The sequence below is a fragment of the Miscanthus floridulus genome, chromosome 4, assembly GCF_019320115.1.
Source record: "Miscanthus floridulus cultivar M001 chromosome 4, ASM1932011v1, whole genome shotgun sequence".
NCBI lineage: Eukaryota > Viridiplantae > Streptophyta > Magnoliopsida > Poales > Poaceae > Miscanthus > Miscanthus floridulus.
In genome coordinates this window covers 97,043,177-97,115,265 of record NC_089583.1, presented here as the reverse complement: position 1 = coordinate 97,115,265, position 72,089 = coordinate 97,043,177, and the positions used below count along the sequence as shown (strand labels likewise).

General features: G+C 49.1%; 1 protein-coding gene and 2 pseudogenes across 1 annotated transcript; 1 reads left to right on the top strand and 2 right to left on the bottom strand.

Moving 5' to 3' along the window:
- The first annotated feature begins 21,181 nt into the window (after positions 1-21,181).
- On the top strand, positions 21,182-37,252 carry LOC136548865 (exocyst complex component EXO70B1-like; annotated as a pseudogene).
- Positions 37,253-37,657: 405 nt separating this feature from the next.
- On the bottom strand, positions 37,658-39,196 carry LOC136552233 (uncharacterized; annotated as a pseudogene).
- A 21,537-nt stretch (positions 39,197-60,733) lies between these two features.
- Positions 60,734-62,467, bottom strand: LOC136552232 (putrescine hydroxycinnamoyltransferase-like). Its single transcript, XM_066543764.1, has one exon. The coding sequence runs from the start codon at positions 62,359-62,361 to the stop codon at positions 61,033-61,035; it is 1,329 nt and encodes a 442-aa protein (XP_066399861.1). The 5' UTR covers positions 62,362-62,467; the 3' UTR covers positions 60,734-61,032.
- Positions 62,468-72,089: the final 9,622 nt, after the last annotated feature.

Below are 72,089 nucleotides of genomic sequence, written 5' to 3'. Positions count from 1 at the left end.
GAGTAAATCCCTAATTATTAATTCATATTCTTAACATCTGAAAGATGCTGAAACCCATGGTCTAGAAGATCATAAGATATATATTGTCGGTGTTTCGGACCGGGGAGTCCTCGATCGACTAGTGAATTTGTTCTGCGTGCTCCCGATTTCGGATGGTGATGCAAAGAGACACAAGGTTTATACTGGTTCGGGCAATCGGCGCCATACGTCTAGTCTGAGGGATAGAACTTGTATTTCTTGCACCGAAGTGCTCATAGTAGGGGGTTACAAGCTAAGGGAGAGAGGGAACTAGTCCTAGGTCTCGGCAGGGTGTGAGTGGGCTGTCTGAGACGTTGCTCTCAAGCAGCTGGAATATGTGTGTGTGTGTATGTGTTATCTGGTCTTTCTTCCTCTTTCTAAGAGGCCCAAGTCCTCTCCTTTTATTGTTGAAGGGAGGACGAGGGCAGTACATGTATCACTATGCGACGTCGTGCCAATAGGAGTGGCACGTCCGAACCCTGTGGCCCGTTCCGGTGGCGGCGTGGTTGTAGGAGCGATCCATCCTTGGAATACTGGAGCGGCGTGGTTGTCCCATCAGGTCCTATGCATCATGGGAGCCCCGGGAATGTCTCGGAGCGGACGTGGCGGCGAACGTGCAAGCCCTGGTGCTCAGATTGTGCGCGAGGCTGAGGCCTGGTCGGTGCCGAGACTTGTACTGCGGTGGGGGGGTCTCGGCAGGCACGAACCCCGAGATTGCCGAGGCCCCGGTGTACAGTGCCGAGGCCTTGAGCGGGTGGCGGGTCGTGGGTGCAGCGTTAGGACACAGTGGTCGGTAACCCCCGTCATACCATATCCCAGGCGCTGATCGTGGACACAGTGCTGGGACATAGTTGCCGGTAACCCCCGTCATACCCTGTCCTAGGCGCTGATCGTGGACACAGTGCTGGGACACAGTTGCCGGTAACCCCCGCCGTGCCCTGTCCCAGCCGGTACGGCGCTGATGCGACTTCGGGTCGCGTCGGCCATTCTATGACGTTGAGCCGCTGTCCGGCTGAGATTGCGGGAGTGGTTGAAAGTATTAATGAGATGTGACGCGCTGTCGGGAGGGTCGGCTGAGGCGGGGGGCGACGGACCACGGACGAGCCGACCTCAAGCGACATAGAGAATGAGGCCTCGCGCGAGACGAAGATCAGGCTCCTTGCCGAGGCCTCGTGCGAGAGGCCTCGCGCGATACTGTTGACACAAAATGTGACGTACTGTGCCTCACACACAGCAAGCCGAAAAGCGTGGCTTCAATTGGGTTCCCGGGTGTTTCGTGATCCGGAAGCGTGCCAGTCAGTTTGACCTGAAAACTAACAAGGGATAAAACAATTAAATGTCAAACCGGAACATGTCGGGTAATACCGGACAGTTCCACATGTACGGCCCTGAAGCCACTTACAACGACATACGGCTATAGAGAGCTGTCTGCCAACAAATTCATAAGCCATTCAGCTAATTGTAAGGTAAATGCACGTAAAAACCTAATTGCCGAATGCATGTGCATGGGAAGACACGTTTGAACAAGTGAAATTAATTATGAGTTAATGCATAACCAAGCTCGGCAATCCAACCGAATTGGGATCCATGAAGAAGGAACGTACAAATAAAAGCGATTAAACTAAACTAAAACCTGCATCTGCCGCACGATACCTAGTTTCGTTAAAGCTTAAACGTGATTAACATGCATGAACCCGCAACATGTGACAATCTAGATTAAGACAATTCGGCTACTATGAGCATGTTATCTATTTTGCAAGGGTAATATAAGAATAGACAATGATCGTTGAAGCACGAGTAAAACCACAAGAGAAAGAAGTCCGAACAATATCAATCTAGATTGGGCAGAAGTGTGTTACAAATATATAAGAGGTTTAAAACATGCAACACTAGATAACTTAATGAATCTATTTAGATTTGCCATATCTAATATAGAGCCGATAACTATCTCGCCTTCACTAAGCATATGAGTAAACGCCTGCCGCACGGTATCTACTCATAAATGAAGCATAAGCAAAGACTTCTTGATTGTCAAGCAAAGATCCGCCGCACGACCATTGAAAACAAACAAGACTGCTTGCACCATGTCTAAATCCACCGCATGATACTAAACATGATAACAAGGTTGTCGGAACTTACGGAGGTCGACGGATCGATGATTCCTCTCGAAGAACTCGACGACACGACAAGAGGACTCGAAAGTTGGCACGGGGCCGGTTGTATTGATTTGGTTGTGAACCCTTCTTACAATGGTCGAGGGTCAACATTTATACCCTAGACAAAATGTGAGTCCTAAAGGACTATGATTTACAAAGGAACTTCTAAACAAACTTGGAAACTTACGATTCCTTACCCTAAACTTATAGATTCCTTTATTAATACAACTCTCATCTTTTCGATCGGTCTTGCCTGCCATCTTCTGTTTTCCCGAATGGAGTTACCGCCTTCCAGAATAACCGACCGCACAAGCATTTAGCCGACCGCTTGCGTTGTTTGCCGAACACCCTTCTTCCCGCATGTGGGTCTACCTGTCATCTTCCAGAATCGACCAAAATCCAGTGTTAACACATGCCCCCTCAATTTCGGGATAAAAGTTGTTTTATTCTGAAATTGACCACAAGCTCTTTCATCCTCCTAGGTCATCACCGTTCAAAACCGCAGCCGCTGCCCAAAAATTCAAGCTTTCAGCGCAACCTCGGACCTCCTTCCAATCTTCAATGGCGACCCAGGACGAAATTCCAGAGGTAAACTTCATTTATATTCGGCAACTTTCATCTCATCCTTCCGCTCCTCTTTTGATTTACTCCCCTCTGATTTCAATCATCTTCTAAAGGAGTACAAGAGCCAGATTTTGATCCCTTATGCTGCCAACCCCGACTCCTATTTCCTCGGCCCAATGGGAAATCCTGACCCTTCTGAAATCATTGAGAAGGAAACCCAAAGAATTCCTTTCAAGTCTGGGATTACCTCACCAAACCGATGGCCAAACACATTCAAGAATTGGCCATTTCCCCCAATCACCGGATGGCGTAACTGGTACAGGAGAATGTTGGAGAAGAGCAGCAGCCACTAGGAAAGTCAGGACATCAGTCATTGTCTGGAGTTATCTTTAGCAGAGACACCCAGGAATGATTCCCTTCTGATAGCAGCTTCTCACTTTTGGTCTGACGCCACCAATGCCTTTATCTTTGGTCATGGTATTATGACCATCACTCTAGCCGACGTATTCATGATGACTGGTTTGAATGTGTCATTGCCAGTATATCCTTATAAGTACAAGAGCAAGAGTAATCAAAGAGCCGTCAGTTCTGGATGTGGATGGATCAAACATATCCAGAACTATATGAATGCATCTGGCACCGTTTCTGACAAAGAGTTGAAAGCCTTCATGAATATGTGGCTATGCAGATTCATCTTCTGTGGAAAATCCAATGAACCAACCCTGAATCACATGGTAATGGCTGAAGACTTAGCTGCAGGCACCCAGATCCCATTAGGCAAATATCTTTTAGGGTCTGCTTATCATATGATGCATCAGATCACCCTTCAGATGCGCCACGGTGGAGAAATTTCTTATGTAAATGGTCCCTGGTGGCTAATTCAAATGTGGCTCCAACTATATATGCATCAGATAACCCCTGTGAGCCTCTTCAACCTAAGTTTCCCCTCAGTTAACTATGCTGAAGGCAGCACAGCAAAGGTTAAGGCTTGTCAGACTTATGGGGAAGCAGCAGCATCTATAAGCATTGATATAGACATTGGTCATCTCTTCAAGCTATTTTTCAAAGGATTCGGCAATGTGCTCTGGTTTCCTTACAGAAAGAATGAAGATCTGACTTTGCCCTGCAAGTTTAGCTATGAAATTGGTTGTTCAGGCCAAGAATCCACAGAGATTTTCAACTCCTTTATCAAACCTTGCACTTTGCCAGCCGAATTTCATCATGGGAGATTAGTACAATCCACCTATGAATTCTATTATCCAAACATGGTGGCCAGACAATTAGGATGCGGCCAACTGCCTCCAAAATTCCTCTTCTCAACAATCATAAAATTAAGGGAAGTACTAACAGAAGGAATGGAAGCCAAGAAGGTCTTTGAATTAGGATGGGAATTACCAATATACGAACCATCTCCATTTGGGCTAATAGATGCTGCTCACCCTCTCTTTGTTTCTTGGTGGCAAGAATGGCATGCTCATATCTTCAATATATCAGTTCATTCTTTATGCAAAAACTTGCAACCCGATTTTGCTTCTGACAGTGAGGTAATTTCACTATACCCATCATTTCTTGTTCTTGAATCCATTTCTTATTTTAACATCTGGTCATGCACAGGATCTTGAGTTTACTCCCCCTGCCAAAGCAATTCAGTACTATCCGGCTGGCCCCAAACCTGCTCTGGGGTTTGATGCTCCAAACTTAAAGGAATTCATGAAAACTTCTGCAACTTTGGATTCAGCACCTCTAAAGGCACTCATGAGAACTCCTGCTACTTTAACTGCTGCATCTTCCAGAGGAAAAAGCAAAAGGAAAACACCTGAAAGTTTCCTCTTACCCAAGAAACCAAGGACCAAGAAAGCCAGATCATCCCTTAAGGCATGAACCTTTTGTTTTCTTATCAGTTCAACCATCTTATTTAGCAGTAAGACTGATTACCTCTACACTCACTTCTTCCATTGCAGCCACAAGTCGAAATTCCCATACTGGATAATACCTCAGCGCCTGTAGAACCAACCCCTGAAGTTTCTACTGAAGATGAAGAAATCCATGATAGCGAAACTTTAGAGACCCATGAAGCTGAAGGTTCAAAGGCTCATAAACCTGATGAGACTATAGGTAACACTGTTCAACCAATTCTCCTCTCCTTTCTCTTTAACAACATCTATCTCTTATGCTCATTATCATTTACTTTACTGAGAATAGATGAGATCTTAGATGAACTGGCAAGGGAAACTTCTCCTGATCAATCTCCAGACCCATCTCTTCTGAACCTTCAATCAAGTCCTCCAGCAAGCCAGGGTATAACCCATCCTGATGACCAATCAGCCCAACAGGTAATGCCTTGTCTCATACTATATTTTAGCAAAATTACCCAATCGGCTAACACCTTCTTTCTTCCTCTTTGTCTAGAAGAACATCACTAAACCGACCACCAGTTACTCCTTCTCTATTGAGGACTACATTATTGAGAAAAGTGAAGAGATCACTTCTCATCAAACTTTATCACTGGAGAATCAGGCTCGACTAAAAGAAGTGATTATTCTGCTGAATAAGGATACCATTAGTCTGGTTCAGGATGCAGACCAGATAAAAGACCTCCTTGAACTCATTGATCAAGATATCCCTTCTGCTCTCAAGGCTCCCCTAGAATCTGCAGCCCATCTTGATGATCACTTTGCTATGGTGAGAAGGGCAACCAAGAACATATCTTCGAGGGCCGCTCTGCAGAAGGATAGATCTTTGAAAAAGCTGGAGATTAAAGATCTTCACTCTCATATCCAGACTACAAGAAATTCCTTGGCAACCTTGGAGCCTGAACTGAAATCCATGGAGGATGAAAAAATCAGACTAGAAGCTCAACTAGCCGAACTGAATGCCAAAATTCAGTCTCACAGGGCCCATATAGCCAATCTGCCGAAGAACATAGAAGCAACTTCACTAAAGATAGCTTCGACCATCAAAGAAGACCAGCAGATCAAAAATAAGTTATCCAGCATCCAGAGTTCCGAAGATGAAGATCAAAAAGTGCTAGATAATGTTAGCCGAATCAGGACCGAGGCCATAGAAGCAATCAATCATCTTCTGAACCAGTAGACATTAGGCTTGTAATAAACTTTAAGTGTGATACCCTTTTTTCCTTGATTAAACAACTTTATGTTCACTTATTTTCATTCGTTCGGAAAAAAGCAATCGGCCATTTTCCCTTAAATTACTCGATTAGAATGTAGCCGATTGTCTCCATTCTTCCGATAACCGAACGAATCCAATCCAAATACTGTGAGGGTATAGCCGAACAATGTTGGCTCCAATAAATCATGGAGATATTCAAGCGACGTTCGACTTAACTCAGGCCTGGCCCAGTCCAGTAACGGCCCAGCCGAAAGGGAACAAACCTACTCCGCCGTTCGGGATTCTCGCCCCACAACCCCGTGGAATTCGCCACGATCTTTCGCTTCGGCTTATAAATAGACCTTTCCATTGGCCTTCATCACTATCTTTGCCTCAGCGTTCTCACATCCGTCTCTTCCACTTCCTTCATTCGATTCATTCCAGAAGGAAACCCTAACCTCCACCAAAGCAAATGACGAACAGTGGCAACCGTGGCAAGCGTCCTGCCGACGGAGAGGCCGAAGGAAGCAGAGCGTCGCGCTGCCGGCGTCGTGGGTATGATTCGGTTCTTTGCCCCCTTTGCAATCTCCTCGTTCATCTATTAATTCCGATTTCCCCTTCCTCATTCATCAGGATAAGAGTCATCAGCTCCAGCCAATACCATCTCCTTCCTCTAGTGTCGGCAACTCAACCGGGAACTCCATCATCCGGCTCCTCCGGATCTTCCAGCTCCTCAAGCTCTTACCATTCCAACCCTTGGGGTTCGGTAGAGCCAGCAGATGCACACCATCCATACTCTCACGAAGAGGCGCTCAAGTTCCGCCAGGAGAGGGACAAAGCCCGGGAGGAGCTAGGCGACGTATCCAAGAAGTTCGGCATCGATCAAGCCGAATGGGAGGATCAACGGAAACAATTCTGCGACGCCATCACCGGTTTGATATCCTCACTTAGTTTTATCATCCTGACTTCCTTTGCTTGCCGACCCATTCCTTCTTTCATGCCCAGCTCTTTCCGCGGAGAATGACCGCTTGAAGATGGCGGCGAACAAGATTGCCGACAAGGTGAATGCTCAGGGGGAGACATCCGAGGCACGCCTTGATGCTGTGGACGGCCGCATTGATCAGGCCGTCATCCAAGGTGTGCACCTCGGCGCTTCTCTCGGGCTAGCGGCAATGACCTCCCAAACCAACGAGGACTACTCCTCCCAGCCAGTTGGCTTCGTTGGAGGACGCCCGGATGAAGTCGACGACATCGATGAGCGTCTGGAGGCCTACGACGATCATGCTGCTGCCCTTGCCGAAATCACAAACCCCCAATCCGTCCTCAACAAGTTATTTGAGGAGTAGTTTGTATTAGGATGAACTTTATAAACAATCTCGTCTTTTGGAATAATATTTACTTCTTTGATTCTTTTCGGTAAAATTCCACTTGCGACTGTCAGAAAAAATGCTGAAAACAACCCAGTTTTAGACAAACATTTTTTGTGCTAGAGGCGATGCAAACTGCATCGGCTATTTTGTGCTAAAGGCGATATGAATGATATCGGCTATTCTCAGTCTTGTATCTGATTTTTAGGCTAAAGGCAATTTTTTCCTTGTCGTTTTTCTGATCTACATTCACGAACCAACCTTAACACTGGGATAGTATTTCTTAATAAATCTTCTATTGATAGCTCTGGTAAACTCTTCCCCAAATAAAGTCTTCAATATGTATGCATTGTCAGGTACACACTCTACTATTCGGAAAGGACCTTCCCAATTTGGAGACCATTTGCCGAATGCTCTATCCTTTGTTCCAACCGGCAATACAGTTTTCCACACCAAATCTCCTTTTGCGAATTGCTTCAGCCTAACCCTTTTGTTATAATACTTGGCGACGCGTAATTTATTTTTCTCAATATTTTCTAATGCCTTAAGACGAATCAAATGTAAATCTTCCAACTCATCCATCATCAGATTCTTATAGTTTTCTTCTGCTAATTCTTTCTGTAAAATAACTCGCCTTGATCCTGACCGCAGTTCCCATGGTAACACAGCATGATGTCCATAAACCAGTTCATAGGGAGACGTTTGAGTGGACCCATGACAAGCCATTCGGTAAGCCCACAATGCTTCATTAAGAACCAAGTGTCCATTTCCTTGGTTTTTCATCAATCTTCTTCTGGATAATTTTAATCATAATCTTATTTGATGCTTCTGCCTGACCATTAGCTTGTGCATAATAGGGAGAAGAATTATACAACTTAATCCCCATACTTTTGGCAAAGTCACAGAATTCTGAAGAAGTAAATTGAGTTCCTTGATCAGTTGTTATAGTCTGAGGAATCCCAAATCTGTAAACTATATGTTCCTTAACAAAACTGATCATATTCTCTGACGTTATCTTCTTCAAAGGGATAGCTTCAACCCACTTGGTAAAATAATCCGTGGCCAAGAGTACAAATTTGTGTCCCTTACTAGAAGGAGGATTGATCTGACCAATTAAATCTATACCCCATCCTCTGAACGGCCAAGGCTTGATTATAGGATTCATAGCAGACGCTGGAACCTTTTGAATATTGCCGAATTTCTGACAATTGTGACACCCTTTGTAATATTCAAAACAATCTTCCAACATAGTTGGCCAAAAATAACCAGTTCTCCTAATTATCCACTTCATCCGATAAGCTGACTGATGTGCACCACACAATCCTTCGTGAACCTCATACATCACTTTCTTGGCTTCTTCTTGACTTAAGCATTTGAGCAATACTCCATCGATGGACTTGTAATATAACTGATCATCAAGAAACACAAATTTGAGAGCTTTGTACCTAAGTTTTCGGGAAACCTTTTGAGATGGATTTTTCAGATAATTGGTAACTTCGTATCTCCAATCACCATCTACTTGATCAGTATTTAAAACATCTTCTTCTATAGCAAAAATCTCCCGATTCTCTCGATATCCAGAAGCAGCTTGAGCTAACTTATTTGCTTCTTCATTGCACTCTCTAGGGACATGATGCAAGGTTACTACCAGAAAATTCTTCAAAAGTTCTCTACATTCCTCATAATATTCTCTTAACACATTGTTCTTGCATTCATACTGACCATTCAATTGATTAATCACCAACTCAGAATCCCCAAAGATTTCGACAGCAGCGGCCTTTACTTCTATAAGAAGCCGAAGCCCTCTAATCAATGATTCATACTCTGCCTGATTATTAGTAACATGAAATTCAATAGGAATCGCGTATTCAAAAGTCTTTCCTTGTGGGGAAATCAAGAGAATACCAGCACCACCACCTTTGTTACAAGATGATCCATCGAAGAACAAAGCCCAAGGCACAATGCTTACCACTTCAACAGAAAGATCCCGATGTTGGGTAATAAAATTGGCAATAATTTGACCCTTTACCGCCTTTGCCGATTCATATCTTAAATTAAATTCCGACAACGCTAAAATCCATTTGCCAATTCTTCCATTCAAAATCGGCATTGATAACATATGCTTGATTACATCAAAACTAGAAACCACCACGCATTCGGAATTCAACAAATAGTGCCGAGATTTGGTACATGAGTAATATACACATAAGCAAAGTTTTTCTGCAGCCGAATACCTTGTTTCCGGGTCTAACAACTTTTGGCTAAGATAAGCTATGACTCTTTCTTTTCCTTCAAACTCTTGCATAAGGGCCGATCCTATCGTTAGGCTATCGGCCGCCACATACATCTTAAAAGGCTTGTCAAGTTGTGGAGGTACCAGCACAGGTGGTGCTTTCATATATTGTTTGATCTCATCAAAAGCCTTTTGTTGTATGTCACCCCATACAAATTTTTTATCTTTCTTGAGCTTCAATAAAGGGGAAAAGGGTAAAACTCTTTCTGAAAGATTGGATATGAATCTTCTTACAAAGTTGATTTTGCCTAACAATGATTGCAATTCTGTGAGATTAGTTGGCGGCACAACTTTGTCTATTGCTTCCATACTCTTCTTACCAACTTCAATTCCTCCTTTATGAACTAAAAATCCCAAAAACTCACCAGCCAAAACTCCAAAGGCACATTTGTTTGGATTCATCTTCAAGCCATGCTTTCTTGTGCACTCCAGAGTCTTTCTTAAATCGGCTCAATGTCTTTCATGATTTCTAGACTTGACTACTACATCATCGATGTAGATTTCTACAATCTTGCCGATCAGCTCGTGAAAAATATAATTCATAGCTCTTTGATAAGTTGCACCAGCATTCTTTAACCCAAACGTCATGACTATCCACTCGAACAAACCAATATGACCAGGACATCTGAAAGCTGTTTTCGAAATATCTTCTATTGCCATAAAAATTTGGTTATAGCCAGCATTACCATCCATAAAACTAATGACCTCATAACCTGCTGCTGCATCTACCAGCAAATCGGCAACTGGCATTGGGTAACCATCCATGGGAGTTGCCTTATTAAGATTTTTGAAATCTATACAAACTCTCATTTTTCCATTTTTCTTGTATACCGGTACTATATTTGAAATCCACTCTGCATACTTGCATGGCCGAATGAAGTTTGCTTCTATTAATCTTTCAACTTCCTTCTTTACATCGGCTAATACCTCCTCTTTGTATATCTTCCGTGGAGGTTGTTTGTAAGGACGAAATCCAGGTTTAATGGGTAATCGATGCTCAACAATGGAACGATCCAATCCAGGCATTTCCATATAATCCCAAGCAAAACAATCTTTAAACTCTTTCAACAGGTTTATCAACTTTGATTTATATTCTGGGTCTAACTTTGCACTAATATACATCAGTCTTGGCTTAGAATCATCACCAACATCAATTTCTTCCAATTTATCAGCCGACATAAAACCACGTCCCAACTTTCCTTTGTTGCCATCGATAGGATTTCCCATTAAAAATTACTATGAGAGCCGACTGCTTGGATCGGCTGTTGGTCCTCGCTGAAAACATTCACAGGACCTTCTTTCCACACTTTTCCGGAGAAACAATCAACGCCTTCATATTCCCAATAGGTAGACTCTGTAGCAGCAACACTTACCGAATCATCAGCATGTACAATTTCAACATCATCTCCAATCCATTGAATGAGAATTTGATACATGGTTGAAGGAATGCAGCAATTAGCATGGATCCAATCTTTGCCCAAGAGTAGACTATATGCCCCCTTGCCATCAATGACAAAAAAGGTAGTAATCAGAGTTTTCGATCCAATGGTCAACTCGACATGGATAGCACCTCGGGTATCGGAAGGATTGCCAGCAAAGTCTCTGAGCACCATGTCAGTTTTCAACAATTCTTCATTAGTCATCCCAAGTTTCCTAAAGGTAGTATAAGGCATGATATTGATAGCAGCCCCTCCATCGACAAACATCTTAGTTAAAGGCTTGCCATTGACATATCCCTTTAAATAGAGTGGTCTAAAGTGACGATTCTTGATTGGTTTATCAAAAACAGCCTGCTGTGTTAATACAAGCTAAGCCATCAAATCCTGACATTCACTTTCATCAAAATCAGAGTACACCTCTTCTTGGACATCTTGGCTTTCGGGAGCTATAAACTCTGATGGGAGGAAGAAAGCCATGCAAGCATTAGCCGAAGGACCACATCCATCAGGCTTCTTTTTAGGACGCCATATTTGCTTTGTTTCGGCAACTTCCAATTCCAGCTCCCTATTCCTCAACCGTTGCACTCTTCTTTTCTGACTTTTCCTCAGGCCTGGAGGACACCACTGTCCTTTTTGCCATATGTATTTATAGAAGTCAGCTTCCTCATCATGCACTCTATTATGAATCCAACCCGAACCTGCAACTCTTTTCCTTTGCTGATTCTCAAAGCCACCTATCTTTAAGCGCCGATCATCTTCAGGAACCTTTGTTCCAAGTCTTTCATAGACGGGACGGCGGTTGACTCGAGATTGCCTATACTTGGAGTACTGAACACTACACTCCGGACAATTATTTCTTGCAGGCAACCTCAAACCTTCATTCCAACAATGCCTAAAGAACGAACAACCCCAATGAGACTGCTCCTGTTCTGTCATGTATTTTTCTTGCTCCCTTCGGTATACTTCTTCCTCATACCTCCGGCGTTCTCCCATAAACCATTGCTTCTTACAGTATTCCTTCTCTTGTTCCCTCTGCAACTTGTTTAGCAAAATACGTGATGTAACTCTGGGTTCGGAAGTTTGACCTTTTTCGGTTCGGCTATTCTGAAACCGAATTCGTTGCTGCAGCTCTTTACTGGTGACTTGCCGATCCGGGTCAACAGCACCACTCTCCTTTGCTCTATCAGAAGTCAACACCTTCACCTTGCCTTTACCCTTGAGATCATTGGCAGAGACCATATTCACAGAGAAAGAAATCATATTTTGTGGAAAAGGCTGATCATCAATTTTCATCTTACCATCAAACCTCAAATGTCCCTCTTGGATAGCTTTCTGGATTCGTATTCTGAATACTCGGCAATCATTAATAGAATGAGAATTAGTGTTATGGAAACCACAATACTTTTTGTCTTTCACTCCTTCAGGACGTAGCATAGGATGTCCTTCTGGCAGCTTGATGCGCCCTTCCTTTATCAACAATGCAAAAAGTCTATCTGCCTTAGTAACATCAAAATCATAGGTCCCCTTTTGTTGCTTCAACCAGCGTTGACTAACTTGAGTGGGTTCCTTTGCCCAATTTAACTCAGCTGCAGCTATCTCATCTTCATCAATATACTCAGTCGCTTCATCCAGAAAACCTTGATACACCTCATTAGTGGCATTGTTCTTCTGAAAGCGATTATCTCTCCTAAATCCTTGGGCTTGGTTACTCATAGCTGCTAAACGCTGTGCAAGTTGGCCAAGATCATCAAACTCCAAACCGAACAACTTCTCCCTGATATTCGGCAACATTCCTGCTATAGCTATTCCAGGTAGTTGATCATCTGGTAAATTTAAAGAATAACACATATTCTTGGTCTCCCTAAATCTGTGAAGATATTCCAATGGTGTCTCATTTGTTCTCATCCTCAGACTCATGAGATTAACTAACTTCTTCTCATTAGTACCCGTATAGAAATATGAATGAAACTTCTGTTCTAGTTCTGCCCACGTACCAATGGAATGAGCTGGTAGAGACGTGAACCATGTGAAAGCTGGTCCTGTAAGAGACAAAGGAAAATATCGAATTCTCCAAGCTTCATCTGAAGCAGCTTCTCCAAGCTGCATTAAGTATCGACTGACGTGCTCTATGGTACTAGTATCATCTTGACCAGAAAACTTAGTTAAATCTGTCGGAGGCTTCACCCTTGGAGGTAATGCCACTCTGTTGTACCATTCTGGATAAGGAGACTTGTATGAATAGGATTGATTCTTTGGCTTCAAGCCGAACTGATTTTGCATCATATCGGCCATCCTGTGCATCAAAACATCAATGCCTGGATCCTGATTTCCTTGTACTTGCACTCCAGAAGGCAATCCTGAAACACTTCTATACCCTGGATTTGGCATAGCATTGATAGCACTGTAATCAGTAAATTCTTGATACCCATCACCATATATATTCTTTTGCAATCTGTTTGATATTGGAGAAACTCTATAAGCCGAAGGTGGCACTTCCCCTGTGGTACCAAATGTCACCTGGCCATAGGTGGGATGTGATTGCTTTTCAGTATGAGTCAATCCACCTATATTTGAAGGCGACGCTACTTCTTTTCCAACAGGCCTCTCTTGATGCTTTGGAACATTGAAAAGCGTCGGCCCATTGAGTGGTCCAACATTTTCTTCGAAGTATTTATCAACCATTGGACCAAAAGTACTGATCATGATTGCCCGAAAGGTATTCAGAAAAGCTGTGTGATGGTTTGTCATGGTTTCTCCCATGGCTTTATAGATCAGGGCTGCCATCTTCTGAGCATCTTCCTCTTCAGTGTAATCAGTTTGATGCGGAAGAAGAACCCTTGGCATTGACTGCTTTTGAAACACTTTATTGCTCTTGTTTTTGGAAAAAGACATCAAACACTTCCGTTGGTATTGCTCACATGCTTGTAGCACTAAATCCTTGTAATTATCTGGCAATTCTGCCATGCTTACGTCCAGAACATGATCATTGTTGATCTCAGATGCCATCTTGAACTAGCAGACTGTCCCACCGAGCGTGCCAAAAAGTGTGTTGACACAAAATGTGACGTACTGTGCCTCACACACAGCAAGCCGAAAAGCGTGGCTTCAATTGGGTTCCCGGGTGTTTCGTGATCCGGAAGCGTGCCAGTCAGTTTGACCTGAAAACTAACAAGGGATAAAACAATTAAATGTCAAACCGGAACATGTCGGGTAATACCGGACAGTTCCACATGTACGGCCCTGAAGCCCCTTACAACGACATATAGCTATAGAGAGCTGTCTGCCAACAAATTCATAAGCCATTCAGCTAATTGTAAGGTAAATGCACGTAAAAACCTAATTGCCGAATGCATGTGCATGGGAAGACACGTTTGAACAAGTGAAATTAATTATGAGTTAATGCATAACCAAGCTCGGCAATCCAACCGAATTGGGATCCATGAAGAAGGAACGTACAAATAAAAGCGATTAAACTAAACTAAAACCTGCATCTGCCGCACGATACCTAGTTTCGTTAAAGCTTAAACGTGATTAACATGCATGAACCCGCAACATGTGACAATCTAGATTAAGACAATTCGGCTACTATGAGCATGTTATCTATTTTGCAAGGGTAATATAAGAATAGACAATGATCGTTGAAGCACGAGTAAAACCACAAGAGAAAGAAGTCCGAACAATATCAATCTAGATTGGGCAGAAGTGTGTTACAAATATATAAGAGGTTTAAAACATGCAACACTAGATAACTTAATGAATCTATTTAGATTTGCCATATCTAATATAGAGCCGATAACTATCTCGCCTTCACTAAGCATATGAGTAAACGCCTGCCGCACGGTATCTACTCATAAACGAAGCATAAGCAAAGACTTCTTGATTGTCAAGCAAAGATCCGCCGCACGACCATTGAAAACAAACAAGACTGCTTGCACCATGTCTAAATCCACCGCATGATACTAAACATGATAACAAGGTTGTCGGAACTTACGGAGGTCGACGGATCGATGATTCCTCTCGAAGAACTCGACGACACGATAAGAGGACTCGAAAGTTGGCACGGGGCCGGTTGTATTGATTTGGTTGTGAACCCTTCTTACAATGGTCGAGGGTCAACATTTATACCCTAGACAAAATGTGAGTCCTAAAGGACTACGATTTACAAAGGAACTTCTAAACAAACTTGGAAACTTACGATTCCTTACCCTAAACTTATAGATTCCTTTATTAATACAACTCTCATCTTTCCGATCGGTCTTGCCTGCCATCTTCTGTTTTCCCGAATGGAGTTACCGCCTTCCAGAATAACCGACCGCACAAGCATTTAGCCGACCGCTTGCGTTGTTTGCCAAACACCCTTCTTCCCGCATGTGGGTCTACCTGTCATCTTCCAGAATCGACCAAAATCCAGTGTTAACAGATACGGAGAACGCGCTTCCTACCGAGGCCTTCCGTGGAGAGCCTCGAGCGGGGCGGAGACGACGTTCCTTGCCGAGGCCTTCCTTGGGGGGGCTCGCAGCGAAGCGGAGTTGGTGTCAGGAGGCCGAGGCCTCCTGCTCGAGGCTCAAGGCGAGGAGGGGGAGGACCCGGTGGGCTTGGTCATGGTGGGTGAGGGGCCCACGACTTACCTTCTAGCTTCTTCTTTTTTGATGGGACTTTAGCAACCCATTTTGATGTTTTGCTTGGGGTACCCCATTCTAAGATACCCGACAGTAGCCCCCGAGCCTCAGGGGGAGTGCGTGCACTCCCCCTGAGGGTTTGCCGAGGCTTGGTTCATACCTGCCCCGTAAGAATTGGGGTTTATTTTCTCGAGGTTCTAGTGGGTGCGCGTGAGCGCACCCGCCGGGTGTAGCCCCCGAGCCCCTAGGGGAGTGGAGTTACTCCCTAGGGGCTTTCTTCATTTCCGTGTCTGAACGAGTAGTTCTTATTGTATTTGCCGAGCCCCCAAGCGCAAGTTCAGGTTGCGGGGGTCTCGGCGAGGCTGCAGAAGAAAAGCCCTCTAGCCTCCGCATGGGGCAAGAGGTTCGTCAGGGGGCCCCTGACTTTGGGTATGACCCTCACGCTCCCTTTCGCTCGGGAGGAGGGGTGGAATGTGCCAGGCTACCCTCGATGGGCACGAGTGTGGACACTTTCGGTGAGCTGTTAGCGGGTAGTCCGAGTGGAGGCCCGAGCCCCGTTTGCTGGGGGATGGCTAGTGGTCCAGAGACGCACTCCAAGAGTACTAGGGGGTTTCTCTAGAGGGTGCCGAGGCCGTTCGTGGGCCTCGGTGGCTCGGTGCCTCCCTACGGTGGGATCCCATTCGGATGCTTCCCCATCGGTCTCAGACACGACTTAGGACGCCCCGAGCGATAGTTCGCTCGGGCCTAGGCCATTCATAGGCTCGTCCTGATGTCGTCCCTGACTCTGTTGCCCTGGGGCGGCTGTCGATGCCTTTTGGAGGCCCAACCTTCAAACCCCTAGACCGTAACAGGCTCGGCGCCCTTTTATCATGTTTGTAGCGAAACCTCTAGCGCGGTTTTGGGCTGTTTATCTTTGTCTTGGGTGTTCTGGCCCTTTCATCTGATCTTCACATGTCCTTTTCGTTCGAACGGAGGGTTAGTTTGCTGAGCCCATTCTGGTCTCGGTGAGGTTGCAGGAAGAGCCCCTAGCCTCTGCGTGAGAGGGCCGTCGGGAATTCTCCTGACTTTTTATACGCCCCTCGCGCGTGAGGGTTTGTTTGCCGAGGCCCCTTTGGGTGCGAGCCCGGAACGTGGGGTCTTGGCATGTTTGCAGGAGGAGCCCCCTAGCCTCTGCATAGGGCGAGAAGGCCGTCAGGGGTTCCCCTGACTTTTTATGCGACCCTCGCGCTTCCTTTTCGCTCGGAAGGAGGGGTGGAATGTGCCTCGCTACCCTCGATGGGCCCGAGCGGTGGCACTTTCGGTGAGCTGTTATCGGATAGTCCGAGTGGAGGTCCAATCCCCGTTCGTTAGGGGACGGCTAGCGGTCCAGAGACACACTCCAAGAGTACCAGATGATTTCTCTAGTGGGTGCCGAGGCCGTTCGTTGGGCCTCGGTGGCTCGGTGCCTCCCTACGGTGGGATCCCATTCGGATACTTTCCTGCCGGTCTCGGACACGACTTTGGGCGTCCCAAGCGTTTTGCTCGCTTGGGTCTCAGCCCCGTATAGGCTCGCTCGCAGTCGCCCCTGACTCTGTTATCCTAGGGAGGCTGTCGAAACCCTTTGGGGTCCAGCCTTCGAACCCCTGGATCGTAATAGGCTCATAGCCCGGTTCCTTCCTATGAAAGGAACAGGCCGCGGGAAATATCTTCCCTATCGGCTTAGCCGCGGGTGGCGCGTCTTTTGAGGCGGTTTCATGGGGAGGCGAAACGACGCCTGCTACCATAGTGGCCGAGCACAACACGATGGACGGGACGTAACTGTCCTCGCATTTAATGCGGGAGACGTGGGCGCGTGGGACACCGAAATCGGCTCGTGGTTAACCACGCCGGACGGGGAAAACCTCTCCGATTTCGTCGCTCGTTTGTTTCGTCTCCTCCCTGCATAAATACCCGAAGAGTCTTGCCCCTCCTTGTCTTACCTTGCCTGCCACCTCCATCGAGCCATCGCCAGAGCAGCGGGTGCCGGGAAGAAGAGGAGAGAAGAGCGAGCCTAGGAAGAAAGCGAGAAAAAAGCAAGAGCATGGAGGGAGAGAGAAAAACTCACCGTCGTGCCTGATTCCTCCGTCGCACTCATGGCCGGCAACGTTGTCGTTGTCGAGGCGGACCCTTGGGATCCGTCGGACATCACCGAGGAGATGCTCCAGTTGTTTGTCGATGGTGGACTCCTCCGCCCGGTGACCGACCCTAGTAGGCCAGAGTGGATTGCTCCGTACGGCGAGCTAGAGCCAAGGCCCCACGATGGCTACGTCGTGAGCTTCGTCTCCTTCCACGAGCATGGCCTCGGCGTTCTGGCAGACCGATTCATGCGGGCGCTCCCGCACTACTACAGCGTGGAGCTCCACAATTTTAATCCCAACTCCATCGCTCAGGCGGCTATCTTCATTGCCGTCTGCGAGGGGTATTTGGGGATCGCTCCCCATTGGGATTTGTGGCTCCACCTATTCTGGGCGGGGCATACTACAAAGCCGACGGGCACGTCAGGCAAGAGGAAGGCATCAAGGGCCGGAGGCTGCACTCTCCAAGTGCGTCAGGACCGCCTGCACCTCTACATCCTGGCCCAACTCGTGTCCTCCAACCGCCGATGGTACACGAGTTGGTTCTACCTCCGCAACGACGATGGAGGGCTTCCCCCTTATACTCGGCAGATTGTGGGCAGTTGCCCGGAGAAATGGAAGTGGGGTGTCCCGAAGGTCGACCAGCCCAAGCTGGAGCCGCTCCTGGAGGGGCTGGCTAGGCTGCAGGGCCATGGCCTCACCGTCGTTGTGGTCATGGCCACCTTCCACCGCCGGAGGGTGCTGCCGCTGATGGCTCGGCGGTGGCGGCTGTTCGAGATGAGGCTGGGTGAGCCCATCGAAGGCACCCGGATGTCTTCCTCCACCCTCTCCAACGAGGAAATTCATCGTCGGGTGGGAGAGATGGTAGACGCGAAGTTGAGGGGCGGCAACCTCACCCCCTTCGCGATGCGACCATCGCGGGGGTTCCTTTCGCTGGTAAGTCGAGTGCCGCTGTAGCCTCTGAACCTCCTCAATCTCCCTTTATCCCTTGTTTCCTTATGAGCGCTTATCGTTTCTTCAGGGGATGAGGGACGTGCGCTCCTCCCCACCGCCCGTTCCCGAGGATGTGGGGCAGCGAGTGATCAATCGCGCTCATGCCAACGCACAGAAGAAGTGGAAGGATGCTAAGGCGGTGAAGCGCACGAAGCACATCCTTGCGCGTGAGGCGCTGGATAAGCGCCGCCGTCAGCAACGGAAGGATGGTCTCCTGTTGGAGGAATCCCCGTCGACGTCGTTGTCGACGGAGGCCTCGGACGGGAACGACAAGGGCGAGGTAGGGCGAGGCCCCCTAGACCACCTTCTTGACATCGTGGAGGTGGCGCTCAGGGTGTCGGCAAGCAGCCCAGCACCCCCGGGAAGGGGAGGAGAAGCAGACCCGGGGCCAGCGGTGCCCCCCTCCGGGGCCGAGGCCGACACGCTCGAGGCGCGGGCGTTAGGCAAACGCGCCGTCAGCCTAGTAAGCTCGGCGATCGCGGCGGAGCCGGTGGTGGTGGAGGCGACGCCATCGGCCCACAGAGGACCGAAGGGGCATCGGGGTCCGCTGAGGACCGACCGGCGCCGATGGATACGGATGCGACGCCACCGCCGCCGCCTCCGCCGTCGCGAATGAGGTTTGCTATGGCGAAGCTGGGGCTGCCCCGTTCACAGTAAGTGTATTTTTGGTTGGGTTATGGTGTCTTCCGTTCGCTTTTTTGGTCTTGCGCTGACCCTGTAGGTTAATTTTCTTTAGTCAGAAATGGCCTGCGGATGACCTCCCCTTGGTGCCCCTTAAGGCGCTTAAGGCAGGCCCCGGCTCCTCTACCCACTGGGTGGCGGAGGCGCAAGCCGCCATCCAACGTGGCGTGGCGTCGGTGAGGGTCGACCCAAAGGAACCGGTCGCCCAGGGAGGGGTTGCTGAGGCGGCCCCTACACGGTCGAATGGGGCCATCGTACCCTTTGTTGCCGAGGCTCCCGGGGCCTCTAGGGCTGAGGCGAAGGAGGCCCCTATGCCCATGACCGGCGAGACCGCAGTGTCCGCGGTCGGCGTTTCTGCGTCTGCCGAGGCCACAATGACGGAGGCCGGAGCCCCCAAAACCGCTGAGGCCGTGATTGCAGAGGCCGGAGCCCCTGAGGTCATCGCGGCCGTCATGATGGCAGTGAGGCCGTCTGTGCAGGAGGCGGAGATACAGGCGGCGGAGGCCTTGGCCGTGCCCTTGGCTCAGGGCCCGTCGTTGTTGCGGAAGAGTGCCCGAGAGGCGGAGGTCTATCCGATCTCCTCCGACGACACTTCCCAGGCGCGGGAGGTGGTCGGCGACGAGGAGACCAATGCCGTGGAGCAGCCGGCGCCGCTCCTAGACGAGGGAAGCTTGGCCCTCATGCGGGTGCGACCCGAGCCCCGCGGGTGGGATCACCTGCGGGTACTGTGGCGGAGCCGGGACGACCCTGAGGGGGAGCCTCTGTTTGCCCTCGAGGACACGGCCAAGGGCGGGCGCTGGAGTACCTTCGAGCACTACCGCGAGCTGGCGGAGCGGTCGCTACGGACGGCGCTGTCCGTGGTGGCCGACGAACTGCCCGGAGTCGCCCAGGTTCATGTTTTCCTTTCTCGCGCGACGTTATTCTTTCCTTGGTTTTGTCGCAATCGACGACCTCTGCTCTGCCTCCTCAGGAGCTCGAGACCCGGTCCCTCAGGAAGTCGGTCTTCCTCCGACAGGAGAGGGGAATCTAGGACCAGCTTCAGAGGCAGAGGGGCCTTCTTGCCGATGCTAACGAGCTTCTATCGGCACGAAGCACGGAGGTGGAGGACCTCCGCCTTCGCTATGCCAATGCGAAGGTCGAGGCGGCCACAGCCCAGACGCAGCTTGCTCCCTTGGCGGCGTGGATCAAGGAGCTGGAGGAGGAGCTTACCCGCGCCGTTAGCGATCGGGATGCCTTCAGATCCCGGGCTGAAGAAGCGACGGCCTCGGGCAAGGCCCTCGCCGGGCAGCTGGGGGTAGAGGAGAGTGCACACCGGCTGACCAAAGGCGCTCTAAACGAGGCCCTTGCTGCAGTTGAGGCCTCGCAAATCGAGGCTATGGTTTTGAGGGGGATGGTCGAGGGTGAGTTTGAGTCCCCTTGTTTTGTTTTCTTCCTCTTATGTTCGCTCCCTAACTTCCTTGTATGATGCAGAGTTGGGGAGTGAAGCTTCCAGGGTGGCCGAGGCCTCTCGGGTCGAGGCCCAGCGGTTGAAGGAGAAAGCCGAGGCCTATCAGGCCGAGACCCGACGCTGGGAGCTGAACGCCAAGGGTGAGCTCTGTGGGCTTCCGTCCCTAACTTAGGTTGTTTCTTCTCTGGCTCGACCTTATTCCATTTTCCGTGGTGCAGAGTCTGAGGCGGAGATCATTCGGGCCGCCGAGGCTTCTAGCACGGTGCAGACGGTGCTCGAGACCGAGATTGGGGAGCACGAGGCGCTAAAGCGTGCTGCCCTTTCCGCCTACGAGGCCCTAGAGGTCGAGGAGGTTCAGTCGGGCAGCTCCCTTGGGAGCCGCTTGATTGCGCTGAGCAGCCAGATGCGCGAGCAGCTTCGAGGGGCGCTGCACACAGGTGTCAAGCAGGCAATGGCCGTCATCTCCTCTCACTACCTTGGCATCGACCTCCTGGCCATTAGTGATGGCTACGTTCTGCCTGATGATGACAAGGAGGCCCACGCGGTGGTCGCGAAGCTGCTGGAGGCGGCGGAAGGCCCTGGCACGGCACTGGTGACGCTCTTTGATGACGAGGTGGTTCCTCCCCTGCCATCTGCCGGTGCTGGAGGCCCTGAGCCTTAATCTGGGCCTCGGGGGCTATGTAAAGATAGAATAGGGGTTATTTTTGTATCATAACGTTTGTGGCCATCGAGGCCTTTATTTCTGATGTATTTGTGTTTCTTAGTTGTTTTTCTCATGTTTCTGAGCCTTTGCCCTCTGTTGCTTCTGATCAGATTTTGTTTGCAAAACACCCCTGTGGGGCCTAAGCCATCCCTTGAGCGAGAGGTAGTGAGGGAGTGCCGTAGCCCAGGGGCGTAGGCCGTCTCGTGACTTTACCGGCCTCTTGCTTAGGAAACGGACCTTGGTCCAGCGAGTCTTTACAAATGATTCGTCAGAACCTGCTAGAGACTTGGCGTAGGAATTTTTTTCGAAAAGCAACTAAAAAATGGTGCATGGGACCTAGGGGGAGTCCCCCATCTAGCCCCCGAGGGAGGCTTGGTTCTACTGAGGTAGAGCCGAGTCTCCCTTGTTGTGTTTATTGTACTATCGAGACCTACGATGGGCTCGGGGGGTTTCTCGAAAAGTAAAGACCAACTAAAGAGCGCTTTTTAATTGTATTTCGAGAAACGACATATACAATGCTTGGAAATTTAGGGATAAAAGCGACGTAGCTGTTCTATGTTCCAAGCGTTGGTGAAGATTTCGCCCCTTTCGTTGGCCAGCTTGTAGGTCCCGGGCTTCAGGACTTGGGCGATGATGTACGATCCTTCCCATGGCAGGGTCAGCTTGTGGTGGCCCTTGTTGCTCTGTGCTAGCCTCAACACCAGGTCGCCTACCTTCAGGTCTCGGCCTCGGACGCGTCGAGCCTGATAGCGCCGCAGGCTCTGCTGATACTTGGCCGAGTGTAGTAGCGCGACGTCTCAGGCTTCCTCCAGCCGATCGAGGGCGTCCTCTCGGGTTGTGCGGTTGCTTTATTCGTTATAGGCTTGCAGCCTCGGGGAACCATATTCCAGGTCGGTGGGGAGGATGGCTTCGGCCCCATAGACTAGGAAGAAAGGCGTGAACCCCGTGGCTCGGCTTGGAGTGTTTCTCAGGCTCCAGATGACCGATGGGAGTTCGGCGAGCCATTTCTTGCCGAACTTTTTCAACTGGTTGTGAATTCTTAGCTTGAGGCCTTGTAGGATCATGCCGTTGGCATGCTCTACTTGGTCATTGGTCCTTGGGTGTCCTATGGCCGACCAGGCCACATGGATGTGGTGGTCATCGCAAAACGTCAGGAACTTTTTGTTGGTGAACTGCGTCCCGTTGTCGGTGATGATAGTGTTGGGGACCCCAAACCGGTGGATAATGTCAGTGAAGAATAGCACTGCCTGCTCGGATTTGATTCAATTGATCGGACGGGCCTCGATCCATTTGGAGAACTTGTCGATTGATACCAGTAGATGGGTGTAGCCCTCGGGGGCCTTTTGCAGAGGCCCGACCATGTCGAGCCCCCACACGGCGAACGGCCATGTAATGGGGATGGTTTGTAAGGCCAGGGCCGGGAGATGTGTCTGCCGAGCGTAGTACTGGCATCCTTTGTAGGAGCGTACTAGCTGGGTAGCGTCGGTGACCGCCGTCGGCCAGTAGAACCCTTGGCAGAAAGCGTTCCCTACGAGCATTCGAGGCGCCGCATGGTGCCCGCAGGCGCCTGCGTGTAAGTCCCAAAGCAGGGCTTGGCCCGCCTCGGAACTGATGCATTGTTGAAGGACACCTGAGGGACTTTGCCTATATAATTCGCCATTGTAGAGGGCATAGGTCTTGGCTCGGCGCGCAAGCCATCGTGCTTCAGTTCGGTCATCGGGAAGCTCCCCCCGATCAAGCCAATCGAGGAACGGGACTCGCCAATCCGCGTCCTAATCAGTCTGCGGAGGTTCGGCGTTGACTTCCATGACCTCGGGCTCGGCCGAGGGGGTCTTGGCAGCAGAGGGGGCGTCAGGCTTTGCCATGGGTTCCCTAGGTGGGCCCTCCTCTGCTGTCGAGGTGCAGCCGATGGAAGGTTTGTGAAGGTCTCTGGCGAAGACGTTTGGGGGGACCGGGGCCCGTGCCGAGGCCATCTTTGCCAGCTCGTCGGTGGCCTCGTTATACTTTCACGTGACGTGATTTAGTTCGAGACCGTCGAACTTGTCTTCTAGGCGTCGTACCATTTTGCAGTAAGCCTCCATCTTAGGGTTGAGGCAGTTTGACTCCTTCATCACCTGATCTATGATGAGCCGCGAGTCGCCTCGGACGTCGAGGCGCCGTGCCCCAAGCTCGATGGCGACTTGTAAGCCATTGACGAGGGCCTCGTATTCGGCCACGTTATTGGAGGTGGCGAAGTGGAGCTGCACCATGTAGCGCATGTGTACTCCGAGGGGCGAAATGAAGAGCAGACCCACGCCTGCCCCGGTCTTCATCAGGGATCTGTCGAAGTACAGGGTCCAGCACTCTGTCTGAATTTGAGCAGGTGGCAGTTGGGTATCTGTCCATTCAGCCACAAAATCGGCCAAGACCTGAGACTTGATCGCTTTTCGAGGCGCAAAGGTCAAGGTTTCCCCCATGAGCTCAACAACCCACTTGGCTATCCTGCCCGAGGCCTCCCGGTTATGAACTATCTCGCCCAGGGGGAAGGATGATACCACAGTCACTGGGTGCGACTCGAAGTAGTGGTGCAGTTTGCGCCGGGCTAGGACCACGGCATAGACTAGCTTCTAGATGTGGGGGTAGCGCGCTTTGGTCTCGGAGAGCACCTCGTTGATGAAATAGATAGGTCGCTGGGTAGGCAAAGTATATCCTTCTTCCTGCCTCTCTACTACTACGACGGCGCTGACCACTTGGGTTGTTGCAGCGACGTAGAGTAAGAGGACCTCGTCCATGGCCGGGGGTATTAGAACGGGAGGATTGGTGAGCAGCCTCTTGAGTCTGTCGAGGGCTTCCTCGGCCACGGGGGTCCAAGAAAAACGCTCGAATTTTCTCAAGAGTCGGTATAGAGGCAAACCTTTTTCGCCGAGGTGCGAGATGAAGCGGCTTAGGGCCGCAAGGCATCCCATGACCCTCTGCACTCCCTTGAGGTCTCTGATTGGTCCCATGCTGGTTATAGCCGAGACCTTCTTTGGGTTGGCCTCAATGCCACGTTCCGAGACTATGAATCCCAAGAGCATGCCTTGGGGGACCTCGAACACACACTTCTCGGGATTGAGCTTGATGCCCTTCTCTCTAAGGCATTTGAAGGTTACCCTCAAGTCATTCACGAGATTCTCAGCCTTTCTGGTTTTGACCATGATGTCGTCTATGTAGGCCTCGATGGTCTGCCCGATGTTGTCACCAAAAACCTGGGTCATGCATCGCTGGTACGTGGCACCCGCGTTTCTGAGGCCGAAGGGCATCGTCACGTAGCAGTACATGCCGAACGGTGTGATGAAAGAAGTCACGAGCTGGTCGGACTCTTTCATCTTGATCTAATGGTAACCAGAGTACGCATCAAGGAAAGATAGGGTCTCGCACCCTGCGGTGGAATCAACGATTTGATCGATTCGAGGTAATGGGAAGGGGACCTTTGGACAGGCTTTGTCCAGACCAGTGTAGTCTACACACATCCTCCATTTCCCATTTTTCTTCTTGACTAAAATGGGGTTAGCCAACCACTCTGGGTGGGACACTTCCTTGATGAACCCGGCCGCCAAGAGCTTCTGCACCTTCTCTCCGATGGCCCTACGCTTTTCTTCATCGAAGCGGCGCAGGCGTTGCCTCACCGGTCTAGATCCGGCCCGGATGTCCAGGGCGTGCTCGGCGACCTCCCTTGGTATGCCCGGCATGTCCGAGGGACTCCATGCGAATATGTCGGCGTTCGCACGGAGAAAGTCGACGAGCACGACTTCCTATTTGATGTCGAGGGTGGCGCTGATCCTCAGCGCTCGGTCGTCGGGGCAGGTAGGGTCGACCGGGATGAGTTTGATGGTTTCAGCGGGCTCGAACGCCCCCGCGCGACGCTTGGAGTCAGGCACCTTGCCACTGAGTTGGTCGAGGTGGGCGACGAGGGTCTCGGCCTCCACAAGAGCCTCGGCGTACTCGATGCACTCGACGTCGTAGTCGTATGCATGTTCGTACGTGGACTCGATCATGATGACACCATTAGGGCCTGGCATTTTGAGCTTGAGGTAGGTATAGTTGGGCACTGCCATGAACTTGGCGTAGCACGGCCGTCCCAGAATGGCATGGTAGGCTCCCCCGAACCCGACTACCTCGAAGGTGAGGACTTCCTTGCGGTAGTTGGAAGGGGTGCCGAAGCAGACAGGAAGGTCGATACGCCCGAGGGGTCGCGTGCGCTTCCCTAGCACGATGCCGTGGAAGGGTGCGACGTCGCCTCGGAGCCTCGACCGGTCGATCTCCAAGAGCTCCAGGGTGTTGGCGTAAAGGATGTTGAGGCCGCTGCCTCCGTCCATCAACACCTTGGAGAGTCGGGTGTTGCCGATGATTGGGTCGACGACCAGTGGGTACTACCCGGGATTTGGAATACGGTCGGGGTGGTCATCTCGATCGAAGGTGATCGCCTCTCGAGACCAGTCGAGGTACTAGGGGGTGGCCACCTTGACTGAGAAGACCTCTCGGCGTTCCCTCTTGCGCTGCCGCACCGTAAGGCATGCCGAGGGCCCACCGAAGATCATGAAAGCGTTGCGTACCTCGGGGAACCCGTCGTCCTTGTCTTCGTCTCGACCGCCGGCGCCCTTCTGCTTGGTGTCGTCGTTGGGGAGCCCGAGCCTGGCGTAGTAGCGCCGCAGCATGGTGCAATCCTCGAGAGCGTGCCTGACCGGGCTCTGGTGGTAAGGGCAAGGTTTCTTGAGCATGTCGTCGAAGGGCCTAGGGCCTTTGGAGCCTTGGGGATTCTTGTGCTCTGCGGCCGCGACCAGATCAGCCTCCAGGACCTCCTGCTTCCCCAGGCACCCCTTTTTCTTTTTCTTAGGGAGGTGGGAGGCTGAGGCCTTGGGGGCCTCTTCCCTCTGCTTACCCTTGGTGTCGGCGTCGGGGAAGATGGCTCTGACAGCCTCTTCACCTAAGGCAAAGCTGGTGGCGATGTCGAGGAGCGCGGCAGCAGAGCGCGGGACGTTGCGACCTAACTCTCGGACCAAGTCCCGACAAGTGGTGCCGGAGAAGAAAGCCTGGATGATCTCCGAGTCACCGACGCTGGGTAGCTCGGTGCACTGTTTGGAGAAGCGCCAGATGAAGTCTCGGAGAGACTCGTCCGGCTTCTGGCGATAGCTCTTAAGATCCCAGGAATTCCCAGGGCGCACGTATGTGCCCTAGAAGTTCCCGACGAAGATCCTAACCAAGTCGCGCCAGTCGTGGATTTGCGAGGGGGGGAGATGCTTGAGCCAGGCTCATGTCGAGTCCGACAAGAGCAAAGGGAGATTGTGGATGATGAGTAGGTCATTGTCCGCGCCACCTAGCTGGCAGGCTAGGCGGTAATCGGCGAGCCAGAGTTCCGGGTTGGTCTCGCCGCTGTACTTCGTGAGATTGGTCGGCTGTCGGAACCGGGCAGGGAAAGGAGCAGCGCGGATGGCCCTGCTGAAGACCCGAGGGCCGGGCGGCTCAGGGGAAGGACTGTGGTCCTCACCACTGTCGTAGCGACCACCTTGGTGTGGGTGGTAGCCCCGAGCGGGCCCCTCGTCGTCGTGGCGTTGTCGCCTACTGACCACCTCATGGTCTCCCTGCACCTCGCGTCGATTGCCGAGGTGGTCCAGAAGCACGGGGACCCTATGGGTTGTTAGCGCTCGATCGGGCTCGGGATGAGCTAGGGCTTCCCTGTCCTACCGAGGCGGTGCTGTGAGAAGGTTTGAGGCGCCCCTGTGCTACCGGGAGGCGGAACTCTCAGCCTACTGAACCGCAGCGGTCTCTAGGATATCGCGGAGCTCGCCGCGGACCCGCCGGCCCTCCGCGGTAGAAGGCTCGAGCATTGTGCGGACCAGCATTGCCGCAGCCGCGATGTTCTGGCTGGCGCAATTGAAGACTGGGGGTTGCTCGCTCCCTTTGTCGTCATGGATGCGGTGATGCACATCGCGGGCTCTTCGTCAGGCTCCCCCGCCTTTGCCGCGGCCTCGCTGTTCCTGTTCGAGAGAGTCCCGAAGCTACTGCAGAAGGAGTTGGTCTTGTTCGACCTTGGCCTAGAGCTCACGGAGCTGCTCTAGGTCTGGGCGCTGAGGTCGTGCAAGAGCGATGTTCTCATTTCGTGCAGCCGGTAGGACATTGCGTGGGGGTGTGACGGCACCCGCCCCTAGACGAAGTGGGGAGCGGCTACCTGCCCCCTCATCCTCTTCGCCTACCCTCGGCATCCCGAGCCTGACGTGGAAACACTCGCGAGTGGGGTCATAAGTGCCTTCGTCGTCGGAGTCAGAGCAACCGAAGCAGTAGTCACTTGCAGCCAAGAACTGTCGCAAAGCCCCAGGGTCATGGAGCCCGGAGAAATCCACTCCGGGCCATGCCTCGTCCTCATTCGGGGAGTCGGCATGGGTGCTTAGGTCAAGACTGAAGCACTGGCAGCGCTCTGAGGGATCCTCGTGAGTGGCAGCGTATGCGTAGGCGTAAGAAGCGGCGGCATTTCTCAACCCAAAGGGGTATGAGGATGGTGCCGTTGCTAGATTCTGCTCCGCCGGGGTCGGTTCTTCAGGGAGTGGTGGAGCGGAGCTTGACGACTGGGCACCATCGCAAGCCACCGACGATTTCCCTTTGTCTAAGCTCAGGCCAGACAGGTCCCCACCTAGGGACCCCATACCAACAGCTGGTCGTAGGATATCGGCGGGGAGTGGCGTGACGCCCTAGGTTCGCGTAGCGTCGGGGTGGCCCTGCTCGCGTCATGCCTGGCGAGCGGGCGAGAGCGGCCGCCTGGGCGCCACCTGCACCTAGGCTGCCGGTGCGTAACTTCATCGTCGGACGCGCGAGGCTCGAGGAGTGAGGAGTACCATGTCATACTCATGCCCTAGAGACATGAACTCTAGGCTCCCAAACCAAACTACGGTGCCGAGACGCAATGGCCGTACCGGGTCTGCCATTCGGAACCTGCTGGGATGACAAAACTGACACGCAGAGGCCCCTACCTGGCGCGCCAACTGTCGGTGTTTCGGACCGGGGAGTCCTCGACCGACTAGTGAATTTGTTCTGCGTGCTCCCGATTTCGAATGATGACGCAAAGAGACACAAGGTTTATACTGGTTCAGGCAATCGGCGCCCTACGTCCAGTCTGAGGGATAGAACTTGTATTCCTTGCACTGAAGTGCTCATAGTAGGGGGTTACAAGCTAAGGGAGAGAGGGAACTAGTCCCAGGTCTCGGCAGGGTGAGACTGGGCCGTCTGAGACGTTGCTCTCAAGCGGCTGGAATGTGTGCGTGTGTGTATGTGTTATCTGGTCTTTCTTTCTCTTTCTAAGAGGCCCAAGTCCTCTCCTCTTATAGTTGAAGGGAGGATGAGGGCAGTACATGTATCACTATGCGACGTCGTGCCAATAGGAGTGGCACGTCCGAACCCTATGGCCCGTTCCGGTGGCGGCGTGGTCGTAGGAGCGATCCGTCCTTGGAATACTGGAGCGATGTGGTTGTCCCATCAGGTCCTGTGCGTCGTGGGAGCCCCGGAAATGTCTCAGAGCGGACGTGGCGGCGAACGTGCAAGCCCCGGTGCTCAGATTGTGCGCGAGGCTGAGGCCTGGTCGGTGCCGAGGCTTGTACTGCGGTGGGGGGGTCTCGGCAGGCATGAACCCCGAGATTGCCGAGGCCCCGGTGTACAGTGCCGAGGCCTTGAGCGGGCGGCGGGTCGTGGGTGCAGCGTTAGGACACAGTGGCCGATAACCCCCATCATACCCTGTCCCAGGCGCTGATCGTGGACACAGTGCTGGGACACAGTTGCCGGTAACCCCCGTCATACCCTATCCCAGGCGCTGATCGTGGACACAGTGCTGGGACACAGTTGCCGGTAACCCCCGCCATGCCCTGTCCTAGCCGGTACGGCGCTGATGCGACTTCGGGTCGCGTCGGCCATTCTGTGACGTTGAGCCGCTGTCCGGCTGAGATTGCGGGAGTGGTTGAAAGTATTAATGAGACGTGACGCGCTGTCGGGAGGGTTGGCCGAGGCGGGGGGCGACGGACCGCGGATGAGCCGGCCTCGAGCGACACAGAGAATGAGGCCTCGCGCGAGACAGAGATCAGGCTCCTTGCCGAGGCCTCGCGCGAGAGGTCTCGCGCGATACGGAGAACGCGCTTCCTGCCGAGGCCTTCCGTGGAGAGCCTCGGGCAGGGCGGAGACGGCGTTCCTTGCCGAGGCCTTCCCTGGGGGGCCTCGCGTGAAGCGGAGTTGGCGTCAGGAGGCCGAGGCCTCCTGCTCGAGGCTCGAGGCGAGGAGGGGGAGGACCCGGTGGGCTTGGTCGTGGCGGGTGAGGGGCCCACGACTTACCTTCTAGCTTCTTCTTTTTTGATGGGACTTTAGCAACCCATTTTGATGTTTTGCTTGGGGTACCCCATTCTAAGATACCCGACATATATGTTGCATACATCTGTGCGGCAAGAATGTACTCCTTTCTCTGTTCTTTTTTCCCACTAGATTTTTGGACAGAGTTTTTGACGAGGCATGAGTTTGTCGCGGTATTAGCCCAAGGGAGAGTGTTATGAAACTAATTATGCTAGTGGGCTTATACCAGATTAACTCTTAAAGCTCAAGAGCTCAAGAGTTATAACTGAAGAAGTTAAAGTGTCATTTTCTATTTATGTAAGGAACCTATGTATTCACTATTATAGAGGTGAAAAATAAGAGAAGACTAGTTCCACAAATACTTTGTCTATGGTGTCATTCAACTTTCTGTGATCTTGCAATGAGAACGGGAGACAGGATATTCTACTAATTCTTACGTCTCTTATTGCTTGGGTAACGGATCAGGAATCCATAACTATTACATATATAATAAATTCAACTAATCTGTAAATGGGCCTCCAATGTTACGGGATACTACTCCTCCATCCTAACAAAAAGTATAATTCCTATTTTTTATTAGACAATTAATCTTAAATTTGAATAATGATATGTAAAAAAGTCACTCAGCCCAATCGGCTGGGGCTGGCTGGCTGGGCTGGCTGGCCAGCCCCCTCACATGGATACTATTCACATGAACCAGCCAGCGGTACTTCTCTCTCACATAAACAAACCAGCAACGATATGAACCAGCCAACCGAACAGGCTAACTAATATTTATATCATAAATTTCATTACATTAATTGTATAATATATATTTTTAAATTATTTTAGAAAAAAAAATGATAAAATTTTCTATAAATCTAGTTAAATCAAAGAAATCTTAAACTAATTAGTTCAAATAAATTATATTCTTTTTGAAGGAGGTAAGACATATCAGATTGTCCAGGTGTTTGTAAGCTCCGTTTGATATATTTCACTAGTAAAAATAGTTATTTTAGCTTAAGCTCCACGAGCAGCTCCAGCGTGAAGCTAAATTGATTTGGTAAACTATACTATCTGGCAGAATCATTCTATAAATGAAACTCCTTAAAATATGTTCTCGCAAATCAATAATCAGTCTGTGCCACATAGGGACCCATTTTCAACTTCATCCCGCATCAATCTCTCGTGATAGCATATTTGAAGGAGTTTCACATACAAAATTGTTAAACATACTTGTTTGACACGAGGAAAAGCTGCGCCAAAAAAAAAACCCCGTAGGAAACCATCCATTTATGTACCAGTATAAGCTGTGCGCCGGGTGGCCCCTGGGGCAGCAAAGAGCCAGGGGTCGCCTGTCAGAACCCACGTAACTGTCTTGGGACCCACGCGGCTGCGACATCACCCGGGCCAGGCCAACCCCTATCCGCTCCGACCAAGTAGTGACTTGCCGTGCATGCATGTCGCCATGATGCAGAGCTCCACGCCACGGCTGCATCGTTACGGCCACGTGTTGGCGTTGGCACCCAGGCCAGCACTGGGCTGTGGGCTGGCTGGGTTTCACGAATCGGACAAAAATTAGGTGGATACGGTATCCACTCAGGCTCCCGTGCATACATGATACATGCTCTTATCAGGTGCCGCGTGTCCATCCAGAGAAATCGTCGACTGTGCCTCATCTGCTGCCCACCCCTGCTCTGCCTCTCGTCCCCGCGGTTAGGTGCTACCCGTCCGCTAGGCCTGCCATCAGATTCATACGACGTCCACGCGGCAGCCATCCAACGTATGTTTGCACGACCACCACGTGCATACGGTCTCCACCCGATTTTCTTCCCACGAATCACGACCTCGCCCGCTCGCCGTCGTACGCTTGCACAGCACATCAGGTGAGCACATCGCCAAATATTTCCGACTGCATGCTCCTCCTTTATTCCGCCGAGAGACGAGACTAGAGAGCGACGGCCAACCAGCGGAAACGGTGAGAAGATCCGGTTGACGCAACCACCGGGTTCGCACGTTTTCCGTGACGAACATTACAATTGTGCTAAAGCCTAAAGACCAGAGACTTTGTTGCGCCAGGCACGCCGATGGTTCGATACACGCTGCTTTCTTCGTTCAAGACACACGGCTATCCTTGTGCGAAACGAACAACCGTCGCTAACCACGTGCTTTATGCTTCCATTTTTTTTTAAAAAAACGGTGTCCATGTGTTTTGCGTTTATTTTTGAGCAAAATTTACCGGCGGTGTTCAAAATCGTCTGAATGTACGATCTGACCCACAAAGCACGTGGGCACGCCACATGGTAGTTAAAAGTCGGGGCAAATCTTGATTCCATATTGGGACTTATTGCTAGTGCCCGGACGTCCAATCCGGAGCACTAGCGTCGGACCGTACCCGTTCAATTAGTGAGTGAGCACCCCAACAGCAGGCTCGCGCTGCCCCTGGACATCGCCCGCGCCACCTTAGACCAGGGGCGGAGTTAGAGCAAACAAGGGGGTGCGCTTGCCTTGTGGATACATAGGGTTTTAACGTATGAGTACGAATATGGTGATAATTTGATCATAATCACTGTTTTTTTATATTTTTGAGGGTGCGCCCGCACCCTGTGTATATGAATCCGCCCGTGCCACGGACGTCGCCCGCACCGTCAGTCAATTCTTACGCACATCCCATGTGTAACCCTCGATCTACTTTTGAAATATCTGGATGCAACAGTTGCAACATGCAAAAAAGATAGATGAAACGTTTAAAACATGAGTTTGAAACACTTTCAAAAACACATGGAAAACACTTGAAAACCATTGCAAACATTTAGATGAAACACTTGCAATAGACGTATGAAACACTTGAACCCACTTAAAAAATACACTTGCAACATGCATGTATATGCAACATCGAGATCTACTTTTGCAACATTCAGATGAAAATACTTGCAACATACGTCTGATACAGATGAAACATTTAGAACATACACTTGAAACATACGTGTATAGCCATTGCAACATGTGCAATATCCCGATCTACTTATGCAATATCCCGATCTACTTTTGCAACACCGATACGAAACACTTGAACATACCTCTAAAAACATCTGAAACACTTAAAACATATGTTTGCAACATGCGCTTTTCGCCCTTCTTCCATGCGACGCAGAGCAGAGCGAGGAACGGTCGGGTTCGGCCAGCCGGCGGTAGAGGATGGTGGCACGGCCTAGCAGCGGCCAGCTGCACTTGCGCCTAGCTTGGATCTGGCCAACGACGAACTTCTCTCTTGGCCGCCTGGCCTGGGTGCGGCGGGGGACGGAGGCGCCGTAGGGGATGGTGGCGGCAGCGCACCGAAGTGGGGCGTGGCACGGGATGGAGGCGGCGCGAGGGATGGCGGTGGTGGCGCGGTGGAGTAGGGTGGGCGGATGCAACCGTGAAGCCACAACAACCGAAGCTAGTGGGGAATTTCTATCGTTAGTGTGCTTAGTAGAGAGTAGAGAGATTGGTAGAGCATAGAGAGGAGCAGGCCGGTTACGTCTTGGGCCAGACCACTGTGCAGGCACAGAAAACGCGGCGTCCGGATGAACGGACGCCCGGTTGTGAGTTACTATTCCATATGTTGTATAGTCTGTTTAACCAAATTCAGAGGTAAAATCTCTAATTGTCCATTAGCCTTTGCTCAATTTGTTGATATATATATATTTTTGCTTAGACATATCCAATATTAAAAGATCATGAGTCTGCCATTGTGTACTACGGTAATAAGACCTTAGACCCTGTATATATTTGTAGCTGTGTAGCAATTGGTCCCCCTAAAACAGAAAAGCTTTTTCGATTGCTTGATGTGTACGAGGTCCTGGACTGGATGATCTTCTCCCTGAAGCTGAATCCTTGTTTGAATCTGGATATGATGATGTGATCCTGATTCCTGAATGTGTATCATGAAGCACTACGCACTGCAATCAAGTATGTCATCCAATCATACACTTCATCCAGTGCAGTGGCTCGAGGAGAAGTGCTTCCACTTCCACTCACAAAGTATGTTATTATGAACTACATATATAAAGGCTCTCACAGCATACAATAAAACTAAAACTCTTGATTCACTTCTCAAGCACACGGATCGAAGATACCTGGCTCCTGACATTCAGTTGACGGCAAAATCATATCCTAATTTTATGGCAACAGCTAGCGTTGCATCTACAGTCTGTTGCTGCAGTTTTGGAGGCAAATCTTGAAGCTGGCTCTAGACTGTACAAGAGATGATCCATTGCAGAACATCTTCGTGATGAACAATATCCACTACATGGTTCAGAAAGTGAACAACTCGGATCTCAAAAGCTTTCTTGGTGATGACTGGATCCAGATTCATAACAGGAAATTTCAGCAGCAAGGCTATGAGATATGAGAGGGCGTCATGGAATAATGTTCTCTCTTACCTTTTTCGCAAGCGTGTCCTTGTGACACATATTTCATTAAGCAGAAGCAGAGTTTGACTTGTTACAACATCCTAAGTAATTCATAGATTACCGTGGATGGATGAAAGCCAACACGACCTAAATAAAACTAAGCCCTTGTTTAGTTGGATCCCAAAATCCAAAAAGTTGCTACAGTACCTGTCACATCGAATGTTTGCGGCCCGTGCATGGAGCATTAAATGTAGACGAAAAGAAAAACTAATTGCACAGTTTGGTGGGAAATTGCGAGACGAACGTTTTAAGCCTAATTAGTCAATGTTTGAACACTATTTGCCAAATAAAAACGAAGGTGCTACAGTAGCCCCAAAATCCAAATTTCGCGAACTAAACAAGGGCTAACTTAAATTACATTACATGAAAGTTATGCAACCAATTGGACAGGTGCCAACGAGACTGGTAAGCCTCCTCGGACATACACTCGAACCCCGCAGCGTCGAACTTCATAAGCGCACTAAGTGCATCCCTTTTTGCGGAGTCGAGCGGGCCCTGGAATGACCGCCGGAAGTCTGCTACTACCTGGTTATTCGACGTCTGTGAGGCGGTGTGTTTCCACTTGGACACAAGCACCTTTTGCGCTTGAAGGGTGGCGTTAGGGGCCCGAGAGGCACACTTTGCCGCCAGGCGCGTGCTACGGCGGATGGTGACCGACGACGGAGAGCCACGGGTTCGACGTCGCGGTGGCGTCTTGAGGATGGGAGTCTTTAGTGGCGCGGAGACACGCCTAGCAAACTCCTTGGCGAGGGCCATCGTCGTCCGGTTGCCGGTCCCACGTCAGCATATAGGGAGGTGGCCGATCGTCACCATCTACCCCGGCGCCTTAGCATCCGCGAAGCTGAGCTGAACCATCCGTGGAGACGAACAAGTGTCTGCCAACGATGCCTGAACCTCTAGAGAGGCCGTAGTTAGAGTAGACGGGCGCCCAAGCGCTGGAGCACCCACTGATTGACTGACAACAAGCGAGGCAGCGAGCTCATCGAGCATCGGGTTGACCCATACGGGAGGCCTAGCGCCCTTGCACAGCGCCACCATGAGTGGATCACACTCTTGGGAGCAGCGTGCGACAGTAGAAGCAGCGACGTTGCCAGTCGTGTCAATGTAGATCTCCCTCGGCAGCTTGCCCCGGCGCCACCGGCTTTGTCGACGGAAGCCGTTGGTGCCCCCCACAACCACTTGTGTGGCTCCGTCGGAGCCACCATGTGGCGCGTGCAGGGAGGGCCGTGAGCAGCCACCCCCTGCCTCCGATGCCATCGCCGAGGCACGCCTGGGCCACTTTGTAGTCCCTAGCGAGGTGATGGTAGCTGTGATAGCGCAGAAAATGCCGTGGCAACCGACAGGTCGCTACTCGTGTGAGTAGAAAAGGTAGTTATGTTGAAACATCTGTCGTGTACCACTGCCGGGATCTTCTGGGCTTGCGGAAGCTGCTTCTTGGCCGAGGAGGCCGCAGGTCGTGTCTCCTGCCGTTGGAGAATCTCACGCCACCCATCAGCGTTGGGGACGGAGACCCGTACGCGACGTCCAAGGCGTTGGCGGACAGGGACGCGGCCATCCACAGCCCGAGCAGGCAGGCCGTGCACCGGCTGGGGGCGTGGCCGGCTGCGTCTCCTCGGCCTACGCCCACGTCCCGACCCGCGTCTGCACCTCCCCGGCCCCCAACCACTGCTGCTGGACGAGGCTGGGCGCGCGGGCTTCGCTTGATGAAGAATGCCGTCGAGGTAGGTTGTGGGTTGGTCGTCGTCGGACTCCACGCTGTCGACGTCTGCCCACCGGCAACTCTTCGTGCGCCCATCGGAGGAGGGACCTGGGTAGAACGGGGCCACATCCGACGAGAGCGAGGAGGGGCTGGTGGAGTCCGGCGGCTCCGCGTCCGCGCACGACAGCGGGCTGTCTGCGGCAAGCCCCGACGGCGGAGGGGTCGATGGGGCGCCGGTGGAGGAGGTGGCCGCGTTGGCTGAGGTGGCCGCATGCATCGCGACCGTGGCGGCGGCGGCGGCAACCTCGGGCCCCGACGGCGCAGGTGGCGTGTGAGCGGGTAGGGGGCGGGGAGGTGGCAGAGTTGGCGGCGGGGCGTTGGTGGTAGGTGCGGGCGACGGAGCCGACTGCGCCGCGCGGGCGACGGTGGAGTCACACCCCGGCGCCACGAGTGGGGCGCCGTCGGCGGTGGCATCCTCCTGGGCGCGCGGAGGGGGCGGCCCCTCGCGCTGGGCCGCCGTGGTGGCGCCGGCGCCCGTCCCCGACGTCGAAGGTGGCGTTGTCACGCCGAGCGGCGGGGACCCCGCGGGCGACGGGGTGGCGTCGGCGGAGGAGCCCGATCTGGGCGGCGTCGGCGGCCTAGCCGCGCGCGCGGCCCCAGACACAGGCGAGGAGGGGAGGCGGGGGAGGAGGAGGGAGGGGAAGGATGCGCCGGCGCCCCTGCGACAGCTGGCGGCGGTGGCGACGTGCCAGCACACGCGCGTGCCCGGGGAGGTGAGGAAACGGCGATTCTAGGTGGGGGCGTGGTGGATCTGGGGAGGAAAGGCGAGGCGGAGGCGGAGGCGGGTGCCGGCGCCGGGGCGGCGACCGGCGCCACCGGCGGTGGCCAGGGGACGGGCTAGGGTTGGGGATCTGAATACGTTCTCTCTTACGTCACTGAAGATGGCTTTTATGCTGCTGGTGATGCTGCTTCTCGCAAAACTATCAGGGAGAAGATAGAAATTTCAATCTGTCCTTTGAAGAGATTTACCGAGTTCGGACAGCATGGTCTGTCCCCGATAACCAACTTCACGATGATGTCCGGATTTCAGTATCACTGAAACTTGAAAGTTATACAGGCCTATATGACGTTCAGATATTCAAGTTTTCTTGACGGAACAAGGCATCAAGATCGTTACCTAAAGTACAGGCTGGTGGATTTGGAGACACTTTTGCTAGATCTATTTGAAGGAACTCAAAAGACGCTGCAGCATTCTTGGCGAGTGTAAATCTTAAACCAGTTCTTGAAGAAGAGATGCCTCAGTACCCACCACCCGATTTTGGGTTTCCTTCTTTGGTTTATAATGGTACTATTGAATGGCTATAGTGATGTCCTGTTCTGCCCAACTAGCATGATTTTGCCTTCTCTTCGCGACTCCTCGTCTTGATGCTTAGCACTCAATGCTACTAACATTGTGGAAATACATACAGTATGATGTTAGATATAGCATTCTACTGTTCCCATAACTTTGGTAATGAAGTGAACAGTTTCCGAATGTGTTCCTCTACCACAGCTGTAGGGTTCATTGAAGAATGAAACAAGTTCAGCTTTGGTAGAAAATCCCAACCCAAATTAAATAACTGAATCAAACTCCCAACTCCCCATATCTATTGTACATTTGTACTCTGTACATGATTTAACCATATGTAGTTTCCTCTTTCCTGCAATTTCAATCAGAAAAACGAGAGAAATGGAAGAACACATAGAATACAACTATGGCCACCCCTGCTCCTGCTATCAAAAAAATTGCCTGGATGAAGAATTTGGATGTCCTCCAACCAATTAATACTATAAGTAAAAAATCAAACGCTAAGCCGATCACTACTTATTGAGGTCGGCCGGCGGCAGGAAGTAGTCCGTGGTGAGGCCGTGCACATTCAAATCGGCCTCCACCGTCCACGTCTCCTCCAGCTTGCGCTTGTGGTTGACGGACCCCTCGCCGTAGCGGAAGAGCGTGACGTTGGTGTGGCCGCCGTGCGCGATGTTGATGCCGTCGATGCTGCGGTAGTCGGAGATGACGGACTCCATGCTGGTCTCCCAGAAGATGTTATCGCTGCGGCGGTGACCCTTGCCGGACTTCATGCGCAGCAGGTGGCAGGTGCGAGTCCTCGAGCTGGATGAGCAGCCCTGTGCGCTGGCTGAAGTAGCCCCACACCCTGTGGTGGATGACGTCGAACACCGGGGCGCTCCGCTCCCGCAGCGTCGCCGCGCCGGCCTCCAGCTTCAGGATGAAGCACTCCTCGTTGTTGAGGATCTTCTCGCCTATGCACACCACGTCGGAGAAGAGGTTCGCGATGGAGCGTGGATCCAAGCCCTGCGAATAATAAATGGAGCACGATCGAATTCATCTGGCTGAACAGTGAACGCTATGCATGTCTGCATGCAACGTGCCTTGGTGGTGCGTTATATTACCTGGAGAGAGCGGCGGAGGGGGCGTGGCGGGCCGCGCGAGGCGTGGGATTGCTCGTCGGCGGACTGGCGCCACGCGACCTTGCTGTCGCTGCCGGCTCTCATCTTGTGGCCGGCCATGATGAGCTCGAAGAACCAGACCTCGGGGGTCTTCTGCCAGAGCACGAAGCCGCCGACCTCGGCGCGGCCCTGCGCGGCGGTGGTGGTGACCGTCTGGTCGCCGAGGTGGAATTCGGACGCGCACATCTCCGCACCTTCCCAACGGCGTACATGCTCCGCACCCCCTGCAGCGCCGCCTGCCCGCCCGTCGCCGCGATGTACTGCTGGATGATGTACTTGGCCGTCGACGCTTGCTTCGAGTCTATCGATGGATCTATCATTCAAGCAACCGATCGAGTCAGTTTCTGGGATTCTGGACGTACGGGCGCGCGCGTAAAAAACGTAGCGTGCATGCATCATGCTCATGCATGGCAGGCATGATGATGGGTGGCTTACGATGGAGGAGTCGCGGATGGAGCGGCTGAAAGCGCGGTCGTGCGGGACGGGGCAAGGGATGAGCGGCGATCCGACGACGTTGAGGAACAGCTGGAGCTCGGCAGTGGCGGAGGCAGGCCCATCGACGGTGGCGCGATCGAAGGCCTGGTTCTTGAGCCAGGCGCGCATGTTGGCGCCCCCGGCGCCGCGGAGCTTGTCGGCGCCGGGGGCGTTGATGAGCATCTCATCGGGCATGGGCACCTCCAGCACGGTGTCCATGGAGTCGTCGCGGTCCAGGTTCGGGCACAGCTTCCTCATGACACGGCCGCCGCGTCGTCGTCGTCGTGCCGCGCATCAATGCCTCCGAGCTCTGATCCGTGGAGGTGGAGGTGCTGACGGACAATGCAAGCCCGTGGGTCGTGTGGAGCAGGGCGCTAAGCTATTAGCGCGTGCTTGCTGGAGACACGAAGACGGAAGACAGAAACAAGTTGGAGAAGGGAAGGCCAGTAACCGGAGGAACATGCAGAACGAAAGATGGCAAGGCATGCATTGGAAACGGGGGCGGTGTTGAGGAGCGCGGGAACTACACAGGTAGCTAGACGCTGTGACAGACACACTTGACAGCATCCTCGATTCCGCGTCATGCCGCCATGGCCATGCATTGAAGTTTTTTTTTACTTCGTGCCATTTCCAAATTCCAACAGCAGAAGGAGCGTGTTTGGTGAAATGTATCATACTTACAATGAACTCTTTGAAACCTGTTTGTTTTTAATAAATATAATAGTTAATACTCCCTTCGTCCTAAAATATAAGGTGTTCAAATATTTTTGAACATACTATGTGGTATAAGATAAATGACCTACTTCCTTCGTCCTATAATAAATTAGTTTCTGCCAAATTTTTAGACAGATTAAGGACATCATCTCCTCTTTTTTTTTTTCCTAAAAGATATAATTCTTATATTTGGCAGCTATCGTTTCTATGCACCCATGATTAGCTTTTGTATTAGGAGGAATTATTCCATGTTTGTATAGAATGATATTTATTTTCAGATAAATTTTAAACCTTAGAAAGTTATTTATTTTGAGATAGAGAGCATAACCCTCACTGGGTTGGTGATAGACCTTAATGGTAGGTATGCATGTGAACGTTGCATTTTTGAAGTGTTAATTTCATCTAAAATTCCTTATAATTTGGTACCATTTTTGAACTCTACATCCTTTATATTTCAGGACGAGGGAGCAGATCCTTAAGATTAGCACGGTTTCCTCCCAATAAAAAAGGAGCACGTTACGATACATCTGGTCACGACTTCTATTAATTGGTTGTCCCCTCCCCCCCACCCCCGCGCCACGTGCTAAGTGTGGCCTCTGCGTATCACAAAGTGCATCTAACCAATTATCTAAAATCATGACTCCTTTAGGCCTCGTTCGGTTATCCAAGAACGATGCCCGGCTCCAGCCGAATGCTTCACTAATTTGTATAACCTGAATCAGCTGGAATGGTTCCTATGCTCATTCCGCCCTAACCGAACGATGCCTTAGTTAACGTTGTCTAAAACCAACCCATGTTGTAGCCACTAATAGCTTCATTGTCTTAGACCCAATATTCACCCTTAGAATCCTAGTCTAAGTTGGAACACGCGGAGAACACCTCAAGGCAAGTACATCCTTCCCTTTGGTGATAAAAGTTCAGTGTACGTTCTTCCCTTTGGTCATCGATAATGATTCCAACCGGGCGTCCGTGCGGCCGGACGCGTCTCCCCACTCGCTACGCTTGCTCCCTCTCGTCGGTACCTAGCCATCCACCTCCACCGCGCAGCCCGCTCCCACCGTGCAGCCCCATCGTGCACGCCCACCTCTCCCAGCAGGTGGCGACCGCAAGCTGCCGACTGCGCTCCTCGGCGCCTGCGTCCACCTCCCTCACCGCGCCGTCCTCTTCCCCCACGAGCCACGTGCCTCGCTGGATCCCTCTCCCTCCTCCTGCTCCGGCGTGGCGGCGGCCCTGGCGCGAGCACAAGCTCTGATCCACGTGGTCACCCCGGCGACCCCCTTCCTCTTCTCCGGCCGGCCACCCCCGTCCTCAACTCTGGTGCGGGGACGGGCGCGACCCCGACAGCAGCCCCGACGCGGGCGCAGATCTGTCATGGGCTCGCGACCTCGACGGTGGCTCTGGCGTAGATCCGACGCGGGCGCGCGACCCTACTCTGGCACCGGTAGCCCCCAATGCGCGTAGATCCGGCAGCCATGGCGCTCACCACGCCAGGCTCTCTTTCCCCCTATGTTGCAACTGTATGTTTTAATTGTTTTAGACGTTTCAGAGTTATGTTGCAGTTGAACCATATGGTTGTTGCAAAAGTAGATTGGAGGTTTTGCACATGTTGCATATGTTGCAATTGTTTTCAGAGGATGTTGCAATAGTATGTTTCGAGTATTTTAAATGTTTCAGATGTATGTTTCATCTATCACTACTACACAAAAAGTTTTACAAGGCGTTTCCAAAATGGCCTCCGAGGTGGGCGGGTCGGTTGCCCGCCTTGGTTATTCATGGCAGGGCAACCGCCTCGGTTAATGCTTAATCGAGGCGGACAATATAACAGAACCGCCTCGGTTAATCCTAAGACAACCGCCTTGGTAAATCATTAACCGAGACGGGCATTCTAACTCAACCGCCTCAATAAATCAGGCCCAACCCGCTAGCCCACACTAGCGCACTACCATCACCAATATATAAACAAAATCACAAACCCTAACACTCACTCTCCCTCTCCTCTCTTTCCCGCAGGCCGCACTCTTCTCTCTGCGGCGCGCTCGGCACCACGACCGTGACTTCCCTCTCCTTCCCTCGCGACCTCCTCCATCTCTCGACGGCGCCCCTCTCCTCCACTATGGCTATCTCCCCCACCGCTCCCCCACAGCGCCCGTCTCCCCCACGGCGTTGCCTCCCTCTCTATCCCTCGGCGTGGCGGCGAGGCCTCCCTCTCCCTCCGATGGGTGGAGCTGTGGCGGATCGGGTGGCTCCCTCTTCTCCCTCCCCTAGCTCCGTGGATCCGGTGGTGGCGTGCATGGGGAGGCTAGATCCAGCGGTGGGGAGGCCAGATCCGATGTCACTCCCTCTTCTCCCACTCCGACGGGCGCGGATCAGGCGGTGGCTTGCGTGTGGAGGCTGGATCCGGCTTCCCCGGCGGTGGTCGGGCGACGGGGAGCACATGGAGGCTAGATCCGGCTTCCCCGGTGGTGGGGAGCGCGTGGAGCCTTGATCCGGCTTCCTCGGCGGCGGATCAGGCTACGGGGAGCACGTGGAGGCTAGATCCAGCTTCCCCGGCGACAGGGAGCGTGTGGTGGTTGGATCTAGCTTCCCCGATGGCAGATCAGGCGGCGGGGAGCCTGCAGTTGCGGCGGCGGGGAGCGTTAAGGGACGGCGGCATGGAGCATGCAGGGGCAGCGGTGGGGAGGCCTAGATCTAGGCCCAGTTGGGTTGCAGCTTTTTTCTTTTTTTTTGATTTTTTTAATTTGATTTATCGAGGCGGGCATTTGAACTGCCTCGGTAAATACTTGATTGCCCGTGACCTTTTAGCCGTGGCGGTTGTGATGCCCGCCTAAAAAAATCAGTTTTGCCCGCCTCGGTTAAGATTCTTGTAGTAGTGTGTGTTGATCTGGACGCATGTTGCAATTATGTTTATCTGGATGTTGCATATGTTTCACACATATGTTGCATGTGTTTTATTCGATTGTTTGCGTATGGTTGAAATGGTTTTCAAGAGTGTTTCAGGGTGTTTTTTAAGTGTTTCAGAAGCATGTTTCAAGTGTTTCAACTGTCTTTAGACGTATGTTGCAACTATTGTTTCTGGATGTTTCGAAAGTAGATCGGGGATTACATCTCTCCTCTAGCACCTTCTGTTGCATCTCGCGGTGGGAGCAGGGCGTTGGCGCGTGGTGGCATGGGGCGCGGCGGGCGTGCTCTCCTGTTTGCGCGTGCACAGCGGGCGCGATTTCTGTTTCAATTTTATTTTTACGTGAGGGGGGCGGGCGGTAGGCTTCCGTTTGGTCTTCACCTTAAGGACCATCGAGAGCTTTGAAGCCAAGTTAAAAGTCTAACCCATATTAGGTTCTGGCCCATCTCGGATTTTATAAATAGCCCGCACTAAAATGTCACGTTGCGTACCGACTTCTCAATAATAACGTGGGAAAGCATAACGGTCTGCATGACTTGAAGCCCAAGCCCAATAGAAAATGGTAGCTCTACTGTGCACATGGGCTTTTAGAGGTCCTCACAGAAAAAGGAGGCCCAGATTTGCATAAGCTGCATATTCTGTTGCTGTTGACTTGAAAACATCTCAATTGTTCAGTCTATTGCACTTTGCCCTCTTGGATTGGATCGATCTGCGTGTCCTTAGTTTTACTGTGCAATTTATTGCAGCATGGCAAGATAGGACACTCTCAAGAAAGGACATGCATGTACATAATCTAATCAACTATCATTTGACCAGAGAACTGTTTTTCTTTCTCTAATATGCGTGATATGGTTGACTTGATGTGCGAAGTGCAAGTTGGAATGCAAAATCAAATAAATACCTATTGCATATATATCAGAACAATATGCTAATCTAATATTAATACTGTAGTCGGGTAGGTGAGAACCAGCAGGCCAGGTTCACGTGGACATTCCGGCTAACCTGGCCAGGTTCACGTTCATCAGGTTTAAGCGAGAACTGTTCAACATGATTTTGCAGAGGTCACGAACTCATGATCATGGTATGCACAGTTAGCCTAAGCTTAACACATACTTTCTCCGTCTCAAAAATAAATGCACATCTCGTTTATCGAGAAGTCAAACTCTTTTTAAGTTTAACTAAATATAGAAAAAAAATATCAATATTTGTATCTCTAAATAAGTTTACTATAGCGAAAAGAATTCTAGCCTAGTGGCTAGAGCACCTAAGTAGCATGCAGCAGGCCTGGATTCGACTATTCATGTGAGCGAATTAAAAAAAATTTAGAACAGAGGGAGTACAAATTGCGAAAATGATATTTGACTGACACATGTGGAAGTGTAAGGATTGCTAAACCCTAAGCCATGCTGTCCTTAAGGTTTCACTGAATGAACCATTGCAGCTTGGCCAAAAGAATGCGCGTGCCTAAACTAATTAAGTATCGTTTGACTAGAGAACAACACTTGTTTTTTTCCCCTTGATGAAAAGCAGGGTATACACGGTTGACCTGATGAGCGAAACGTGCAAGTTGGATTGCGAAATTCGCAACGCACGGAATGAAGCCAGCCCGCGCGGCCATTGCACAGCAGGAGAGGCCGAGCTAGTAAGGACAGAGATGCCAGCCGGGCACCGGTGATGATTCTGTGGTCTGTTCGACGCGGTGAACGGTGCACGGCTGCACGGCACATCGAAGCGACAGAAAGAGAGAGAGAGCAGGTACGGTCTGTATATATCTACGTATGTATGTACTCCGTAATATATACAGGCAGGACTCAGGAGAAGAGATTGTTATACATGCTGCCGCATGTAGCTAGGAATGAAACGGAAGAATATGCCGTCGTCGGCGTACGTACGTTGGTGATTGCTGCTGCGGACATGACATGCACTACTACACAAACTTTACTGGAGATGGGCGTTTTTGATTTTCTGCGGCGGGCAAAGCCGTCCGCCGCGGCCTAGAGGCCACGGTAAATCGTGGCTTAACCGCGGCGGACGGCTTTGCCCGCCGCGGTTAACCGATTTACCGCGGCGGGCGGTGTAACGTACCCGCCGCGGTAAATATACTTTTACCACGGCGGTCACGTTGCACCGTCCGCCACGGTAAATTATTTTACCACGGCGGACACCTTTCGTGGCCCGCCGCGGTTATGTTCGTTAGCCGTGGCGGGCATTATTATTTACCCGCCTCGGTAAATTATTTTCTGAATTAAAAAAATACAGCAGGCATATAAATTCAAATTCAAATCACATCCAGATTTCACAGATTAAACTTAAAAAATATGCAGGCATTACACATGAGATAATATACATATATATACATTCACTTAGTCGTTCTTGTCATCGTTAATTCATTACATTTACATATTAAAGTCGTTATACATGCCCTAAGGAGTAATCCTGCGGACGCATCATCGTGGATCATTTCCTCAGCCTCTCGTACTCCAGTAAAATCGCTAGCTGGCTGTTTTCATTGAAGAACGTGCTCCCTTCAAGCACGCATTTGTCTAAGACAAACTTACATATGTCCGCATTTGTCTGCTTGAAGGAGTGTTGGGTGCTCTGCACGTCTCTCCACCAGTTCAATCCATTCTTGAGCACCCTCCAACTGCTGCTGTACTGCTTGCACTCCCTCAGGTACTCACAGATGTAGAAGCCACAGGTTTATGATCCTACCGGTTGTTTGGCACACTGCATGATCGATACACAAGCATTAGAATACAGGCATTAGAATACATGTTTGTGCCCTTGGTCGCCTTTAGTCTTCGCCGGCGGTGGAGGACAGTGGCTTATGCTCGCAATGGCAGCAGGCGGTGTCTTTGTCCCCGTTCCTCCGTGCCTCCTGGTCCTTTGCTTGTGCCCTTAGACGGACTATCGGGAGGTGGAGGTGGACTTGTTGTTGGAGGAGAACGAGGGTGAGGGCTTGTGCCTCGGGGTGACTTCCTTCCCTTGTCATCCCCGCCATTGCCTTCGTCATCGCCGTTGCCGTGATCCGGATCATCGGGGGGACAAGATCCGGCAACGGATGGTTGTGATGCTGGTGTCGCCATCGGCGTAGAAGTCGGCGTCGAGATAATGATCTCTATGTCGTCCTTGTTCCACAGGACTTCGGAACCAATGGCAGCTCCAAGGATCATTACCCCTTGTGCAGTTGGATATTCCATTTCAAATTCTTCGTATTGGGTCGCATACCATGTAAGTATCACGACATCATAGTTGGCAGGGATCTGGTTTTGGTTGAAATCTTTGATATCTTCTTTGGGGTGCATGTAACCCTCACCCACGGTCAACTTTTTCGCCCTGTCGAACGGGATGTTGAGGTGGACGTGCATGGGTTGCCGGATGTCGTCGACGGGGTGCCTTGGGCGATCCTCGATCATCGGCAGTGGCTGCCCTTATGTCTGCCCTTGTGGAACTTGAGGCACGGCCACGCCAGCCTGGCGAAGCATCTGTGACCTCATCGACACCATATCTGGGTCATTGCTCATGAAGGCTTCTTTTATGGACCGACTGATCATTTCGGCCACGCCTTGATCATAGCCCTTCTGAAAGATGCCCTCCTTGTACCTCTGCCTTGACCGGTATGTGGCAGCGTCGGATTGCCATGACTCCACTGAGTTTCAGCTCATCTTCGATGACATGCCACGGACGCGGCCACGGTGCTCGGGGGTTCCCAGCGCCAGGGTCAGCAAGTCCTGGCCCCTGCGAACCTCAAAGCTGTCTTTGAATTTAGCAGCCTCGATGAGAGCCCTCTCCACCTCCTCGAACTTGGGCTCATTGAACTTGCTCGTGCCCTCCTTGAGCTTCTTCAGCTTGCGGGCATAAATGAAGTCCTTAGCCCTCAAGTCTACACCGTCGTACGGATCGGGAAGCCCGGCGGCAGCTCTAGCCCTTTCTTCCTCCTGCCACTGGGGCCTCTTACCAGCAAACCCAGTCATGCCCAAGTGGTGGGGGTGCAGGTTCTTCTTCGCGAGTGCGCTGAACTTGGCGCTCTTTGCCTTTGCTTCTTCTGTTGTTCTTTGTTTGCAGAACTCTTCCCAGTGATGTTCCTTCACCATAGTGTATTTGACACAGGGTGACTTGCCTAGCTTCAGGTGGTACCTGGTCAGCATGGACTTGAAGTTTCTAAAGGCTCTTCCTGTCACGTGCATGACCCACTCCCTGCACTTGTTCAGATCGGCGTCCTTGGGATAATGGAAGCTCCTCGTCACCTCACCCCAGATATGTGTCTTGTAGTCGACCGGGACATTGTTCCACTCCTCCCAAGTGACCTCCACCTTGTCCTTGACTATACATGCCACCTGGTTGCTGAACTTGGCAAGGACCGTGGGTGGCAACAACGAGTTTCCCTCTGGTCCCACCTCATGGATCACATGGACTTTGCCGTGGATTTCCCTCCAGTACCTCCCGTGTTCCCCCCTTCTCAGCTTTGTCCTCTGACCACTAGACTTGCCTGAAGTGGTTGGAGATGGAGCGGGGGGTTCTTTGTCACTGACTTGTTCCTCCTCGAAATTCAATTCTCGAGGCACCACCGGCATCTGTTCAGGGTTTGGAGACCGCGCACTTTCAACTTCGTCGTCCCTCGGTTGGTAGGTCGGATCATCTTCGTCCTCTGTACGACATTTCTTTGTTGGCCTCGGGGTCACGGACACTTGGCTCTCGAGGCTAGTTGATGATGATGCACTAGGGGTAGGGTCGCGCCATTCGCTTATCGGTTCCTCCGCCATTGGAAAGCTACAATGAATACATATTTGAGTTGTATAGACACAGTTATAGAGTAGTAGAGTAGAGTAGTACTAGAGTAGTAAAGTAGAGTAGTACTAGAGTAGTAAAGTAGTAGTAGTTGGCTCAGATTTGCCCCATTATCATCACATCGCTTTTAAAATGGTTGCTTGTATCTGGTATACAAGCCATCCTAGTTTAGCGGGGGCACTCGATCATCATCGCCGCTGCCTCAGCATAAAAGGGTTCACATCATTGCATATGCCACTGCCTCAGCAATAAGTTTAAAAGTTCATCATTGCATATGCCAAAAAAGGAACCAGCCCCATTAAACAAAAACCTTTCACAAATCAAAAACAAGAGCAACAGTAGTAGAATAGTAGTATAGGAGGGAGTAGAGGAGGAGGGAGTAGTAGTAGGCAGTAGTAGTAGTATACTGGTAGTAGTATACTACTAGAAAGTAGTAGGCAGTAGTAGTAGTATACTAGTAGTAGTATACTAGTAGTAGTATACTAGTAGTAGTATAGGAGAGAGTAGAGGTAGGCAGTAGTAGTAGTATACTAGTAGTATAGGAGGGAGTAGAGGAGTAGAGGAGGAGGGAGTAGTAGTAGGCAGTAGTAGTAGTATACTAGTATTATAGAAGGGAGTAGAGGAGTAGAGGAGGAGGGAGTAGTAGTAGGCAGTAGTAGTAGTATACTAGTAGTAGTATACTACTAGAAAGTAGTAGGCAGTAGTAGTAGTATACTAGTAGTAGTATAGGAGGGAGTAGAGGTAGGCAGTAGTAGTAGTATACTAGTAGTATAGGAGGGAGTGACCAATCCATCTCAAAATTCTCATAAATTATATCAAATTTGGCAAAATTGCAGCAGAGTGACCAATTCATCTCAAAATTCTCACAAATTTAGCTCAGAATTAGTTTAAAGGCAAGGTGCATCATAGGCAGTGGCATATGCTCAGAACTTTGTCATAAATTTCTTTGGCATCATAGGCAGCAAAAGGAATTGAATTCAAATGTTAAGGTTCACCAAAAGCATCATAGATCAGTAGTATAGCAGTTCAAAATTCACCAAGTGTAGTATAGCAGTTCAGTTGAATTCAGAGTAGCAGCAGCAGTAGTAAGACAACAGTGGTAGAGAGAAATAGGTAATACAAGTACCATTTTGCATCAAGCAGTAGAGTACCAGTAAGGGGATAAGTAGTAGCTAGCCATCTCAAAAAACTTTCACAAATCAAAAAAATTGCATTGTTCTTGCATGTCCTTGTCCCTCCTTCCCCTTCCCTTCTCTCTAAAAATGACAAGCAAGAGAGGCAAGCAAAGCAGCAAGCTCATGCATGTCCTTGTCCCTCCTCCCCCTTCCCTTCTCTCTAAAAATTGTACTATAGGACTGATTGCTTTGCCTCCCTCAACAACTCTCCTCCTATCCACTTCAACTCCATGACCATACATACCAATCCATGCATGTGTTATCAGAGGAGAGGACAGTCCTGCAAACGGCCTGTGCCTGTGATCTCACACAGAAAATCAAGGTTCCCCACAAACCAAGGCAAAATAGAGACTAGATCACCCAATCCAACATGGTCCATGACTAGAAAATCAAGGTTCCCCACAAATCAATATCAAGAGAGAATGAGGGAAAAACTGAAACCTCAAAATGCGTCGGTGTGGTCGACCAAGGTTAGCGGGGGCGATGGTGGCCCTCGGTGTTGGCAACCGGCACTAGGGTTCCGAGGACGGGGCCCAGCGCGGAGGAGCTCGGCGGCCGGAGCAACGGTTCCGAGGACGGGGCCCAGCGTGGAGGAGCTCGGCGGCGGCGCGAGACTTCTTAGTGACTGGCGCTAGGGTTCCAGTGACGGGGCGCCAGAGGAGCATGGGGGTGGGGCATGGGCAAGGGAGAGGAGGACGAGGGCGCGGACCGAGCATGGGGAGGAGAACGGGGGCGGGGGTCGGTGCGCGGAGGAGCTCAATCGGCAGTGGAGATGGCGGCGGCGGCGTGAGCTTTTGGCAGCCCTTCAGGGTAAAACTGAACCGCGCGAAAGACTTAGAATTTTGAGGGTGGGGACGGCTTATATAGGTTGCGATTAACCATGGTGGGCAACGTAACAGCCCGCCGCGGGAAATGTTTACCGTGGCGGGCGGTTACGTTGCCCGCCGCGGTTAATCTATTAACCATGGCGGGCTCTGTTATATGCCCGCCGCGGTAAAGACAAGCAATCAGGACTGCTTATTATAAAATAACAGTATTAAGGTCCTATCTCAAGAAACATTAAGGTCCAGCCTAGTTAATTATATGGGTCCGGCTCAGCTGGGTATCCTGCAGGCTATTTCCTTTCCTATACACCACAACTACACCAGTACATGGTGCGCTCTGTGTTAGATTCCTCGTATACCGGCCGGCAACGGTGTGGTGTGGTGTGGGCTGAAGAGAAGAGAGATGCTTGCTGGGACCACCCATACCCTACTGGGCTTCTGGTGGAGATCATATCATGGGCGGCGTCACCTCCTGCTCGTGGACATGATCATAAGCGCCCTGTATATGGTTATGATGACTGATGAGCGCTACCCTCATGGCAGTCATTGCGGCCGACAACCCATCGGATGCCATGGAGTAGATTGATGCATGCATATAGAGTATCTGGGATTGTTACATATAGAGTCTCTGGGATACATTATTACATATATGTCTCTGGGATACATATAGAGTCCACTACATTATTACATATATATATATATGTCTCTGGGATACATAAATCATTTTGGTGCAGGTGCTTTCACCGTCCTCTTCTCACCATCGGGGCGGGCCCACGGCATCATCCTGGACTTGTTGAATCGGTCCTCGACGGCCTTGATCTTCTTTGGATGATCGGTAAAAAGCTCGAGCTCTGCATAGTTGTTGTATTGTTCGGGACTCTGCACCCCATCAGCTCCCACAATCCGCTGCTTTCTGGACACAACCACATGCCTTTTTGGGTCCTCTACATATATATAGTAGGCCACTTGTGCGACATTGGTTGCTAGTACCCACGGGTCATCTTTGTAGCCGATACTTTTGAGGTCCACGGTGGTTAGCCCATAACCGTCCACTGTAACTGCATTCGGTTTGACCCACTGGCAACGGAAGACGGTTATGCGTAGGTTCTGGCTGTAGTCAAGTTCCCATATTTCTTCGACTTGCCCATAGTATTGCCTCCTCTAGCCCGTGTACTCTTCTTCGCCCTCGTATCGAACACCACAGTTCTGTGCCGAGCTCTTCTTGTCCTTGTCTTTCATGTGGAACCTGTAGCCCTGGACGTCATACCCTTGCCACGTGGTGATTTGGCTAGATGGGCCTAACACAAGCCTCTTAACGGTCTCCGTATCTTCATCAGGTTATCCTTCAAGGGGTATGTGTTGCTCTTTGAGCCACTCTATGAAATTGCTCTTGTGATGGTTCTGGACCCATGCCTCCGTGCGTTGTCCATCATTAGCGGCGCGGATCTCTTCCAAGTTCTTTTCAATATATTTCTCCATGCTCACTAACTGATGAAGGATGCTGTAATGAGCTTCTTGCACCATTCAGTTTGCCACATCGGTGCGCACTTTTCGGCCTGTGCACCCCATCCCTGAGGTTTTGCCTTCGTGGTGATGGACAGGCAGCCCAATCACCCTCCCATCTCTTATGTACCTCATACACTAGTTCACGGCCTCCTCCATTGTGTATGCCTCGATCATAGAGCCCTCTAGGTAAGCGCGGTTATGGACATATCTGTTGAGGGTGGACATGAACCGCTCGTACGTCCACATCTGGTGTAGGTACATGGGGCCTAGTTGATGGATCTGATCGACCATATGCATCATTAGGTGTGGCATAATATCAAAGTAAGATGGTGGAAAGCACATCTCGAGCTGGCAAAGGGTCTCTGTGATGAACTCCTTCAGGGCAGGCAGCTCAGCCTTATCAATAACCTTCTGGGTGATGCGATTAAAGAAGTATGACATCCATGTGATGACCATCTTCATGTACTCTGGACGGATAGCCCTAATCGCAATTGGTAGGAACACCGTCAGCATGACATGGCAGTCGTGTGAGTTGTAGCCGGTCATTATGAGGTCTTTCATGGAGACTAGGCTCTTGATGTTGGAAGAGAAACCAATCGGCACCTTGATACCCCTAAGCAACTTAAGAAAAGCCGTCCTCTCGTCTTGTGTTAGGTTGCAGGCCGCACCCGGGATATCGACTTTACCATTCTGAGGCAGTCCCGGGTGAAGGTCCGTCCTGATGCCCAGATTGACAAGATCCGTCCGTGACTTGATACCATCCTTTGTCTTGCCCTTGATGTCCAGCAGGACACCGATCGTGCTTTCAAAGACATTTTTCTCCAGGTGCATGTAGTCGATGGCATGGGGTGTATTCAGTGTTTTCCAATACGATAGGTATTTGAAGAAAATTGACTTCTTCTTGAAAGGAACGGTGGCGGGGACTTCCTCCGTCTGGTCTCGCTTTTGCTTCCTTGTCTGCTTGCTCCCCTCTTTAGGCGGCTTCTTCTTCTTTCCAAACTCCACCTGATCCATGTCCTTGACCATCTCATACACCTTTGTCCCCCAACTAGTCTGCGTCGGTTGATCACGCTGCGGCTCATCCTGATTGTCAAAGTATTTATTCATAATACTTCTTCTATACCTATGATTTTTTGCGAGGAACTGTCTGTGCCTCGTGTACACCATCTTATTGGATCCCTTAAGGTAAGTGTAGCAGGTCCCGTCGATGCAAATTACGTAGCCAGTCTTCCCTTTGATCTGCCCCGACAGTGAGAAGAGACCGGGGTAATCGGTGATGGTGACAAAGACGATTGCTTTTAGTGTGAACTTCTCCTGCGGGATGCATCCACCATCTGGACCCCAACATCAAATAGTATCTTCATTTCCTCCATGAACGGCTCCAGGAACACATCTATATCGTTGCCAGGCTGCTTTGGTCTGGAGATAAGCATGGTCAGTATAAGGTACCTATGCTTCTAACATAGATGGGGAGGTAGGTTGTACATGGTGAGCACGACGGGCCAAGTGCTGTGCGAGCTGCTAAGCTCACCGAACGGGTTCATCCCGTCGGTACTTAGCGCGAACCTAACATGCCTAGGCTCCTTGCCAAACTCCGGGTAGGCCTCGTCGAAATCCTTCCACTGCTTGCCATCGGATGGGTACCGTAGCTTGCCATCGTCGTTCAGGCGGTCAGCTGATGCATGCCAGGACATGAGCTTGGCATCGTCCGGGTTCCCGAATATTGCACGCAGGCGATCGGTCATGGGCAGGTACCACACTGACAGTGCTAGACTTTTCCTGTGCGTGTAACCCTCTTCTTCATCGTCATGCTGAGCCGAGATCTGTTTGGCCACACTGCTCTTCTTTGCCCCCTTATTGTTCTTCTTCCGACCACCCCGCAAGCCTCCCTCGTCTTCTACATCCACGCGACAACCAGCATTTTTCTTGTATCGACTAAAGCCGCAGTGCGGACAACTCGTCAAATTCTCATACTCATTGCCCCGATATAGGATGCAGTGGTTAGGGCATGCATCAAACTTTCTAAGCTTCATCGCCACTGGCCGGATCAGCTTCTTGGCCCGATAAGTATTGGCGGGCACCTTGTTAGCCGTTGGGTACGTGGTGGCAAGGTAGCTTAACAACTCATTGAAGCTAGTGTCAGACCAACCATGACGAGCCTTCAACATCAACATATGGAGGTTAAAACGGAGCGCCGTGCACTCCTTTGGACAATCGCCGCCGTCCTTATAGAGAGGATCAACTGCCGCCTGCTTCAACTCTCTGAAATTCTCCAACCACTTTGGGCAACCCAACACAACGTCGTCTTCATCGAAGTGTTTGACTAGATCTTCAACAAGCTGCACATCCTCGGGTTGGCTCACAGTATCCTGACCATCACCACCGTCGCCGGCTTCGTCGGCCATGTCTTGCATTAGATCATCCACCGTGATGTAATCACGACAACTGTTGTCACTGTCGGCTGGCGCAGCTGCTGCGGAAGGATCTTTATTCACCGGTGGTGCTGTCGTCGTCGGCGTCGAAGAGCTCACTCCAGATGCACCGCCACTCGCACCAACTCTTTCGCCGTGAAATGTCCAGACTGTGTAGCCCTCGACGAAACCATACATGATCAAATGAGTTTGCACCTCGCTGTCTCGGTGGGCTTTCAGGTTCTTGCAACGAGAACATGGACATATGGTTGTCATCCGCTTCAGTCTCTCACGGTGAGCTTTACCAACCGCAATAAACTTCCTCAATTCAAAGAGGTACCGCGGATCATTCACTCTATCGATCCGGTACATCCATTCCGATCTATCCATCATATCTGCGAACATTATCCATCACAATCAACATTAAATAAAGAAGAATTAGGAGAAATTGATGATTTTTACGTCCAAAATCATGAAAAAGAGAGGAAATGACGATGTGAAAGATGAAGCATGCATCTATGATGAATCTAAAGTTAAAGAAATACATGACATCATTTTTTCCATTAAAATTGATCTAGATCTAGATCTAAAGAGAACTCTAGGTGATGAAAATAGAGAGAGAGGATGGAAGGAGAGAGGGAGAGCCTTTATGAACCTCTTATGATGTCATCCTCCCTCAAATCCAAGCCATTCAACTCAAATCAAAAGTTTCCTCAAATTTTAGGGCAAAGCCTCCCCCCATGAGTTTTGAGAGAGGAAGACCCGTGGAGAAGATGGAGGGTCTGTGCTGTGTATTTGTATAGGCTTTACCGCGGCGGGCAACATAAAACGCCCGCCTCGGTAAATCAACTCTTTACCGCGGCGGGCAGTTTAAAGAGCCCGTCATGGTAAACCGTATTAACCGCGGCGGGTGATTCATACCGCCCGCCGCGGTAAATAACTATTTCCTGCGGTGGGCAGGTAAGGTTGCCCGCCGCAGTAAACCAATTTCCCGCAGCGGGCGCCCCGGTGGCCGGCCACCGGTTAACCGTGGCGGGCAAAAGAGGTGCCTGCCACAGAGCGCATTTTGGCCACGCTGCGCAAATTGATTCCTGCAGTAGTGATGTCGGACTGTCGGTGAGTCGAGCGTCGGTATATCTATATGTATGTGGAAAAAAGGGCTTCAATTCGTCCCGGGGAGATCCTGCAGGTAGGAAACTGTCGATTCACGTTGGAGATCCTGCCCTTTTGTTGTTGTTTCTGCTTTACACAAAGTCACCAACCATGCAAGCGAAAGGGACATCTATCTATCCAGACGCGGGTCGACAGGAGAGAGATTTAAAAGTAAAAACCCTGGTAGCTTCTGACTTTTTAGCGCGCTCTCGATGACTCGATCGTCGCTCCAGTGGCAGCACCGCTGCACCGCCACCGTAGCCACTCGACGCTGCTAACTTGGGCCGGTCGCAACGTCCCAAGTTTTTTTTTTTTTCCTGTGGGAACGTCCCAAGGTTCGGGCCTCGTTGTTTCTGCTTGCCTTCCCTCTCTCGCAGCTCGATCGACGACCTGTCAACTGTCATCTACCCCAATGCAATAGCTGCCGGCCGTTAGCTTACGTGGCCTGTCTCTGTCTCGTTCGCCGGCTGTACCGTCGCCCATCCTTTTCGCCACTCTCTATATCGATTCTTTGCATGCAGGCTTACTGTACGCTAACGGCTCACCGTACAAAACACCCAGGGCAAAGTGCTGCAAGCCTGCAACGCAGGCAGCCATATGCATGGTTGTCTAGTCTAGCGCTGCTTCTTCAAATGTTCCTGCTACACCTAAGCTAGCTACCTACAGCCTGTTCGCTTGGTCGTAAACGATCGTAAATTTTCAAGTAGAACAGTATTTTTCTCTCACACCAAACCAGCCAGCAGTAATAATCCACGATCGTATATGATCGTATCAGCACCAGCCGAACAGGCTGCTAATCTCTTATTATTTTCTCTGCATTCTGTAACATCGGTCAGTGCTTACATAGTAGCTAGAAGGACTAGTACCCACTTAATTTGTTCCTTCTAGCACACTTTTCTCCTGTGATGTTTTTTTATAGAACTACGTCATGTAAAATACGAGCCTAAACTTTTTATTAAAAGATGGTGGCAACCCATAGGCTACAAAGCGGACGATACAACCCGACACAACAACAAACATGAAAAAACACATTTCATACGCAGTTCAAATGATGAACCATGACACGAGCCAAGGAATAATGACCAATTGTCAACTGGAGTTTCCGCCAAACAACATACTAGCCGGGTATATCACAACCACCATGCATGCATCCGCGCCATCCGTAGGCTCGACTGGCTAGTTAAGGACTATTACATCTGTTTTAATGAGTCTTGAGCACCTTTTGTACGTACCACTTGCGATATATGGGATTCGTAAGTCGAGTATCATGCATGTAGCGACCGGGTCACTCCGTGGATTTGATACCATTTGGTGCACGGAGTAGTTAGAAAGCTTGTACCCCAGCACATCTTGGCCGTTCATTGTTGGGTGACTTGGTCGGACGTAGGAAATGTTGAGACAATGAATTACCCCTTATGCATCGATGGGTCATGTGGGCGGTGGCCTCGTCATTGTGTGGATAATGTGGTACACCTCTGCAGGGATATTAATCATTTTGGAATTAGTGGCATGCTCTTTGGTTATGAGCATGTTATTTTTACTTCTGGCCATCGAATAGAATTAGTACGATGATAGGACTCATGAAAGATTGAGCTCCACCCTCATGCTTATTATGTTCATACATACTAATGCTTAAATTTATGTTTTGAGTATTTTGCTAGGTGAATACTTATTTATGCAAGATGCTACTTATGCAACTTAAACTTTATTTACCTTGCTACGACCATAAATGGGTACTCTTTTTATGTATCATTTGGGTAAGTCATGCAGAGTACAATCCTCTACTCATGGTGTTGTTGTTAAGTTGTTTTGTAGGTACCTAAATGACTGATGGTCATGCCATCCGCTGTTGCCGACAAAGTGGTTGACTAGCAGTCGTCCGTGCTTATGATGTTGACGCCCGTGGACAAAGATGACTACTAGCTATTAGTTAGGTATTAATTTGTAACGTAGGACTCTCAGCCTAGGTAAAACATGGTAGGATATATAGCCCTTTGGTTCACATATAACTATGTCTTGCACTAGTGGATGTCATCTCCATGGATTACTGAAGTTGGTCTACTTAAATTGAGTTGTTAAGGAGATAACTCTTGGTTTACATATATTAACTTGGCAGGTCCTCACAGGAGACGCTACAGACACCTTGTTGAGCACCACTGCAGGCTGCCACCACCGTACACTAGATAGCAGCAATAGTGGCCAGAGATGAGAGATGGGCAAGTGTATTCTAGGATTCAAACTCATAACCTTCAGCATACTGCACACACAATATCTCTCTATCACTGCACTACGTACACAATTATTTGTGAGTATATATAAGGTGATACATTTTTGTAAACATTTCATAATCTTGAATATTTCAGCCTCTAAACTATTTTAAATGTAAAAGGTTTTGACTACAAAGTTTTAGATCATATTGATCTCTACAATTTTGATATAGGGTGTATCTCCATTTGAGATAGTGTAAAAAATTTCACAAATTTGAATCTCAAAATCTAGGAATTTTGAAATGATTATTTGTAGCTGTGAATGTTTTGAAATAAAAAAAAACTTGTCTACTGCATAGTTGTAGATTGCATTGATGTCAATGTCTGATGTCGTTTGAAATTTCTTGATTTTAAATTTTGAAATCTTAGAACATAAAACAAATAGTTTAGTTAGTGGGTGGGGAGCTTCTGGTGGCGACGAGCACCCCTCCCGGCTCCTGTGGCCCTGGGAGGCGAGAGGCGACGCGGAGGGATATTACCGGCCGACTATCGTTTTGCCACTACCCTAGTTTTCGATATCACTGTCGGTTCAAAACCCCCCTTCACTACTGAATTTTTAACCGGCAGTGGCATATCGACAGTGATATGGGGTTGACATCATTGTCAGTTCTTATGAACCGACACTGATGTGGTTTTTAGGAAATCCAAAAAAACAGGCCAAAAAGATAAGGATATTTTTTAATTTCGGGAGAGGCCCCATTGGACAGCCACACGGTCGGGCATCGAAAGTCACATGATTTTTCACGCGAAAAACACACGCTTCGCGGCCACCGGCGCTCGAACCCCTGACCTCCTGCTTCGTGTCTTCAGCCCCTAACCACTCCACCTTAAGTTGTTTATGTCCGAATGAAATTTTCGTCCTAGCCATTTCATGTTTATCTGATTTTAAAATGAGTATTTGGGACCCTAAACAGATTCAAATGAAAAAGTTGTCAACTACAAAATTTTAATACTTTTTGAGATCTAGAACTTTTATTTTGGTAGTTTCTCCATCCGAGGTCGTTTACAAAATTTGAATTTCAAATTTGAGAAATTCAAATGTAGTTTTCCATGACAAGATGATTTCAAATCAAAAAGTTATCAACTACAAAGTTTCATAACTTTTTGAGATCTACAACTTTTGTTTTTACTATTTGTCCATCTGAGGTCATTTAAAAAATTCAAAATTCAAATTTTTGGAAATTCAAACGTAGTTTTCCTTGACAAGATGATTTCAAATCAAAAAGTTATCAACTACAAAGTTTCACAACTTTTTGGGATCTACAACTTTTATTTTGGTAGTTTCTCCATCCGAGGTCGTTTACAAAATTTGAATTTCAAATTTTAGAAATTCAAACATAGTTTTCCTTGACAAGATGATTTCAAATAAAAAAGTTGTCAACTACAGAGTTTCGTAACTTTCTGAGATCTACAAATTTTATTTTGGTCATTTGATCATTTATTCATCCGACATAGTGGTAGTAACATTATTCGCAAATGTAAAATATCCCTCTTATAGTTTATGAAACTATAAGAGAGATACGTAGATTTTGTGAACAATGTCACTACTATTTTATCGGATGAAGAAATGACCAAAATAAAAGTTGTAGATGTTGATAAGTTCTACAACTTCTATGTTCATGATTTTTTCAGCTGAAATCATTTAGTGTTCCAAAATAACGTTTGAAGTTGCCATTTTTTTAAATTCAAAATTCAAATAGATAAAACACAATCACATGAAAAGATGGATAAAATAATAGCTTTAAGAATACAATAAATTGATAGAGCATGATTTTAGAATTTTTTAGGAAAAATCATCAAATTTGAAGTTAGTACGAGGGAGAAAGACTAGTCACAAGTTTTAGCCAGAGATTAAAAAGAGAAATCAAAGTTCTTCAAAATTTTTAAAATTAAATTTTAAATAGAATTTGAACTAGTAAATGATTTCAAATGAAAACGTTGTCAACTATGAAGTTGTATAACTTTTCGATATCTACAACTTTTGTTTTGAACGTTTCTCCATGGTCATTTGAAAAATTCAAATTTTTAATTTGAGAAATCGAACGTAATTTTCGTTAGATAGATCATCTCAAATGAAAATATTTGGACATCCAAACGATCTCAAATTAAAAAAATTTAAACTACAAAGTTGTAGATTTCATCGAGTACTATAAATTTGATATAAAGTTCGTCTTAATCAGACATCATATGAGAAACTTATGAAGTTTTCTTGTAGCATATCACTGTGGGTTCAAGCCACGAACCGACAGTGATAGTATCAGTGTCGGTTCTTGGCTAAAACCGGCAGTGATGACCCAATGTCGCTGTCGGTTCTTAGCTAAAACCGACAGTGAAGACCCGAATATCAGCGTCGGTTGATCCTATTATTGCCGGTTTTAACAAAAACCGACAGTGATGGACTATCGCTGTCGGTTTCTTAAAATCCGGCAGTAATGAGGCTGACAGTGATGTCCAATTCTGTACTAGTGTGCCTTCTCCTCCGTCTTTTGTGATGTTTGACATGCAAGATTTGTTAATGTACTTATGTACATTTGGATGTGCATATATTACTATATAAACTATACTTTCTTCCTACAACTACCAGTCGCTAATATAAGGTTCTAGACTGTTGTTTATGATGATCATTGACGATTACCTGAATCACGAACACATGGCCAGTAGGAAGGTACAGAAGCAGGGATCAGTTCGTGGGTTTTCCTTTCTAAACAAGAGTGGGTAGGAACTGATATTGTTCAGTGGCCATCGATCGGCCCCATGCCGTTGCAGACATTGCAAGCAAACAAACGCAGAATGTCTTAGGGCAACTCCAACCAAACTCTTAAATTTTGTCCTCCTATTCCTTTAAATGAGAGTTCCTCATCCATATTTCATCTCTTACTCCTTACCGTACTCCAACTGATCTCCTAAAATTTTCCTACTTTACACTGTATTGACATGGACTCTGTTTATTGATCCCACTTGTCAGCTTTATGAGAAGAGAGAAAGGAAGAATAGAGAAGAGGATGAGGGACTCCTACATCTAGGGGATTAGGAGAGAGAAATGAGAGTCCCTCATCCATCGAGGTTTGAATAGGAGCTCAATTGGAGAGTTTTTTTATGAGTTTGAGCTATCAAAATAGGACGAGGGCTCAAGTAGGAGTTTGATTGGAGTTACCCTGGTCCCATGGCCACGCCAAATAAAAAGTCAATACTCACTAATACAGAGATGGGCTTTACCCCCGGTGGGGAACCCCCTCTAGTCCCGGTTCCCCACCCGGGAGTAAGCATCCGGGACTAAAGGGTCTACCTTTAGTCCCGGGTCAGAAACCGGGACTAAAGGTCCTCCCAGCTTTAAAAAAATAATGCCTCCCACCGTTGCGTCCCGTGAGATTCGAACCCAAGACCTCATGCATTGCCTCGCGCGTAGCTTACCACCCCACCTACACAACACATTTAACAATGGATGGGATGCTTCCCTTTTGAACTAACCCATCAGGGAACCTTTAGTCCCGGTGCGTAACACCAACCGGGACTAAAGGTCCTTTAGTCCGGGTTGGTGTTACCAACCGGGACTAAAGGGTCTACCTTTAGTCCCGGTTGGTGTTACCAACCGGGACTAAAGGTTTGAGGACTTTTAGCCGTTGGGCAGGGACCTTTAGTCCCGGTTGAAGACACCAACCGGGACTAAAGGTCTCTCTAGTCCCGGGCGCAAAAAATACCGGGACTAGAGTCCATTTTTGCCTCGAATAAAAGGTCTGTTTTCTACTAGTGACTACTTGGCACCAACTCCGGCTACCCGAGCGATCCACCCAGATTCCTAGCTATCTGGTCTCATCTGACGATGTCGCCTGCTCCAGAAGCTAAATGGAGCGAGATTAATCATACAGTGGAGTAGTTCCTAACACACTAGCAACAGTGACCACAAAATTAAGGTCAAATGGAATCTATTACGCCATACATTCTACTCCGTAGCTAGTAGAAGTAGAACACCTGGAACTGAAGCAATGCTGATGATCAGAAAAGGTTGAGGACCACAGATCGGTCCTCGTACAGGTAAAAAAAAAGTAACTTATTATTATAGGTCCTCGTACAACTACTAACCTAGCAGTAGTACATAATCCTTTTAGAAAATGTGTATATACATGCACGTATGGGGATATGGAAATACTGGGTGCATATATACGTATATATGGAAAATATATACCGAATACGGTTTTACGGTGATAATAATAGTAACAATCAACGTTGCATGCATGCACGCAAGTATATGAATACACAGAAGCGGTATAATTAGTCACGCATAGCATAGCTCAATTTGACACTTAGTAGTGCCGCTGGGGCTGGGCATGCATGCATGCACAAGAGTTAGTTGAAGCTAGCTACTCCATGGAGTAGCAGCACTGCTTGAACGCCTCCAGGTTGTGGTCGAACACCGGCACGAAGGCGTCCACGCTGCCGTCGCCCAGGTACGACGGCACCAGGAACAGCATCCCCTCCGTGGGGAAGTAGGACGGCATGAAGTAGCTCGGGCTGCCGGCGCCGAAGTCCAGCTCGTAGAACGGGAACGTCAGCCAGCTGTCCACCTCCAGGTCCGGGCACAGCACGTCCTTGAGCACGGCCGTCGTCTCCAGCCCTTCCTTCTCCACGGCGCCGGAGCTCGCGAAGTCCACGAACGACTGGAAGTAGGCGCCGTCCGCCCGCGCGACGGCGTCGTGGATCGCCTGCGCCGCGTGCTTCAGCGGTCGGTTGAGAAGGTCCCCCACCGTGGAGCGCGGGAACGCCCAGAGGACCAGGTTGCCGAAGTAGCCGGCCGGCGCGGCGAGGCGCGCCCGCCCGTCCACGGAGATGCGGATGGTGGAGGTCTGGAGCGGGTTGCCGAGCCCGCGCGCGCGCGTCATGGTGCACCACACGTGGGCCAGGATCGTCTCGAACCGGCTGAAGGGGCGGCCACGCCCTTCGGACGCCCTGGCGCGGAGCCCCGCGACGAAGTCCTTGGTGAAGTGCGCCTTGTGGATCACGATGTTGTGCTGCTGGGTGTCGCCGTGGCCGTGGGTCACCGGCGCCGCAGGATGGGCTGACGGCGCGGGCCTGTAGTACTCCACGCCGCGGTGCTCGAAGTCCACGCGCGGCGGGTCGCGCGGCGGGAAGAGGCCAGGGTGGTGGACCGGCGGCGACGGGCCGACGGGGAGCCCGCGAGCGGCGCGGCCCCAGGCGACGAGAAAGTCGCTGGTAGCGTGTCCGTCCGCCACGGCATGGTTGGCGGTGAACCCGACGGCGAGCGAGCCGCACGCGAACCGCGTGAGCTGCACCTGCACCACCTCCTGGACGTCGCCCTCCAGGTCCGGGTGCAGGCGCAGCACGAGGGGCGACGGCTTGGTGGGGGCGATGTCGGCGAGGTGCGCGTCGACGGACGCCTCGACGAGGCGGGCGCCGTGGTCGTTGAGCAGCACCCCCGGCGCGCCGCCGTCCGGGCCCGGGCGGACCTGGCCGGCGAAGAGCCGGTACGCGCCCAGCACTGCGGCGAGGCCGCGCTCGATGTCGGCCGTGGATGGCCCCGGCGGAGAGAAGGCGTAGATGATGGCCATCTGCATGTGGTACGTGACCCTGTCGAACACCGACGACGGCACGTGCTCCGTGGTGTCCGGCCGCGGCGCGCCCGCTGGGTACGACGGTTTCACGAGCTTGGAGCTCAGCACCTTCACCTCCATGGCGAGATCGATCGATTGATGGAACACTAGAAAACCACTCTGATGAGCGATAGTGAAGTGAAACTAGCTAGGCTCTGTCTGCTTGCGCTGCAGCTTTTGTTCTATGGTTGTGTTGCCCTGCTTGCTCGGCTCTGCGCGCGCGCTATAAATATAGGCAGCACGCGCACGGGAGTAGGTGAAGGTGCGCGTGCGTTGGTGAATGGGCAATGGATCCATCGATCGATCGATCGATCAGTACGTGGAGACTCGATCATTCGGCATTGCTCATTATATTGGGTGGATATATAGTTGACATGGCAATGTACCATAACATGCATGCCGCGCACATCATCGTCACCAACTAACACCGTAACACATTTACGCTAGACTAGATCACCCTACCTGTGTTTCCATTTCCTAAACAATAACAGAAGAACTATTCACTTATGGGCATGGGCGCATGGCCGTATATTTGACACTTTCTGCACGCGACTTATCAAAAAAAAAAAACTTTCTGCACGCGCGACGTGACCACCTGCCACTGCGAGAAGCACACACTTGTCAGGCGCTGCATCAGCATCACACGCTACCGTCCTGTTCTTTCAGCAATATTTTTCAGCTAACGAAAAATGTTTTTCTCTTACAATAAATTAGTATAAGTAGCAGCGTAAGTCAAATTTCAGCGAAGCGAACATGGCCGACAATTAGATCGTTTGTTTTGGCCCTCTAGCAAGAGATCGATCAGAACGAACAGGTGTCCATCCAGGTCGGGCCATGTCTCACTACTTAGGGCAGGGGCGGGGCTAATGAGAAACGGTCCACGTTACAGAGAGACGTGTGGAAAACCATCTGCTGTGCATGCGGCTGTGTCTATGGACAACGCACCAGGGCACTAACGACATGCGGCCGGCGCAATGCCACGGGCCACGGCGCGCGCGCGGACGAGAAGCCGCAGCTCGCATGCACACCGATGACATCCGTGCCGGCCCCGACACGTACGCTTCAGGCTAAAGCGTACTAGGCCGCAGCGGCACGATGGATAGGGTGGATGGCTCAACGAATCCTCTGTTTTATTTGTGCTTCACTGCTCGACTACGGCCTCGATCGCAAGTCTTGGTCGGCATCATTTCTGGTCGCGTCGGACGCAGCGGGTGGTGTACGTAGCGACAGATGTCGTGTGTATTTGCCTGTGTTGATGATCAACGAACCTTTATTAGTACCTAATTTGAGACGTACTTGAGCTGCATCCTCGCGTATAACTAAGGCGTAAGGTACGTGACGAACACACTCATGGCGGCCATGATATGGTTCCCGTGGCTTCTAATGCGAGTATTGGTTGCGAATATAAGCGCCCGTTTGGTAGAGCTCCGGTTCCTTCTAAAAGTGCTCTGGCTCTAGCTTCTCATACGTAGCAGTTTCTCTTGTGGAGCTAGAGTCGTTTTAGAAAACGTGTGGCAAAAACGGCTCTTGTGACAGTTTTGTAGTAATCTGTATTACGTTTGTGAGGAGGAGCTAGGAGAAGCCATCTTTTTCGGCAACGGCTCCTCTATACAAAAATTGCACCGGCTCCTCTATATAAAAATAGCTTCGGCTTCTTAGGACTCCTTGCAATGAGCCTTTTTTAAATACATGCTTAGTAGGGCTCTTTGCGAGGAGCCACAACAAGCCGGAGCCAGAGCCATGTCAAACGGGACCTAATTATCAAAAAATAGACAAGCAAGGACCAGAAGTGTGCACTTATTTAAGTTAAATTAATCTTTAGTTAAAATTCTACGTAGAACTGAGATTTTAATTCACCTAGTATTTAATAGAAGCTTAATTGAACTTTTTTAATCGAATTGAATTAAAAATGAGCTAAGTGTATATGGTGCAACACTTGTTCTACATGTTCTGTATTTTTTCCCGGGGAATATATGTGGTGCAACTTGTTGAACAGGAGGGGTATGCGCATCTGTTGATCCAAGAACGAATTAGCCATGACATGGTGCCGTATCGCTTCAAGGCATCCATGAATCATCTAATCATGCAGGCTGCCACGACGCAAGGTGATTTTGTTGCTGAGTGCTCTGGGTCATGGCTGCAATCTTGCAAGGAAGTCACAGTATGTGCTTCACGGTCGAGAGCACCTTGTCGTCTACTATAAAATGAATATCGATGTATGTTTGTATACGAACACGTCCCGCGTGCCTCTAGCATCGAGCACGGTAAATAGAATATTGTCCTTTTCGCTTGGCTTATAAGCCGTATTTTTTCAGCCAATCAATAATATTTTTCTCTCATAATAAATCAATCAACAATACTTTCAGCTATGGCTTATCAACCAAACGAACGGATCACATGTTGTTAGAGGACCCTTACCGGTAGTGAGATGATATTCACAAGATACGTCGGCGATTCTCCTGAGACGACCTAAAAGCCTCGCACGTCTAGGACACTATTAGAGAACATACTTTATAATGATGTCCTAATTTGACATTAGCCTCGGCATTTTTTTTTGCCCCCGGGACTAAAGTACCCTTTAGTCCTTAGTCCTGGTTGGTAATACCAACCGGGACTAAAGGTCCCTGCCCAACGGTCGTTCGCGGGGCAGGGATCTTTAGTTCCTGCTGGTATTACCAACCGGGACTAAAGGTTTACCTTTAGTCCCGGTTGGTAATACCAGCCGGGACTAAAGCTTTTAGTCCCGGTTTGGGTGATGCCCCGGGAATAAATATTAATCTTTAGTCCCGGTTTGGCTCCCTAACCGGGACTAATTATCCCGGCCTATAATCCAGCTCATTTCTTCCTCCCGAGCCCGAGCCATTCCATTCAAACTCACTGTCTCTGTTCTTCAGCTTGCTGTTGTTCTTGCTCTCTCCCCCTCCATTGGTGTTGCTCTTCGATTTTGAAGGTAACAAACTTAATTCTCTTGTGTTTTATCAGTAGCTATCTCATTTTGCGATGTAGATGCATGTGTAACTTTATATGTTGGACTTTATTATGATTTTATATGTCATTTTTAGCTCAAAATCACATGATGATTTGCATATATGTTTGGATAAACAAAAGTTAAATTAGTTCATCAAAATCACGCCTCGCTCGTCCTCGCTGGAGCACGCGCCATCCTCATCCCCGGCGGCTTACGTGATCTTAGAATTAATTTTTCCATGAAATGAAAAACTTAGAAAATAGTTAGAAAATTATAGAAAATCCATACTAGTTGAACTTGTGGACCGTGTTCAGCTCGACGAGCATGTTCTCTGCTGAGCGGTAACGGACGTCAAGGATGAGCTTTGATTCTACGAGGGAGAGCGGCAACGGTCATGGAAGACCGTGTTCCCTTTCTTGTAGAATTAGAGCTCTTCCTTGGCCAAGTATGGTGCCGCCCGGTGGAGAAATGCTCGCCGAGATAATCACGTAAGCAAGGTCAACTAGTATGGATAGTTATTTATTGAAACATGTTTTTGAGTAATAATTTGATGGATATTTGATAACTTCAGACCTACAAATGTCATCTACAAATGTTACTATCCTCGGCAACCTAAACGTCCGCGAGCTCGCCGATATCGAGCAGGTCACTTAGAATTATTTTTTCCATGAAATGAAATACTTAGAAATCATGTCTTTTATTTTTTAGAATTAAATTTTCCATGAAATGAAAAACTTAGAAAATAGTTAGAAAATTATAGAAAATCCGTACTAGTTGAACTTGCGGACCATGTTCATCTCGGCGAGCATATTCTCTGCCGAGCGGTAACGGACGTCAAGGAGGAGCTTTGATTCTACGAGGGAGAGCGGCAACGGTCGTGGAAGACCGTGTTCCCTTTCTCGTAGAATCGGAGCTCTTCCTTGGCCAAGTACGGTGTCGTCCGGTGGAGAAATGCTCGCCGAGATGATCATGTAAGCAAGGTTAACTAGTACGGATGGTTATTTATTGAAACATGTTTTTGAGCAATAATTTGATGGATATTTGATAACTTCAGACCTACAAATGTCATCTACAAATGTTACTATCCTCGGCAACCTAAACGCCAGCGAGCTCGCCGATATCGAGCAGGTCACTTAGAATTATTTTTTCCATAAAATGAACTACTTAGAAATCATGCCTTTTATTTTTTAGAATTAAATTTTCCATGAAATGAAAAACTTAGAAAATAGTTAGAAAATTATAGAAAATCCGTACTAGTTGAACTTGCGGACCGTGTTCATTTCGCCGAGCATGTTCTCTGCCGAGCGGTAACGGACGTCAAGGAGGAGCTTTGATTCTACGAGGGAGAGCGGCAACGGTCGTGGAAGACCATGTTGCCTTCCTCGTAGAATCGGAGCTCTTTTTTGGCCAAGTACGGTGCCGTCCGGTGGAGAAATGCTCGCCTAGATGATCACGTAAGTAAGGTGAACTAGTATGGATGGTTATTTATTGAAACATGTTTTTGAGCTATGTAATTTCTATGTCATTTTTAGCTCAAAATCACATGATGATTTACAATAGTAAAATCACTTGATAGTTTGGTATTTTACTATTATACATAGTACATATTTCATGGTTTAGTTAGACAAATAAATAATTTTAGTTTTGTTTAAATATATCATTTTAGAAAATATGAAATTTACACTAGTTTGCAAAAATAAGTATAGAAAGTAGATGACAATTGGTACCGGATCCTCGGCCTCTTGTTCGGTTGCGAAACGACTGAGGCCAGAACTCCCTCTCATTATCTGCGGCAAGTGTAAGCAGAAGATTGTGATGGAGTACCGAGTCAAGAGACAAGGACCCAACAAGGGTCGTGTTTTCTACAAGTGCCCGGATCGCGATGTGAGTTTCTTACGCATTTGATTATTATGGCTAATTGACCTGCTTTTCTTGAATATTTTTGACTAAATATTTTTGGCTTTAATTTCAGTGGGAGGGCAATGGATGCGATGGTTGGTACTGGGAGGAAGATTATGCTACATACGTGCAGAATTCGGGTGCGCTTGAGGTAGCGGCTGCTGATGATGAGGCAATGAGCCAGCAGGAGAAGCTTATTGATATTCAATAGAAGAATGATTTGTCTGTTTTAGTTGCGTACGATCATGAAATAATTATGTTACTGAAGTGCATTGTAGTTTTAGTTTGTTTAGTGATAGTCGGGATTGCTTATGTTGTAGCTAGGCTTAGTTAATTAATCAACCGTGTGTGTGTCATCTATGTTGTGTAATAAAATACTTAATTATGTTTAAGGTTTTCATAATTTGTCGTGTAATACAGATTATGTCACGCCATTAGATGTACAATGCTGATCGCCGCTCCCAAGATTTTATTGAGGGCGTGCACTATTTCTTATGTGTGGCCGAGGCAAATAAGCGGGATGGTTTTATGTGCTGTCCATGTGCCATATGTAAGAATTTAAAGGAATATTCAAGCTCAATGAGTCTTCATTCACATTTGCTTAAGTCAGGTTTCATGTCAAACTATATATGTTGGACTAAGCATGGAGAAAGCGGGGTCATGATGGAAGAAGGTGAAGGAGAAGATTTAGACATTGATGACATTATTGCTCAGTATGGTGCCTTTGATGATACTACAATGGGGAGAGATGAAGAAGAGGTAGCGGCAGAAGATGATCTCGGTGATGCTCTTGGCGATGCCATTCGTGATGCACAACAAGAATGCGAAAGTGAAAAAGAGAAAGTTAAGTTCGAGCGCATGCTTGAGGATCATAGGAAGTTGCTATACCCGACGGCCGAAGAGGGGCAAAAAAAGCTGGGTACAACACTGGAATTGCTACAGTAGAAGGTAAAGAATGATGTATCCGACAAGGCATTTAGGAATTTATTGAACCTCATAAAGAAGATGCTTCCGAAGCCAAATGAATTGCCCACCACTACGTACGAAGCAAAAAAGGTTGTCTGCCCTTTAGGATTAAAAATCTAGAAGATACATGCATGTCCTAATGACTGCATCCTCTACCATGGCAATGAATACGAGAATTTAGATGAATGCCCGGTATGTAAAGCGGCACGGTATAAGATCAGGCGCGATGATCCTGGTGACGTCGAGGGTGAACAACATCCTAGAAAGAAAATCTCTGCCAAGGTTATGTGGTATGCTCCTATAATACCACGCTTAAAATATTTGTTCAGAAATAAAGACCATGCAAAGTTATTGCGGTGGCATAAAGAAGACCGTAAGGTAGACAATATGCTAAGACACCTAGCTGATGGGTCCCAGTGGAGAGCGATAGACAGAGAATTTTCAGAGTTTGCAAATAAAGCTAGAAACTTAAGGTTCGCCTTAAGTACAGATGGTATAAATCCTTTTGGAGAGCAGAGCACTAGTCATAGCACTTGGCCAGTTACTCTATGTATCTACAACCTTCCTCCATGGTTATGCATGAAGCGGAAGTTCATTATGATGCCGATCCTCATCCAAGGTCCGAGGCAACCTGGCAACGACATTGATGTCTATCTAAAGCCATTAGTTGAAGAACTTCTAGTTTTATGGAACAAACCAGGTGTACATGTCTAGGATGAGTACAAACAAGAACACTTTGACCTACGAGTAATGTTGTTCGTAACAATCAATGATTGGCCTACTTTAAGTAATCTTTCAGGTCAGACAAACAAAGGATATAATGCATGCACACATTGTTTTGATGACCTTGACAGTATATATTTGAAAAGATGTCGAAAGGTCATGTACTTTAGCTATCGTCGATTTCTTCCTTTGAATCACCAAGTAAGAAAGAAAGGTAAGCATTTTAAAGGTAAGCCAGACCACCGGAAGAAGCCTCATAACCGAACCAGGGAAGATGTACTCGCAATGGTCAAGGATGTGAAAGTAGTATTTGGAAAAGGACAAGGCAACGAATTTGTTCCCAAAGATGCTAAGGGATACGCACCCATGTGGAAGAAGAAGTCCATCTTTTGGGAGCTACCCTATTGGCAAGTCCTAGAGGTCCGCAACGCAATCGATGTGATACACCTGACAAAGAATCTTTGTGTGAACCTGTTAGGATTCATGGGTGTGTATGGGAAGCCAAAAGATTCACTTGAAGCACGCTAGGACTTGTAGGGTATGAAAGAACGAGACAACCTTTATCCAGAGAAGACAGATGATGGACGTCATTACTTAAGTCCTGCTAGCTACACGCTTAGCAAAGAAGAGAGAGACAGCATGTTCGAATGTCTAAGCAGCATCAAGGTCCCATCGGGATTCTCCTCCAATATAAAGGGTATAATAAATATGCCAGAGAAGAAATTTCTAAACTTAAAGTCCCACGACTGCCACGTGCTTATGATGCAATTGCTTCTAGTTGCTTTAAGAGGAATTCTACCTCCACATGTACGTCTAGCCACCATGAAGCTATATGCATTCCTCAATGCAATTTCTCAGAAGGCAATCAATCTAGTGGAACTAGCTACTCTACAGAATAATGTGGTTCAATGTCTTGTCAGCTTTGAGTTGGTGTTCCTTCCATCTTTCTTTAATATCATGACACACCTCCTAGTTCATTTGGTGAAGGAGATTAGTATTCTTGGACCTGTGTTCTTACATAACATGTTCCCCTTCGAGAGGTTTATGGGAGTCTTGAAGAAATATGTGAAAATCCGTTCTAAGCCTGAAGGAAGCATCGCCCAGGGCTATGGAACAGAGGAGGTCATTGAGTTATGTGTTGACTTTATTCCTGACCTTGCCCTGATTGGCGTTCCCAAATCATGACACGAGGGGAGACTCAGTGGTAAAGGAACTTTAGGGAAGAAAACATATATTGGCATAGAAGACGATTATTTCAATAAAGCACACTACACAGTTCTTCAGAACTCGTCATTGGTGCATCCGTACATCGAGATACATAAGGAGTTCTTACGATCCAAGTTTCCAGGGAAGACTGAAGCTTGGATTAGGCGTCAGCACATGGAAAGTTTCAGTGGTTGGTTGTAAAAAGAATGTCAAGGCGATGATAATATTGATGAGCAACTGTGTTTATTGGCTAGGCAACCATCATGGCATATCCTCACGTACCAAGGGTACGAGATAAATGGGAATACATTTTACACAGTTGCCCAAGATAAAAGGAGCACCAATCAAAATAGTGGTGTTCGCATAGATGGCACAGATCCAAATGGGAATATACAAACATATTATGGTCGCATAGAAGATATATGGGAACTAGACTACACACCTAATTTTAAAGTCCCTTTGTTCTGGTACCAATGGGTGAAGCTGACCGGAGGAGGGGTAATAGTCGACAAAGAGTATGGAATGACAACAGTGGACCTCAATAATATTGGGTACAAAGATGAACCATTCGTCCTTGCTGCCGATGTGAGTCAGATGTTCTATGTGAAAGACATGTCTACAAAATCAAAGAGAGAAAAAACGAAGACATCAACTCAATAATCAATGAGCCAAAGCGCCACATAGTTCTTTCTGAGAAAATAAATATAGTGGGAATTGAAGATAAGTCAGACATGTCAGAAGATTATGAAAGAAATATCCGAATTCCACCCTTCATAGTGAAGAAAGATCTAAGCATCATGTTAAATGATGAAGACACTCTTTGGTTACGATAAGATCATAACCAAGGGTCATACGTTAAGAAAAAATTCACTGTTGTGCCCGCATGATACAACGATGCACTGTTGTGACATAGTTTTAGAAAGTCTATATGAGATTTAAGAATTTATGACTAGTGTTTGATAAAACTTTCTTAAATAGGAAAATAAGCTATGTAACAATTGTAGATCTTGCTGAGATGATCAAACTTGGTATTCAGAGATTTTTCATCTAAGGTCATTTAGTGTCTCATTTGAGCAAGTTTGACCAAGTCAAATTTGGTCAAATAAAAAAATAACACTTTGACTCTAGTATTATGAACTCTAAATAACTTTAAATTGAAAAGTTTTGAATACCAAGTTTGTTAAAATCATCAAGATCTACAATTGTTGTTTTGGTCAACTCTCCATTTGAGATAGTTTGGATGGTTCAAATTTGTGATTTTTCAATTTCGACGCCTACAAACTAGTTTTCGGAACTCTAAATTATCTCCAATTGAAAAGTTTTGAATACCAAGTTTGTTCAGCTCTTTAAGATCTACAATCCTTATATAGGCCATTTTTCATTTGAGAAAGTTTGAATAAAATGTAGTTCAAATTTCACAAGTGTGTGACATAGTTTTAGAAAGTCTATATGAGATTCAAGAATTTGTGACTAGTGTTTCATAAAACTTTCTCAAATGGGAAAATGCGCTATGTAACAATTGTAGATCTTGCTGAGATGATCAAACTTGGTATTCAGATATTTTTCATCTGAGGTCATTTATTGTCTCATTTGAGCAAGTTTGACCAAGTCAAATTTGGTCAAATGAAAAAACAACACTTTGACTCTAGTATTATAAACTCTAAATGACTTCAAATTGAAAAGTTTTGAATACCAAGTTTGTTAAAATCATCAAGATCTACAATTGTTGTTTTGGTCAACTCTCCATTTGAGATAGTTTGGATGGTTCAAATTTGTGATTTTTTAATTTCGACGCTTACAAAGTAGTTTTCGGAACCATAGATTGTCTCCAATTGAAAAGTTTTGAATACCAAGTTTGTTCAGCTCTTTAAGATCTACAATCCTTATATAGGCCATTTTTCATTTGAGAAAGTTTGAACAAAATGTAGTTCAAATTTCACAAGTGTGTGACATAGTTTTAGAAAGTCTATATGAGATTCAAGAATTTGTGACTAGTGTTTCATAAAACTTTCTCAAATGGGAAAATGAGCTATGTAACAATTGTAGA

Bases quoted from the DNA above. Each gene is read 5' to 3' on its own strand.
- LOC136552232 (XM_066543764.1), bottom strand. From the start codon at position 62,361: ATGGAGGTGAAGGTGCTGAGCTCCAAGCTCGTGAAACCGTCGTACCCA.